Source organism: Asterias rubens, chromosome 17 (genome assembly GCF_902459465.1).
Source record: "Asterias rubens chromosome 17, eAstRub1.3, whole genome shotgun sequence".
Lineage (NCBI taxonomy): Eukaryota > Metazoa > Echinodermata > Asteroidea > Forcipulatida > Asteriidae > Asterias > Asterias rubens.
The window spans coordinates 5,373,279-5,445,367 of NC_047078.1; the positions used below are offsets into that span (position 1 = coordinate 5,373,279).

The 72,089-nt window shown below is 38.3% G+C and overlaps 6 protein-coding genes across 6 annotated transcripts; 3 read left to right on the forward strand and 3 right to left on the reverse strand.

The window, feature by feature from the left end:
• Positions 1 to 6,686: 6,686 nt before the first annotated feature.
• Positions 6,687 to 7,028, forward strand: LOC117301733. The gene has a single exon (XM_033785759.1). The coding sequence runs from the start codon at positions 6,687 to 6,689 to the stop codon at positions 7,026 to 7,028; it is 342 nt and encodes a 113-aa protein (XP_033641650.1).
• Positions 7,029 to 7,201: 173 nt separating this feature from the next.
• Positions 7,202 to 8,557, forward strand: LOC117301734. The gene has a single exon (XM_033785760.1). The coding sequence runs from the start codon at positions 7,202 to 7,204 to the stop codon at positions 8,555 to 8,557; it is 1,356 nt and encodes a 451-aa protein (XP_033641651.1).
• Positions 8,558 to 20,336: 11,779 nt separating this feature from the next.
• LOC117301612 lies at positions 20,337 to 29,243 on the forward strand. Its single transcript, XM_033785634.1, has 8 exons — positions 20,337 to 20,724; positions 21,916 to 22,014; positions 22,951 to 23,100; positions 23,934 to 23,961; positions 24,417 to 24,514; positions 25,109 to 25,219; positions 28,514 to 28,626; positions 28,954 to 29,243. Exons 3-8 carry the CDS (start codon positions 23,049 to 23,051, stop codon positions 29,218 to 29,220), a joined length of 669 nt encoding a protein of 222 aa, XP_033641525.1. The 5' UTR covers positions 20,337 to 20,724; positions 21,916 to 22,014; positions 22,951 to 23,048; the 3' UTR covers positions 29,221 to 29,243.
• Positions 29,244 to 39,426: 10,183 nt separating this feature from the next.
• LOC117301735 lies at positions 39,427 to 47,120 on the reverse strand. Its single transcript, XM_033785761.1, has 9 exons — positions 46,977 to 47,120; positions 45,511 to 45,571; positions 44,611 to 44,976; positions 43,862 to 44,197; positions 43,443 to 43,547; positions 42,990 to 43,115; positions 41,969 to 41,996; positions 41,484 to 41,581; positions 39,427 to 41,060 (listed from the first exon to the last, which is right to left on the reverse strand). Exons 1-9 carry the CDS (start codon positions 47,118 to 47,120, stop codon positions 40,867 to 40,869), a joined length of 1,458 nt encoding a protein of 485 aa, XP_033641652.1. The 3' UTR covers positions 39,427 to 40,866.
• A 9,350-nt stretch (positions 47,121 to 56,470) lies between these two features.
• LOC117301244 lies at positions 56,471 to 57,594 on the reverse strand. The gene is made up of 2 exons (XM_033785113.1): positions 57,528 to 57,594; positions 56,471 to 56,954 (listed from the first exon to the last, which is right to left on the reverse strand). Exons 1-2 carry the CDS (start codon positions 57,547 to 57,549, stop codon positions 56,509 to 56,511), a joined length of 468 nt encoding a protein of 155 aa, XP_033641004.1. The 5' UTR covers positions 57,550 to 57,594; the 3' UTR covers positions 56,471 to 56,508.
• Positions 57,574 to 65,734, reverse strand: LOC117301736. Its single transcript, XM_033785762.1, has 6 exons — positions 65,612 to 65,734; positions 62,088 to 62,487; positions 61,264 to 61,518; positions 60,151 to 60,303; positions 58,649 to 58,761; positions 57,574 to 57,627 (listed from the first exon to the last, which is right to left on the reverse strand). The coding sequence occupies exons 2-6, from the start codon at positions 62,467 to 62,469 to the stop codon at positions 57,574 to 57,576; spliced, it is 957 nt and encodes a 318-aa protein (XP_033641653.1). The 5' UTR covers positions 62,470 to 62,487; positions 65,612 to 65,734.
• Between the last annotated feature and the right edge of the window lie 6,355 nt (positions 65,735 to 72,089).

Consider the following 72,089-nt stretch of genomic DNA (forward strand, 5'->3'; position numbering starts at 1 on the left):
AGGATCTGCTTGGGTGTTATATAATAAAAAATAATGTCAGTCACTGAAATTTATTCGCAACAAAATATTTTTAAGCCAACTCTGTTATTTATACCAAATAAAGAAGTTGTGTTATTTTACACGTCATCGTTGCTCTTCAAATGTAAACGAGTGAAAAAAACACTATTTAAAGAGCTATATGAGCGACAACTCTTTTTCGAGTTGTCTTCCACTCTTTTAGATTGAAGTTTGCATTTTTTGGGGTGATTTTTCACTCTGTCCTGGAGTGAAATCCCTCTAAAAGAGTGAAATAACCACCACTCATTTTAAAGAGCCATATGATGGACAGCTCGAAATGTAAAGAGTTGTGTTTTTCACTCTTTTACATTTAGAGAGTGTATTTCTTGTAGACTTAAGCATTCTAGTCCGGGCATTTCATGCAAAAAAATGGGTCAACCTCGGACAAATTGCAACAGAAAGTCTGTAAACTGTTTCGTACCCAGAATTTCGTCCTCTATAACATATCAAAACTCTTAAGCAATCCCAGTGGGGGAAAGTGCCATGGCGGCCATTTTCCAAAATGGCCGCCATAAAACAGATATTTCCAATTATCTCTGCTTCTAAACGACTAGGGGCTTTAATTTTAAGTGCTAGACATACATTTTCTGGGGCCAGGAATCCAATCATACCTATTTTCATAAGATAAACTTGACCAAAAAGCATATTCCGAGGAAGTGTCAATCTTGTTAATACACCTCGTCATAAGCCTCGCCCTCTCATCAGCCCATCGCTGGTCTTCCCTCATCAAGACCTTTACGATGGTGAGATCTACGGACAGACCAGTCCAAAGGCGATCACTTCGGATTGCTGAAGAGTTTTGACATGTTATAGAGGACAAAATTCTGAGTAGGAAACAGTTGACAGACTTTCTGTTGCAATTTGTCCGAGGTCATATCAAATAATGCCTGGACTATTCGGAATCTTTTGAAGTCTGAGCTATATGTAGAATTACTACAAAATATTTTCCGAAAAACTTTTCTTGTACCAGTTAAACAAGTATCTGAATTCAAGAGTTCAGATTACATGACAGAAACTGCTTCTTTAGTCGATGGTTTATACTTTCTCTTTTTAAAACAACATTTTATTTGTCTGTTATAGAAGGTGCTGCAAATTTGGACAAGAAAACATCAAACGAAGAAAAGGGCCGGAACTAATAAAGCTTTTGACCCCGTCCCCCCAGAAGGGATGTTGTAGGAGAGTCTGTGTCCACGCCCCCTCCCCCGGAGATTTCAGCGAACTGTGTACAAACAACTTCATGATCACCCTCTTTTGAATCATCCTCCTTCAGCCTACGTTAATTTCCCGTAAAGGGACAGATTCTCCAGCGGACATCTCTGGGACAGCTGCTCTCCCTTGACTTTCGGATTACTCGTTCATAATGCTGTAGTGATTTTTTAATGTGTGTGTGGTGGAAGATAATAGTCTAATAGACCCATTATAATATGCATACAAAATCATACTGCGTGCACAACATAATTAACCCTTTGGATTTAGTAGTGAACCAATGTGTACAATTCCAGCATACTTTAATCTCTAGTGTGTGGGTCCACACCAAGAAAAAAATGATAATATAATAATAATATAAATAACATTTGTATAGCACTTTCCACATGCGTCTCAAAGCGCTTTAGCATTGTCTGAAAAGATGTGTTTTTAACTGAGTCTTGAATGAGCTGATTGAGGATGAGTCACGGATGTGAAGAGGGAGCTTGTTCCAGCAAGTTGGTGCAGCTACTGAGAATGCTCTCTGACCATAGCGGGTATTTTGTGCGTGGACCATTGGAAAGTTGTAGATGAATGTTGGATGTTGATGGAAGGCACATGGATGAAGAAGGCAACTTTTGTGAGATGAGACTATTGATGTATGCGGGTGCAAGGCCATGTATTGCTTTGTAAACAAGGAGAAGAATTTTGAACTGAATCCGTTTGAGAATAGGTAGCCAGTGTAGAGAACGAAGAACCGGTGTATAATATGTTCATAACTCTTTACTCTCATGACCATGCGTGCCGCAGTGTTTTGTACACGTTGAGATGGGGCGATGTGATTAGCTGGCAAGACATACAATAAACTACTGCAATAGTCAAGATGGGATGTGGTGAGAGCATGGACAAGGCGCTCTGTTGTTTTGACGTCAAGGTAGTTGCGGAGGTTCTCGGTCATACCGAAAGATGCTGCGCGACAAATGTAAGGACCAAATTCTAGGCCCAGCAGAGTTTTTGTAAAGTTTAAGAGTTGGAGGCTTATGCAAATCAGTTTGTGCCTGCTTGAGTGAACATTGACCTCTGGCAGTGCTATAGCATGGTAAGGTGTGGGTCACTAGCCTACAGGAGTTCATACAGTGAACATATGTGTTAAGTCTATAGTGGCCAGGCAGACAGTGTGGCAATTTGTGCTGTTACTTTTGCTAATCGGTTTATGCGGTTTGCGGTTTACAGTTTCACGGTTTCATAGAGATTACAGAAGTTTGGAAGTAGATGTTTTGTGTTGGAATTGAGAAGCTGGATCCAATAAACTGATATTAGCAAACAACAAAATGTGTGTTGATTCGAACTTTGAGCTGGACCACTATATCATTAGCAAAAGACAGTTGTAATATGGCATTGACAATGACGTCCAAACGTAAGAAGAAAGCTCCACAGAAAGGTGCTGCCTATAATAAAGAGTTTAAGTACAAGCGATTAGGAGAGGCTCGGAGAGCTGCTAAATTGAAGTCTGATTCCCTTCGAGACAAGTTGAGAACCAATCCGTCTCTTGATGAAACAAAGGACGCATATAAGGAATGGATGGATGTCTTTGAGGAGTTCATGAAATGTTATGATGATTACTGCCAGTGGCTGAGTGACGTTGAACGTCTACAATTTGAGGAGGATTGGTACACGGATAAGGAGGTCTGGCTTTCAAACGTAAACCAAAAGATTCAAGAGTGGTAGGTCAAGCAAGAAGCTGCAATGTCGTCAAAATCATTTAGATCATCAAAACGGTCAAAGGCATCCCAGTTACTCATCGAAGAAGAGCAGAAGAAAGTAGAGCTACTCACACACCAGAAGGCTTTGAAAGCGATGCAAGCTCTTGAGATTGAAAAGATGAAGTTGAAACAACTAGAAGAAGAAATTGAGATTAAGACTGAAGGTGCTGTGGCCGAGACGAAATGTAAGGTCTTGGAGAAGTTAGAAAAGTCAAGCAAAAATTGTAGTGAAGTTACAAGGGCCTCGGATGGGGGATCTGATATGAATGCCGGTGCAGCCGTAAAAGAAAACAAACCTGACATATTCAAAGATGCTACAGGGGATGGTAAAAGGCCAAGTTCAGAGAAAGCCTCGGAGACTGCAGCTCATTGGATGGACTCCTTCGAGAAATTCTTAGATCAATATGACGTTGCTGCTCTAAATAAACCGCCTCCAAAACCTGAGCCTAAAACCGCCGGTACTCCACTGTTACAGCAACCGGCAAGTCAGCCTCGACAAGAAGTCCCTGATGTCAGTGGTGTACAACAAATCGTTGATGGTGTTGCACAGCCTCGTCAGTCCACAGGTAGACAACGTCAAGATTCTGTCGATGAGGATGTACAGCCCACAAGCCACCAAGATGGGGTAGCAGTGATTAAAGATGACGTGGGTGGTCAATCCGTGAATGAGATGATTGACCAAAAATCGAGATGGAAAGATTCAGCGGTGAGGTGATTGAGTCTAAGCGCTTTATGAGGATGTTTAGCCCCAGAATTGCTAAGTTGTGTGACACTGACGATGAGCGGCTTTACTACCTCGAGCAGTTTACTACAGGCGAGGCACAACAAATAGTTACTGGATACAGCTATCTGGATGGCCCTACTGGCTACGCAGCAGCCGTCAAGGAGCTGACAGAACGATATGGAAATCCGGAGGTGATAGCTAATGCATTCATCAAGAAAGCTGCTTCATGGCCGCAAATCAAGGCAGATAACCCGACAGGCTCTTGATGGTTTTGCGATCTTTCTTCAGGAGTGTGAGAGTGCGGTCAAATGCGTTGGTAGTTTGCAGTACTTGGAGCATAGTGAGAACATCAAGGCCATGGTGATGAAGCTACCTTACAATTATCACAACAGATGGAGGTCTCATGTACAGCAGTGCAAGTACAAAGGAGAAATGGTAAAGTTTCATCATCTAGTAGAATTTGTCAGGTTCGAGTCCAAGAAGGTTAACGACCCTGTTTATGGTAGAAATGCTTTATCAACCACAAACCAGAAGAAAACCGCCAATCGTTGTGACACCAGGCCTAAAATCACCATGGCAACAAGTGAAACTACGGATCTCAATACTGCTAAGGATGTTGACAAGGTGTGTTGGTTTGGTGGTGGTTCACATTTGTTGATAGGATGCTCCAAATTGCGAGAACAACCCTGGAGTGAGCGCATCGAGTTTCTGAGAAAGCGGCGTCTTTGTTTTGGTTGTCTTAAGATGGGGCACATGAAGAGGACATGCAACAGGAAGGCTACGTGTGATGTTTGCAAGGGTCGACACCCTACTCTTCTTCACATAAATCAGAATGATACTTCAAGGCCTGCCCAGTTTTCAAGAAACGTGAGAGATTTAAGTGCCAAGCCTGGGAGTAACATCGGTTGTGAGTATACCAACGTAGCATGTGACAACGAAAATGAGAACCAATGTACGATGGCTATCGTCCCAGTTCGTGTGAGGCTTGCTCATGGGTTAAATGATGTTGTGACTTATGCATTCCTGGATCCTGGAAGTAGTGTGTCATTCTGCAGTGAATCTCTGATGAAGAAGTTATGTGGCGTGGGCAGACGAATGCCCATTAGACTGGACACCATGGGAGAGCCACACAACATGGATACTTACTTGGTTGAAGGCTTAGAAGCACGGTGTCTAAATGGTAGTCCTACGGTCAAAGTCAATATTCCGAGGGTCTACACCACCGATAAACTTCCTTTTAAGCGACATCACATACCTACTCACGATGACGTTTCTCACTGGAAACACTTGAAAGATGTCTATATGCCACAAATCAATGCTGGCATCGACCTATTGATTGGTAACAATGTCCCTGATGCATACTCACCATTGGAAGTTAGAACGGGACCGCCGGGTAGCCCTCATGCATCAAAGACAACACTTGGATGGATCGCTTGGAATGTTGTGAGGTCAGTTCGGAATTGTCAACCATTCTCTGTGAATTTTGTGGATGTTGCTGCTAAAAGGTACGAGGAGATCAAGAAGCTCAACATGTTAGTAAGAGAAAGCCTCAACTACGACTTTCCAGAACGTACGATCGACGACAAACAGGAATGGTCCCACGAAGACGAGTCATTCATGGAGAAGGTTGGCGGCTAATGCAAATTTGTCGAAGGTCACTACCAAATTAGTCTGCCATTCAAGAAAGATGTACGTCTGCCTGACAATTCTGCTATGGCATTGAAGCGTCTTGTAAGCCTGGAGAGGAAGTTGAAGGGGAATCAAAAGTTCCACCACGATTACAATCTCTTCATATCGAACGTCCTGGACAAAGGATATGCTGAAGAAGTGCCCGCAGCTGAGGTAGACACGCAAGATGGGCGAGTTTGGTACACACCCCACCATGGCGTATATCATCCTAGAAAACCCAACAAGGTTAGAGTTGTTTTTGATTGTACAGCCAGATATATTGGAGTTGCACTAAATGATCTTCTTCTTCCTGGTCCGAACTTGACAAATCATCTTATCGGTGTCTTGCTGAGATTTAGACAGGAAAGTGTGGCCACAGTGGGTGATATTGAGTCAATGTTCTACCAAGTTCACGTCCCCAAGCAGGAGAGGAACTTTTTGCGTTTTTATTGGTGGCCGAATGTAGATTTAAGTGAGGAGCCTACACCCTATCGAATGAAGGTTCATCTCTTTGGTGCTGTGTCATCTCCATCGTGCTCAAACTACGCCTTAAGGCTCACAGCACTGAGCGATACCGACAAAGGCAACACTGTAGCAGCAGAGACGATTTTGAGAAATTTCTATGTTGATGACTGCTTGAAGTCGGTCAAGTCCACAGAAGATGCAGTTGATCTGATCACCAAACTGACAGCACTTTGTAATAAAGGAGGGCTTAATCTAACCAAATGGATCAGCAATGACGACGCTGTGATGCAAGCCGTGCCTGCAATTGACTCTAATAAAATACCCAAGCTCGATGTGAATCACTCCTTTCAACAGATGCCTCGTGAAAGAGCATTGGGTGTTAGCTTGGATGTGAGATCGGATTCGTTGGGCTTTAAGATTTCAGTGACGACCAAGGATCCTACGAGAAGGAACATCTTGTCAATCGTAAGCTCAGTTTATGATCATTTGTGATTTGCTTGTCCTGTCATTCTACCAGTCAAAAAACATGCTGCAGAAGTTGTGTAAGGAGAATATCGAGTGGGATGCCGAAGTTACAGGAAATGACTTGCGTGTTTGGATTCAAAGGTTGATGGATCTTCCAAAGCTTGAGAAAATGGTGGTACCGAGATGCTATAAGCCGTTGAAGTCACCAACGTCAGAAACACAACTTCAGTGATGCTAGCGATTGTGGTTATGGGGTCGTGTCCTATCTACGTCAGGTAACTACCAAGGGACATATTCACTGCTCCTTTTTGGGCGCAAGGTCTAGAGTCGCTCCTCTAAAAAAGGTGACTGTGCCACGAATGGAGTTGACAGCAGCGACCGTGGCAGTTCGCCTAAACAAGATGCTGGAGGATGAGTTGGATGATCAGATACACGACACATTTTTCTGGACAGATAGTACTGCAGTTCTGAAATACATCTCCAATGATGCAACCCGTCTCCACACATTCGTAGCCAACAGAGTGCAAGTGATGAGGGAAGGTTCTAATGTTAGTCAGTGGAGATATATAGAGACAAAGGTCAACCCAGCGGATGATGCCTCGTGGGGACTACGGGTCAACAATTTCTTGAGTAATCAACGCTGGCTGAAGGGTCCCGAGTTCTTATGGAAAAATGAAGAACATTGCAGTCGTCGCTGGTGAATCATCCTCAATATACGACGGGTTACTGACCAAATATTCCACCTGGAACCAACTTAGACGAGTGATGGCTTGGGTGTTGTTTGCGGAGCGCAAACTCTTACAACTTAAAGACACAGCGAAATGACACCAAGCGTGAAGACAAAATTGTTCCTGTAGTTCACCTGACTCCTGACATGTTCGAGGCCGCTGAGGTTGCTTTGGTTAAGTATGTTCAAGGAAAGGCCTTTTCAGATGAGCTGAGTTGTCTACAAGGCACTAAGGGAGCAAATCAAAGTGTTGCTAAATATAGCCCCGTCTACAAGCTAAGTCCGATATTAGTAGATGGAATCATGAGAGTTGGAGGACGAATTGACAGAGCAGTCTTTCTTCAGTTCAGCGCTAGACATCAAATAATTCTACCAACGGATTCACCGGTGTCAATGTTGCTACTCTACGAGGCACATAGAGATGTAGGTCAACAAGGAAAAAATGCAAAGCTTGCACATGTAAGAAGAAAGTACTGGATACTTGGAGCAACTGGTGCCTCCAAGAAGATTGCATACAGATGTGTGACCTGTAGGAAGTATCAGAGCAGGCCAGTCGAGCAAATGATGGCAAACCTACCAACTGAGCGTCTTGAAGCTAACCAGCCTCCATTCACTAACACAGGCATGGATTACTTTGGGCCGCTGATGTTGAAACGTGGCAGAGCAGCAGTGAAACGGTATGGAGTAATATTTACATGTCTTTCTTCTCGTGCAGTTCACCTTGAAGTAGCTTCCTCGCTCGACACTGATTCTGCAGTAAACGCAATTCGAAGGTTTGTGGCCCGACGAGGAATGGTGAAGTTTATCAGGTCAGATAATGGCACAAATCTGGTGGGAGCAGGGAAGGAGTTACGTCAGGAGCTAGCTAAGCTTAAGCAATCCAGTATAAGAGATACCCTGTGTGATAAAGGCATCAAGTGGGAAATCAACCCTCCTACAGGACCTCACTTGTGTGAGAGATTAATTCGTTCGGTGAGAAAGATAATGTATGGACTGTTGTATGAGCTTAAGCACCCACTTGACGATGAAGGCCTACACACGTTGCTATGTGAAGTGGAAGACGTCCTGAATAGCCGTCCAATTACTGCTTGTTCAACACAATCGGATGACCTGCGAGCGCTGACGCCACACGACTTGTTGCTAGCTCATGGTACAGGTGCTCCTCCTGGTGAATTCTCCAAGGATGATTGTTATGCACGCAAGCGATGGCGGAGAGTTCAGTATCTTGTTGACCTATTTTGGAAAAGATGGGTGTCTGAATATCTACCTCTCCTTCAAGAGCGTCAGAAGTGGCTGAAAGCAAGACGGAATGTCAAAATTGGTGACATCGTCCTGCTAATTGACAACGCACCAAGAGGATCATGGGCCTTGGGAAGAGTCGTTAGTACGAAGGAGGACTCCAAGGGTCTGGTACGTATGGTTAAAGTGAAAACAGCCACTTCATTGATGAAACGACCAGTGCAGAAGCTTTGCTTAATTCTGGAAGCCGACTGTGATGGCTAGATTCTCAATGAACTGTCTGAAAGTTACGCAAGTCAGTGAACAATTTTGAACTCAATTTGGACATTATTGAACTATTTTGGACTTTGTTTTAAATTTGGTCTTATATTAATGTTTTATTTCATTGTGTAGAGCCACAATTGAGGGGCGGGGATGTAAGGACCAAATTCTAGGCCCAGCAGAGTTTTTGTAAAGTTAAAGAGTTGCAGGCTTATGCAAATCAGTTTGTGCCTGCTTGAGTGAACATTGACCTTGGCAGTGCTATAGCATGGTAAGGTGTGGGTCACTAGACTACAGGAGTTCATACAGTGAACATATGTGTTAAGTCTATAGTGGCCAGACAGACAGTGTGGCAATTTGTGCTGTTACTTTTGCTAATCGGTTTATGCAGTTTGCGGTTTACAGTTTCACGGTTTCATAGAGATTACAGAAGTTTGGAAGTAGATGTTTTGTGTTGGAATTGAGAAGCTGGATCCAATAAACAGATATTAGCAAACAACAAATTGTGTGTTGATTCGAACTTTGAGCTGGACCACTATAGCAAACATTGTGTATGTGTTTATCCAACAGAGTTAGCAACATCCTTTTTAACAAACAAACTGCTCGAAGGCATTGAGGACGGAAACATTTCTATTGCCATATTTCTGGACCTTTCTAAGGCCTTTGACACGGTTAACCATAACATTTTGATACATAAATTAGAGCACTGTGGAGTCCGTGGTATAGCTCTGGAGTGGTTTAAAAGTTATTTATCAAATAGGAAACAATCAGTCTCATATAACTCTGCTACTTCATTAGAGAAACCTATGAAATGTGGAGTGCCTCAAGGCTCTGTTTTAGGACCTTTGTTATTTATTATCTATGTCAACGACATATGCAACACCTCTGACATTATATCATTTTGTCTTTTTGCTGATGATACAAGTTTAGTTTACAGCCACAAAAATGTTAACGTAGCTGTCAATAATTTAAATATTGAGCTTGTAAAATTAAGTACTTGGCTTAAAGCTAATAAGTTATGTATTAATTTGTTGAAATGTAATTATATAATATTCTGTCCAGCACAGAAAAGATATAATCAGTCTATTCCTCTAGTTTTGGACGGTGTGGGGCTTAACAAATTGGAACACACTAAATTTCTTGGTTTAGAAATTGATGAACATTTATCCTGGAGAAATCATATTAGTGAAGTTACTAGTAAAATAGCTAAAAATATTGGTATAATTAATCGTCTAAGGAAATTCGTACCCGGTTATATTTTACCAACACTTTATAACTCTTTAGTTCTGCCGTATCTAAATTACTCAATTCTTACATGGGGTGGTTCCTTGTCACAATGCAATAAACTTCTCACATTGCAAAAGAGAGCTGTTCGCATAATCTCCAATGCTGGTTTTTGCGAACACACAGCTCCATTATTTTTCAATCTTAAAATATTACAAATCATCGACCTTTATCATCTTAAATTGTGTAAAGTTATGTATAAATTTATGACTAACGCATTACCATGCTGTTTTAGTTCATTTTTCACTTTAACTTCAAAAGTCCATTCATATAATACTCGTAAATGTAATTATATAATATTCTGTCCAGCACAGAAAATATAGAGTCAGTCTATTCCTCTAGTTTTGGACGGTGTGGAGCTTAACAAATTGGAACACACTAAATTTCTTGGTTTAGAAATTGATGAACATTTATCCTGGAGAAATCATAATAGTGAAGTTACTAGTAAAATAGCTAAAAATATTGGTATAATTAATCGTCTAAGGAAATTCGTACCCGGTTATATTTTACTAACACTTTATAACTCTTTAGTTCTGCCGTATCTAAATTACTCAATTCTTACATGGGGTGGTTCCTTGTCACAATGCAATAAACTTCTTACATTGCAAAAGAGAGCTGTTCGCATAATCTCCAATGCTGGTTTTTGCGAACACACAGCTCCATTATTTTTCAATCTTAAAATACTACAAATCATCGACCTTTATCATCTTAAATTGGGTAAAGTTATGTATAAATTTATGACTAACGCATTACCATGCTGTTTTAGTTCATTTTTCACTTTAACTTCAAAAGTCCATTCATATAATACTCGTAAATGTAATTATATAATATTCTGTCCAGCACAGAAAATATACAATCAGTCTATTCCTCTAGTTTTGGACGGTGTGGGGCTTAACGAATTGGAACACACTAAATTTCTTGGTTTAGAAATTGATGAACATTTATCCTGGAGAAATCATATTAGTGAAGTTACTAGTAAAATAGCTAAAAATATTGGTATAATTAATCGTCTAAGGAAATTCGTACCCGGTTATATTTTACTAACACTTTATAACTCTTTAGTTCTGCCGTATCTAAATTACTCAATTCTTACATGGGGTGGTTCCTTGTCACAATGCAATAAACTTCTTACATTGCAAAAGAGAGCTGTTCGCATAATCTCCAATGCTGGTTTTTGCGAACACACAGCTCCATTATTTTTCAATCTTAAAATACTACAAATCATCGACCTTAATCATCTTAAATTGGGTAAAGTTATGTATAAATTTATGACTAACGCATTACCAAGCTGTTTTTAGTTCATTTTTCACTTTAACTTCAAAAGTCCATTCATATAATACTCGAAGTACTGTAAAGACAAATTTGTTTGTTTCCCGCCAAAGAACATCATTATACCAAAAGAGTTTTGTTCAGCGTGGAGTTGGGTTCTTGAATGGTCTGAGTAACTCAATTAAAAAATCAATTACTCTACCTGTCTTTACAAGAAATTTGAAAAAGCAACTACTTGATGGATATTCATAGATTATGACTGTTTCTGCATTGCCTAGGTTATGTTATCTTTCAACACACCTTACATTAGCCGTTGTTGTGTTTGTCTGTCAAGTCTATTGTCTGTACAATAATTATGTGCTGGTGCCGTTATTTTTGTGTTCGTCTGTCATAGGTTAAGGAACAAAAGCCACGGCTTCACCTGAACCTAATTGTTGTCTTACCGCTTATTACATATAAAATTGTTATTAATCTATTATTTATATTGCGTATACATTGTAATAGCCTACTTTATCATAAACATGTTATTGTGTAACTGAATGTAATGTTAATCTATGTATTGTAAGATGAATGGACAACGATAAAATAAATGTTAAGAAAAAAAAAACTGTATAGGTGGCTGTCAAGAATGACCCTGAGGTCACGAGCTGACTCGAAGACGGTGACACCATCACCACCAATGTTCATTACCGGTAGATTGTCTGATTTCCGGAACTGTGAGGTGATGTGTATGAGCTCTGTCTTTGTAGAGTTGAACTTAATTGCAATAATGAGCCTAAAATATATGTAGAACGAAGTAGACAAAGGGACTATTAACAAAAATAATACAACTTTGAGTTAATGTGTCAAGTTAAAATAAATGACCATAATAGACAAACCAACTAAAAAAACAAAGTATAAATTACTTTTATTACACGCAATGGACACTATTGGTAATTGTCAAAGACCATTCTTCTTACTTGGTGTACTCAACATGAGAATGAAAAACAACCTTGTCATATGAAGTTGTGTGCTTTCAGACGCTTGCTTTCGAGACCTCAAAATCTAATTCTGATGTCTCGAAATAAAATTCTTGGAAAATTACTTCTTTCTAAAAAACTGTGTTACTTCAGAGGGAGCCGTATCTCACAGTGTGTTACACTATCAACAGCCTCCCATTACTCGTTATCAAGTAAGGTTTTATTATGTTAATAATAATAATAATAATAATAAAATGGAAGAAGCTCTAGGCAGACAAGAAACGAGGCAGCAGCAGTGTTCTGTACACGTTGAATTTTAGCAAGATCTTAAAAATGTTTTTATTTTGTAAATATAATACCCGAAGGGCAACTAGTTATCAATGGTAAAAGAATTGTTTGAGTTTATAATATACATTGTTACATTTTTATGCGCTAGGTCTGGGAGGGCGCATACAGTTGTTTTACTTTTGCCCTTCCCTGGACGACCTGTGCTTATTTTATTTTTCCAAAGAAAAAAAAAACAAACAAAAAAACGTATAAATAAAAGGGGCCTTGCATACAATGCGAAATACCTTTTTCTGCAGTGTAATCAATTTATATGCAGATCTGACTTTTAGGTGTTAGCACAGATAATGTTACAGTTAGAGAGGTTAGAAAGAGTAAGTAAACAGTACAAAGTACGTGGAATGTTTAATGAGAAGTTAGTCAAATATAGGCTACTCATACATACTTTGGAAATTTGGTTTTCTAATTATTTTAGATGATATTCCACGAAAGACGGTCAATAATAATATCATTATTAAATTGTTACTTGACAAATATTAGATCTTTACAATTTCTTTTTACTATTTCGTGCAATAGTTTGAATATTATCAATCGTTGAAAGATGGTATGTTTTATATAACACCCAAGCAGATCCTTGCCATTTGATTGGAGGATTGTCCGTCACGTGATAGCAAATAAAAGTACCATTGCACGCTGAGTCACTCGCCGTGCTTTTTCGTTCCATCCGAAAAGTACCATTGCACGCTGGCACGCTGCCAGCGTGCAATGGTACTTTTCGGATGGAACGAAAAAGCTGAGTAAAAACATCACTGCGTGCGCGTGTCTTTGGTAACGCAGCAGGTGTTACTGCAAGAAGGCATAGTAAAATTACTAGCATTCGGCTTCTACAGTTGAAATTGTTTGTTTTGACAGTTGTTTCTTTCAATCAAAATGACAAAGTTCTACTTGGATGTTATATAAAACAAATAATGAATGTTTTTCATTCGTGCAATGGTGCGAATATGTTCATTCGTTGAAAGCTAGAATGTTCCATTCAACTCGGCTCCGCCTCGTTGAATAGAACATTCCATCTTTCAACTCATGAACATATTCGCACCATTGCACTCATAAACATTCATTATGTGTATACCATTCAACTCGGCTCCGCCTCGTTGAGTAGACCATTCCATCCTTCAACTCATCAAAATATTCGCACCATTGCACTCTTAAACATTCATTATTTGTATAGTATAAGGGGCTGGATAAGTAATCTGTTGAAAACTGCCTCTGTACTTTAGTTGATTTTGTCTCAGTATACAACAAAATGTACACTAAACAAACATTGGAATTATCAAACGTCCGCACTACAGTTTTTTGTTTTTCAAGCTCATGAATCCGAGCCCCGGAGTTTCTGTCTCCCACGAGACTTGACCGGTGTCCCAGGAAATTCTGTCCGCCGAAGATTCGCCCCCCCCCCCCCCCATGGGAAAGTAGTGTGCTTTCGTAAGACGACAGTAGGCACACACGACGAAAGGTAGCATAACCATGGAGGAAGGAAGAGAAGGAGCTCAAACGAAGGGACTTCAAAAGTCGAACCCGTGGTACCGCAACCGTTTAACGACACCTCGTAATCACCCACATACCTTACACTGACAATGGGCGACCTGGCGGCTGTGAGTTTGCGCCTGCGCACTTGGTTGTTCACTCAACTATGGTGTCGTATGTCGTATGGATATAATACAGAAAAACAATTTTTTTGAGACCTGATAAAAATTGTGTACACTTGTGCTCACCAAATCGAAAAACACTAGTGACCGGAAAGTAAGAAAAAAAAATGTAAAAATATTATGCCATTATGTTTCCGTGAAACACCACAAAAACACCACAAACGGTAAATGAAAACGTGTATAATTATTCACAATTCTTGTCTCCAATGATTCAACTTTACACGCAGGCAAGAGCGCAGACTGGCGGTACCACACGTTCTGTACAAATAGATTTAATCCTACTCGTTAATTGGCCGTCCAGCTGGAGGTCTCCTATCTTTTTCCACTGGTCAGACAGGGGCATTGTCAGAGTATTCTTTTGTTAACATTTGTTATACATGAAGAGAAATAACATCACAAAGTTTCAGTTAATGGTTTTTCGAAATTTAATTTCACCTTTTTCAAAAAACCCGCTGTTGAGTTTTTAGAGGGATATCATGGTGTAAACTTGATTGTGTGTATGCACACTGAACATTGAACCTTCTATCCAATATTTTATGTAAACAATGTCCATGATCATATCTAATGTGTACAGGTTTGACAGAAAACCATAAGTCACAGATTTATATTTAATTAAAGACACTGGACACTATTGGTAACTGTCAAAGACCAGTCTTCTCACTTGGTGTTTCTCAACATATGCATAAAATAACAAACCTGTGAAAATTTGACCTCAATTGGTTGTCGAAGTTGCGAGATAATAATGAAAGAAAAAACACCCTTGTCACACGAAATAATGTACTTTCAGATGTTTGATTTTGAGACGTCAAATTCTAAACTTGAGGTCTTGAAATCAAATACATGGAAAATTACTTTTTCTCGAAAACTACGTCACTTCAGAGGGAGCCTTTTCTCACAGATTGTTTACTATCAACCTCTGCCCAGTACCCGTTACCAAGTAAGGTTTTATGCTAATAATTATTTTGAGTAAAATTACCAAAAGTGTCCATTGCGTATAATGATGTAAGAATTAAATAACTTTTCAGAATTATAGGTTGTTAGATGGGCTACATATCAATTGGGCATGTATGGGCTTTATTTGTATGTTTATTCCATAAAGTCAATCAAGGGGAACCGAAACAACATGGGATACCATAATTTAAAAGGAATAATAATAATGTTAAAAATGTACTTCATGTCAAGTTATTGTTAATGTGTGACCACATCACACAGCCCTCAGTGTTCCAGAGACGGGCCACATTTTCGCGGATGTCCTTCCTGCAGTTTCCCAGGTTCAGCCGGCTCGTACCGGTATAGTACGGCACCGCGAACAACCAACGCTGGACAGGCACCTCCGGGCACTTCAAGATCCGCCAGCTCCAAGTTGTTTCCATCGGCCCTGAGTTCTTCCAAGGAGCTTGAAGATCTAGAGTCACTGGAGTACTCTACATCCTCTACCAGAACGCTGTTTTCTTCCCATTCAGTACTACTACTATTCGACATATTATTTTCAATCCGTCTATTCATACATGTATTCGCATTGCCTATATTACATTACATGTACATTATAATATGTACATGTACACGGAAACTTTGTTTACACACATTGAGTCGTGTACGTGTGTCGAAGTTCCATATCATTTATTAGCCGCCGATGATGTCACGGGTCATGTATTGAGTGGTTCGTTTCACCCCGCGTTTTTCAGAAATTTGGCGTGGAGTGTACTGGAGAAAAAAAGTTTGATGTTTTAACGTGAGGTAGGATCAGACTCGTTATATTTGTTTATGTTTCCTATGGACCCCAGCTATTAGAAAACTGTAATATCTATTTGAGATCATCCTGTCTAGGCTGTTTAAACTGATCTCTATTATAGGGTGCGTTCGTTTAGCCTCCCTGGGTCGACCCAGGTCTGCCCCCGGTGCGTTCGAATAGCTTTGACGTCTCTCCAGAGGCTAACCTGGGTCAGCCCCCGTGGCAGTGCCCCGCTTGTGAAGTGGGTCACTTGGGGCTGACCCGAGGTGCATGACTCCACAACGTCGCGAAGAAATTATTTTCTCAAAGCCCACCATCTTGTTTAAGCCTGTGCGAGACACCTCTTTTAGAATTAAACCTGAAGTTACAACTCTGTGAGAATTATTTGTGTTCGAAGACGAGTTGTTGGGTTATCGTAGGTTAAAATTGCAATTTTGTTTCTTGTTAAGTAGTAATTTGATATTTGTGTGTTCTGTTCGTGCATCGAAATCGAATTGACAGTGAAAACAAAACACGTAAAAGAATTTCGTCTGCTAGGGTCCGCCCGATAGTCCGAAGGTCCGTTAATCCGAAGGTGCAATAGTCCGAATGTTCGATAGTCCGAGTGCGCAAATATGCCATAAGAGGGGGTTCATTAGTCCGAAATTGTAATAGGGTTCGTTAATCCAAACATTTGATGCGATAGTCCGAAGGTTCATTAGTCCGAAGGTTCATCGATCCAAAGGTTTACTGGTCCGAAGGTTCGGTAGTCCGAATTTAGAATAAGGTTAGTTGGTCCGAAGGTTCGATAGTTCGAAACAGAAACGAGGTTCAACAGTCCGAAGGTTCATTATTCCGAATCGACGATAAGGTTCGAAAGTCCGAATTGACAATAAGGTTTGATAGTCCGAATTTACAATACGGTTCGATAGTCTGAATTTACAATTCGGTTTGATAGTCCGAATTGACAATAAGGTTCGATAGTCCGAATTGACAATAAGGTTCGAAAGTCCGAATCGACAATAAGGTTTGATAGTCCGAATCGACAATAAGGTTCGATAGTCCGAATCGACAATAAGGTTCGATAGTCCGAATCGACACTAACGTTCGATGTAGTCCGAATTTACATGAAAAGTCCAAACTAAAGATTTATTTCGAGAAAAACAACATTCTATGGATCTTGATTTCAAATCAAAAGTTGCTGAATCTTTTTTATTATTGTTTTGATTTGCAGCTATAAGCCCGGTTCATTCTTCCTGCGAATGCGAATGCGAAGCGAATTTGACGTGACTTTGACGCAGCAATATTCGCAGGTGAGTCGAGCAGAGTTCAACTGCTGCGAATTATTCGTTGCGAATTTGTGACGCCAACATTCCTCGTAGCAGGCGCACCTTGGTGTTCTCCGAGAAACTGAGTATAGTGACTATCACAACTTTTTTCCTAGAAATTGTTGACATTGTTGACCCCAACATTAAGTACTAATAGGAAATACTATTGATAGGAAAAGCTATTTAGTTTTCTTGTATTTTCTTTTTGTACACTTATAAACTAGTATATCGACTGTGTAACTGTCACACGAATTCTTATTACCTGTAAAAAGTACTATGATATTGACACTAATATAAACTTAATTTACAATTGTATTGATACAATGCTGCGGCAGCTGTGACCGATTAGTGATTAAAAACGGAGAAGTCAAAGACACACTGGTGTCAGTTCAGCTACATAGTTATAGAAATATGTCCTCAAAACTACATTTGACCAGGTTCTTATATATAGAAGAATAACTTCAGAACATACCTCGGAAACAATTTTTGAGTATGTCTGGCCACTGGAGTACAAATGTGGCAATTTCTTGTCAAGGTTGGGGGACGAGGAACTAATAACTAAGAAGCGCTATCACTATTATGTGAACCACCATCGCTACCATCGAACCGTATTGTAAATTCGGACTATCGAACCTTATTGTCAATTCGGACTATCGAACCTTATTGTCAATTCGGACTATCGAACCTTATTATTGTCAATTCGGACTATCAAACCAAATTGTAAATTCGGACTATCGAACCTTATTGTCAATTCAGACTATCGAACCTTATCGTCGATTCGGACTATCGAACCTTATTGTCAATTCGGACTATCGAACCTTATTATTGTCAATTCGGACTATCAAACCTAATTGTAAATTCGGACTATCGAACCTTATTGTCAATTCAGACTATCGAACCTTATCGTCGATTCGGACTATCGAACCTTACTGTCAATTCGGACTATCGAACCTTAATGTCAATTCGGACTATCGAACCTTATCGTCGATTCGGAATAATGAACCTTCGGACTGTTGAACCTCGTTTTTGTTTTGAACCATCGAACCTTCGGACCATCTAACCTTATTCTAAATTCGGACTACCGAACCTTCGGACCAGTAAACCTTCGGATTTGTCCGCCGTGTCACGATCTTCGTGTTTTTGTCCTTAATCCACCTCTCAATAAAAGCAAAAATGGCCCAAGAACAGATCCATGAGGAAGACCATATTGAAGAGATGTATTTCAGAGTGTGCTCCATGTATACCAACATAAATTCCGCTATGGTACAAATTTAAAATTTAAAACGCACAAATTAAAAGTTGATACAAAAATAAGTGCATCGAAAACGGGAGAATCCTTCCTTTCACTGCCATTTTGAGGATTACTGCAAACCGGAAATCAAACGTTTAGATAAAATGCAAGTCGACATTACTTTTGCTTTCAATTTGTGGTTAACCTTGTGAACTTGTTTGTTCTTCTTTTGCTCCTGTGCTAGCAAAATAAGAAACTAAAAGCTTGAAAACACTACTGTTTTAGGAGCGGCTTTGTTGTGTATGTAAAACATAAAAAGACAGTTATAAAACCATTATGATCACAAAAGAATAACGACTGTCGGCCAATCACTAGAAAACGAGTGCGCGTGGGGGTTATTATTTGTTAGTAATTTACCAGTAAATTCCATGTGAAACATACATGTAAAAAAAAACGTTGACTAAAGTTGTTCGTGAACTGTGATGTAGATTACTAGTTGAATCAGATGTCTCATAACCATTCAGAGTGATATACTTTGTGCGTTGTTTAAAAGCAAAAACTTGCACAACACAATTTGTGCTATCGTTATTCGCCATCATATTCGTGTTGAGCATACATTCAAACAATGGACGGAGGAACTACCAAGAAGCAGACTGCCAAGAAGTTCATGTTCTTGTTAATTGTTGGATATATTTCTCAAGGTAAGTCAACTTAAGAACCAAACTTGCGGTGTCACAGTGCCACAAGTAAGATATTATATGATACGATTTATCACTTGAGGCGTATACACGAATTGTAAGTACAGAAGTATAAGTTTTCTTTTGAATTAGTTTAAAAGGTCAAACTAAAAAGTGCCTAAGACAAGCTGAAAACAACCACACTACATTATAGTATTCTATTAAATTTCATTTGATAAGAAACAACTTTGCAGTATTGTTATAGTTCCTGTCTCCGTATTCTGCACAGATGTCATCTCTTCTGAGACCATCACGATAGACATGCCACCAGTCGTCTCAGTTTTTGAAGGTGAAGACGTAGAATTAGAATGCAAGGCTCGGTATGCGAATGGTACATTGATTCCAGCTTGTGATGACCCATCATTCCAATGGTCTGTTGTGTTGGAAAACGCAGAAATTGGTTATATTGCAGGATGTGGTAGAGTGGTGTCGTTCAAGAACAAGACTGTGGAGTTTAATGAAGACTATGGCAATCTAACAATATTGGATATAGGCCTTGCAGATGATGCCGTGGTTGGGTGTACAGTGTTTGGAACAATCGGCAGTTACTCAAACATGACACATCTTAAAGTGAAAAAGGGTAAGTGTTTACCTCAAAAAGTCATTTTACTATCAAAGTGGCATCTTCGAGTTGAATGCAGTACCTTCCCTTCAATTCCTTGGTACAACTTTTAACCCAAATCAATAATATTGTAATTATTTTGTGACCTTTCAAAACTGTTGGTGATAAACAAAATTACATTTGCTATAATTTACCCTTTAAAATATTGACGGTTATACATAGTTTAAGGAATTGTAGTTAAAATGCATAATTTTACGCTACATGTTACTGTTTTTGAAGTCAAGTAGCGTCTCAGACTTTCAGTAGGCCCCTGTAATGAAAACGAAAATGATTTCCATTATTTTAAAATCCATTTGCTGTTTGTTCATAACGAAATGCTTAAATTGTAAACTTACTACATTAAACATTACATTTGCCATAATTTACCCTTTTAAATATTGATGGTTATAGGCCTACATAGTTCAAGGTAATGTCATTAAAAGGCATGTTCTCTTGATGTTTCGTCACCATGGTGCTCCATGCTTAAACTATTATACACGTCACATGTTACCCTTCTTGAAAGCAAGCAGCGTTTCAGTAATAATAAAAACGAGAAAAAAAATCATTATTTTAAAATCTGTCTACTGTTTGTTCATAAATAATGAAATGCTCACACTATAAACTTACCACATCAGTAACGGTTACATTGAAACTTTGTGTTACATTCTAACAAAGGTCAGAAAGGGAATTATCATATTCATTGTTTATAGTGTTTTCTTAAAGCCAACTTTGGTGTTCAGACTGATGTAAAACTTACGCCAGGAGAAGGGGAGAGTGCTACCTTACCGTGCTCTGTGATCGACAGCGGCACAACTGACAAGAGAAACTTTACCTTCGAGTGGTCACTGTTCAACAACACCACACTGCAGTCTCGCAATCTATCAAGCGAGGTCCTTCATTCCGACCAGGCGGGAAAGTACACGCTTCATCACGGCAAGACAAGCTGTAATCTTACGATTCTAAACTTGAACTTGACGGACGAAGGAAGATACCAATGTGACGTTCATGACTCCTTCTACAACCAGTCCAACTACAATTCGACAGAAATTGTCCTCGGGGGTAAGCTTGCAAAGTAATGATTTCATGTCATCTTAAACAAGAAAGCCGGGTCAGCTACTTGTCACGTGACAATAAGTTTGCAAGATGTGCAACAAGTTAAATATTTTGCCGAAAACAAATATTACTTATAATGTCTGTAATGAAGAGATAATATGATTCTGTTGTAATTCAAACTGAACCAGCATGTGCCATCTCAAAGAAAGTAATAATGTTGTATTAAGGAACTTGCCATTTTTCTTTGTCCAAAATCAAACTTGGGATATCGGATCGAACGTTTGTTTGAGATGGTACTTCAACAAAGTAAAGAGTTTAATTGGCATCTTCTTAGAAATGCTTCGTATTTTGTATTAATTAGCCCACATTTCATTTTCCCTTAAAGTCACCTGGAAGTGGTATTTTGTCAAAATAAAGCTTTTGTCACTAAAATATGTGTTTTGATGAGTGGAATATGAATAAACAACTAAATAAGGTTGACATAAATTAGTTTCCATGTTATTTACAAATTGGAAAAAAGCCCGACCCGAGAGGGCGCTGTTCGTGACGTCAATCGAGGCGCGATGAATCGCTTGCAGTGCCAACACAGCATAGTGACGCTTGGCGCAAGCTAAAAACATGCCCTCAAAGTTGAAACAATACCTGATTTTTTTCACGTTAGGCAAACGCTCATTTAGGTTCGTTACGTCTTTCAGGTACCTTCTTCAACTTCCCCACTAGCTGGACAAATTATTGGGATGGCGTCATGTTTTAGAAAAGAATTTTTCTCCTCATGTCAAAATGTGTAGTGTATTCCGGATTCTCGAAGCACGACGGCTCGAAGTGTTTGCCGCACAGCGCTGGAAAAGACGTCGGACCGGACAACATGGCAAACTGACACCAACAATTTAGTTGTTTTGCTGCATCCAGCAGCAATACACCTGGTTGACATTGCCGGAAAAAATGCAAGAAAAAACTTTTTCAAACGTACAAACTCACGTCAAGGACTTGAATGTACTTGCACGTACGTGTGTTCGATGTTCGATCGAGGCAAAGTCTTCCTCGATTGACGTCACAAAAGGGGTAGGCGGAGTCACCCCCACACAACTTTATTTAATTTGTTAAACATATAAATCGTCAAAAACAATTAGTAAAAAAAATATGTTATTGTTCAGGAACATATATACTCTAATGTTTGAAAAAAATATATATTTCCAGGTGCCTTTAAAGATGATTCATTATCAACGGCAGCAACGAACTACGTGAGTGATGTAGGATTGGCGGAATTGCAAACCTTAACCACGAAAACAGCAAAAGGTAAAATTGCCAAATTGTATTATTTTTTTCTTTCCAATCCTATCTTGGTTGTATAATACATTTTCAAAGGTTTGAGTGTGTAGCTCCAAGACCTAATTTAAGCCCCAACCAGGAAATGCACAGCAGTCTAATTTGAGTTGTGTTTGGGACTCCAACATTAACGTCCTAAAACTAGATTAAGGGTTGGGCTGGGCTTAGTACTGGGCTACACTAAAGATAAAGTTCGATTTATGCTACAATAAATCACACTATAAACAGTCATCGCGTGGTTGAATGTAACTGAGCAACAATGTGAACCTTGTATTAAAGCTATGAAAAAACTGATCCATCTAATTAACTGTCAGGAGAGTGTTTCAAGAAAGCTCTTGCAATCCAATCATTGTACTGACCGGTTTCATTACTTTAAAAAAAAACTCCCCAGCCCGAATGGTCTGCGCAGCCAGCAAGCCAGCTCAATAACGGAACAGGCAGGGAAAAAACATCTGACTTAGGTATTTTATGGGAAGATTGCTGTACAAAATGAATTTTCAATTAATTCAAGACGATGCTTGTCAATGATGGTTGAATTCTAAAAATTCATCGAGAACAACAGATTGAATATGGATCGGTCGAGTTGGTCCATGATTGAGTAGCGTTAGAAACCGTATGTTATAAACTAAGTAAGATTATAAGAAAGATGTTTTTAAAGTAGAATAATATGATCCACTTGAACATGCCTCGACATTGCATGGTTTTCCTTTTATTTCGCACACTAACAAGGTCGGCCATTTTTATTTATTTTTTATTTTATTTTTTATTATTGGTTTATTAAAACACATTCAAACATCGCAGCTACAAGCTGAATTAAGTTTAAAATACAGAGATTCATAGAAAAAAAAATGAATTATTAAAAATAAAATAAAAAAATAAAAACATATTTGTTTTTGTCATGTCAAGGGTTAGCGACTACTGCATCTGTTCCTGTTGCACCTGTTCCTACTACTATAAATGGCCTTGTTTTGATCGTAGCCGCATCATCAGCTGGACTGTTGGCAATGGTGATCGTAATCAGCCTGATAGTGGTTGCATTAAGGCTACACAAAAAACGTAAGATTTTTACTTTCAAGTTGGAAATTTGGGGAATCGCGTATACTTTCTGACGAAACCTTTGTTTAGATAGTTTAGAGCTACCACAAACGGAACACTATAAGCCATTTTGAGGTATGGTGGCCACAGTGCTGTAGTAGGTTTGGGTAAATCTGGTCATATTTAAACCAAATCGAACAGTGCAATGCCACAGTGTCCACCATTGTTCAAAAAGGCTATTGTTGCATAAACTACTTTAGCATTGTCGCTAATAGCCAATCTAACCGTCATCATTCTTGTTGTTTATTTCACACTTCCAATGCAAAATTATGTGTTTACCGTGGTGAACAAAATCATGAAGCAGATTGCAATTGCTACACTTCGCGTATTAATTTTGTTTTAATTTTAGTAATTAAAGATCACAAACAATAGAGTGTAGTAAATGGCTTTGTTATATATTAGGGTTATTAGAAAAACAAACGTGTGGGACACTTCTTGGTCGGTCCCGAGGAGTGTAAAAAATCGAGTAAAGTTAAGAAATGTGGAAACAAAGTTCCAACTCTCACGTCATCAAGACACTTAAGAAAGAGTTATTATTCATGTTAATAACGTCCTCAACCTCTACTGCAATTTTTGTTTTGCCCTTTTCCTACTAGCAGTCTCAATGACATATAATACTGCTCATGATGAGTGACTTGTTATTTATAAAAGTATAGAGATATTGTCACATCTACTGCTTTTATTTGAAATTATGCTATTTCAGGGGCCGATATTTTGTGCATGATATGTTTATTCAATACTTCGATAGTGTTAGAAAGATACAAGTCTAATTGCATGACTTTATTTTTGTTTAGGTTATTCAGCGATCCCCGCAAGTCAAACGTAAGTAACGATGCTCAGGAAAACATGCATATTTGATGGCTCATTTCAAGTTTTCCCTCTTGTGTTGGGGTGTTCTTACAAAGTCAATAACTAAATATTCCTGTATTGTGTGTTCCCAACCAACATTATTGCCAAGTTATATTATTTGAAGTATACAATTTATTATATAGTAGCTCCTTTTGATGATTCGTTTGTTTCGTTATCGAAAAGAAATGAAAGAAAAGTTAACTAAAACAAACATAGGATGAAAGCAAAATCAATGGTCCTCATTTGGGTCTTGGGTTCAAATCACAAATGAAAAACCAATTGATTTGTCTCCCATCCCATGTTTGGTTATTTCACTTCGATTGTGATTGTAGGCATGCACCATACATAATAATGTGTTTGGGAACTAAAACAATAATTAAGTGAAACTAAATAAACTGGTAAAAGGTGGTGTGTTTTTTCTCACGCAGAAATGTTGCGAGCACAGCTTCTGTTACTTTCAGAGCAGGCCACTCACAAGGAAACGCGCACACAATCTCACTGATTCAACCGAACGGAGGAGAGCAAGGTAAACATTTTGGTTTCAAATGAAACGAGGTCTATTTCTACCTTCATGATTAAAGGCACTTGGGTCGATTTCTAAAGGCACTGGGGTCGATTTCACAAAGAGTTAGGAGTCATAACTTAGAACTTGTCCTAAGAGATATCATAACTCGAGATAAGACTATAGTCTTAACTCTTTGTGAAATCCAACCCTGGACACCTTTGGTAATGGTCAAAGACAAGTCTTCTTACTCTTTGTATTCCAACATAATATGCATATAATAACAAACCTGTGAAAATTTGAACTCAATTGGTCGTCTTTGGTAATTGTCAAAGACCAGTCTTCTCACTTGGTGTATCCCAACATAATTATGCATAAAAAAATAAAAAAATGTGAGCAATTGAACTCAGTTGGTCGTCGAAGTTGCGAGAGAATAATGAAAGAAAACAAAACACCCTCGAGGTATCTTGATCAATTCAAATGTTTTAGTGAGAAATTACTTCTCTGAAAAAAACTACGTTACTTCAGAGGGAGCCATTTCTCACATTTAGTTTATTCTGTCAAAATTTGTATAATTATTATAACTGGCTTCAATAATGGCTCTCTTGTTTTTGGCAGATGCGAGATCGTTCCATGCAGACACCGCAGCTAGTGTAGACCTTAATCTATCTGCGTCACCGCCTGCGTCACTAATCGACAACCACAAGGTTATACAACATTACGATAGTGGTAAGTATGTACATTGGATGCAACACTATAAGTTTTATGCAGTTATATTTCTTGGTCTTAAAGACAGTGGACACTATTAGTAATTGTCAAAGACCAGTCTTCCCACTTGGTGTATCTCAACATAATATGAAAATATTAAATTGGTCGTCGAAGTTGCGAGATAATAATGGCAGAAAAAAACATTTTCATACGAAGTTGTGTGCTTTCAGATGCTTGATTTCGGGACCTCAACAATCTCTAATTCTGAGGTCTAGAAACAAAATTCAAATATTATTATTAGTGAAAAATTACTTGTTTCTCGAAAACTGCGTTTCTTCAGAGGGAGCCGTTTCTCATAATGTTTTATACTATCAACAGCTCTCTGTTGTTACCAAGTAAGTTTGTTTAATAACCATTATTTTGAGTAATTAACAATAGTGTCCATTGCCTTTAACTCTACAATTCCAAACTGGAAAAAAAAAACGAAAATGTGTTACTAATATTAAGGTCTAGTCGGTTGTCATTTCTCTCTCGAGGAAGTTGTAATTTAGCCTTTGGTTTCGCAACTAGTTCTAGCAAAAAGAATTGCGTGCAAGGATAAAGGTACAAACAACAGTCTTGTTGCTTACATTTAAATCAGATCTATGTTTCGTTGTTTTGTCTTTCACTTTTAAAACAAAAAGAAGGCCAGTGGCAGTTTCGGTAGCTTTTTTTTGAACTCTCAATTTAAAAATACATTAATACATAAAAGAGTAATCTGAGAAGATGTATGCGAAAGTTCAAAATCCTTACACAGGAAACAGAATTTGTGACGTCTTTCATAAGTTTGCATTCTTAATATATTTTGCAGAATAAATAGTTCATGGCATGGGTTTCGAACCAGAAGAGTAGTTCTTCATTGTCTTATTGAGTATAGCACTGCTAGGGTCAAAACTTCATCCAATTCACCGTATGCATTTATTAAGTAGGCCTATAGTCATGTAACACTTTCTTTCTTTCTTTTTGGTGGGGGGGGGGGGGAGGTACGTAAACTGAAACAAACACGGCGCACTGCATATAAACGTGCGCTAAAAAGACATGATTACTGTTGCAATTTTTTGCTCAAAAAGACTTAATTCTAGAGATCACAATGTCACAATATTCAACTTTTTAAAAAGAGCTCCATTAATTAGCGTATTTTGTTGAGAATACAGCCAATTATGGTCCATCTGTACGAGTCTTCCCATGCCTTTACGTTGTAGCTGTGTTTTTCTCCACCACTATAGGTCACGTGATCACATTATCCAAAAAAAATCCAAATCCCACGGGACAGACAGCGAACATTCATTGAAATCACCCATTTTGCAAGCCTCGGCGGGAAACTTTACATGCAACTTGCATAGCACCACCAAGAGTACCATTGGAAAGCAAATGTATAGAGGTGTCTAAATATAGCCACCCAAAACACGTGTAAACACTGAAAGGGGTTCAAAGGTCACCAAAGGCAAACCCTGTTTTATCAGTCGATGACATCTCTCATTCATAAATCCGCGTTGCGAGATTTAGTATGGCCATGGTATGGCTCACAGTACGAGGAGTCTGTTTATCCATGCAGCGTGAGAGTCCGATCACCCGACCCGGTCTTGTTGCCATAGCTAGCTGGTATACGACACGCACCATGTACCATACGACGACAGTGAGCCATACTAAATCTCGCAACGCGGATTTATTATGAATGAGAGATGTCATCGACTGATAAAACAGGGTTTGCCTTTGGTGACCTTTGAACCCCTTTCAGTGTTTACACGTGTTTTGGGTGGCTATATTTAGACACGACATATCGCGGGTACAACCACCAACTATGACACACGTTTGGAACAGTGGAATGTTTATCGAAAGTTGGATAAACAGTGTCTAATTTTCATCATTGTTTCGTGGTTTTTCAAAGTTGAATTATTTCAAACCCAAATAATTCTATTGGACCCTTTCGGTAAACAGTATTGTCCAAGGCCCACACTTCGTGTATCACAACTTCTATACAAAATAACACACCTGTGAAAATTTAGGCTCACGTCGGTCATCGGAGTCGGGAGAAAATGACGGGGAAAACCCACCCTTGTATCCGCACGTTTCGCCGTGTCATGACATGTGTTTAAAATAAATCCGTAACTCTCGATATCGAGAAAAGAGTAAAGCATTTCGTGGAATAATAATTCAAGAGAAGTCTTTCACCACTACCTTCTGTAAACCCTGTAAGTTATTTGTAAATCTGTGAACTTTGTTTTTTCTGTACCGAAAGGGTCCAATGGCTTTAAGGAATAATCTTTCAGTTAAACTTCATGTTGGGCAACTAATATCGCTAAAATCATGAGAAACATGCACGGGATAATTGCGAATGTTCCATGGTCTTCAAGCTTAGTATACCCGTGGGGGTGCTAACGCTGAGTGACAGGCTGCAGTGACAGCTGTATTTACTCTATGTTTTGACTTGACGGAACAAAACTCGCATTTCAAGTTGGAAATATCAACGCAAAGCTCTAAAATTTCAGGTAAAGATTGTCAAATTTATTGCTGAAATTGGCTACACATTATAATCTAACTTCTCGTTGAGTTGTTTGGAGATTTTTGTAATTTTGTTTGTCTGACTAAGGGGGGTTAACAATAGATGTTTTCATATCGTAAACAAAATTTATTTTAATGAGTGTGTGAGACGTTGCCTTTTTAAAAAAATTCTGACGTTCATGTTTTCCAAAACTAAAATTAAGCGTGAAGGTCGTCGAAAATTCCACATTATTTCAGACAGTAAGGTCGTATGATCTTGATTTTTATTTTATTGCAAATGTTAAGATTTGCTTGTTGGCATTATTATGATAAACGCAAAAATGAAATTTACTCGACATTCCTCAGAATGACCCGCTCTAACGAAATGAGGAATGTCTAGTAAAGTCTCATTTCGTGTAATTTGACACCGAACATAATCATAACAAACAATTATTGAAAATTATTGAATTTTTACAATTTTTATTTCTACACTTTTAGGTTGCCTAAATCTTGATTAAACTTACTATGGTCTTACCTTTTCGTCAAAAGATTAATAAAAATGTAAAAACAGACGATTTCTGAGCCATGTTTCTTGCCGTAACTGTAAACATTGGTAGCGCAATCGGTCTATTGCAACCGGTGTGTCCAGCATGTAACTGTTTTCCTGTAATAATTGACACTGCAGTCGGGTAACAATGATTTCAACAGTAGATGTTATAAAACCGTTTAAATTTGGTTATCTGTCTCTTCATCATCTGACTTATTTTTTGATTATTTAATTACTTCATGACACAGGGAATGGGGTTATGTACACTTCAGTGAACCGCGAAAAGCGTCCTCAAGCGTCAGCAGCTCCCTACACCGGTGTGACGCGGGGTGCAACAGCCATCAAGTACCAACCCAAAAAGGTATCGCGTTAAAAAAATAGTTTTAATGTTCAGCAGGAGGAAAACTTAACCAACAAAATTGAAAGTCATAAATCCTGCGTTCAATTTGCTTCTTTGTATTCATTTTATACACATTATTTGCTCAGTTTAATATGTTGATTAACATTTTATTTTTTTCTGTCTTTCTTTTACTTTCGTTTGCTAATTTTGTTATACAGTACATAGTAAACCATTGGTGCATACATAATTTCCGATCCCTAAATTGACTCGCTTGTGAAAAAAACAAACAAACAAACAATTGCACTGTGGTTCACTAACAATGGTAATTGTGTTTTCCCGGTTTGTTAGGTTGCCCGTCCAGGCGAACTGGTCTATGCTGATTTGCAGCACACACGACATCACCCTCCGAACGCACCACCAATAAGAACCGAACCTCCTACGCAGTACGCTGCAATAAGCCACAACATGACTCGAGCCCTTCACAGGGATATTTCAACCCCAGCTGGCCACTACTTTGACAGCGACGAGGAAGTGGAACAATTTATGGTGGGGTTAGAGGACGAAGCGCCACCCCCACCGCCTCGCGGCATTTTTGTTCCACCTGTCTTTTATTAACGGGGGACTTTTGTGCGCTTGGTGGGACTCCATGGACTTACCAAGGCCCAATTTCATGGATCTACTTTAATACCGTACTGGGGGTCACCATGCAGAAAAGACAGACTTCGCAAGCACTTCACTACTATAAAGATCTTCAAACTTCAATTAGGAAAACAAAACTCAAGTATGTAGGGCATGTGAATAGAGTGGGCAGTGGCCGATACCCCAAAATTCTCTTAGAAGGCCACATTGCAGGTAACAGACCCAGAGGAAGAGCAGGGAAACGTTGGCTGGAAGATATCAAGCACTTCTATGAAGAGGCTGACATACCATCTGTGGCAGCAGCAGGACACCTAGCAAGGATCAGAAACCTATGGAGACTCTTAGTTGGAAAGCCAGCTCCGTGACCTACCTCCGACGGGAGGACGGCTATGATGATGATGATGAGGACTTATCGTAAGCACCGGAATCGGCGCTTACGGAAGCAGGGAATTTTAGCTTCGTTTAGCTTCCCTGGGTCGACCCCGATGTTGCGTATTTTATTTTTATCCAGGACGAATGTGGGCACACAATTACCCCACGTTCGTCCTCGAATCAGAAAAAAAAAACAATCACGTCACCACGTGAGCCTTCCCGTGGTGACGTCAGTGCACCTCGGGACAGCCCCAAGAGCCCCACTTGTGGATAGGGTCTAGCGTTTTTTGTTTTTTTTTCTCACTTTCATGGAACTCCCTTGGAGGTTGGCCTTTAGTTTCGTATCGTATTTTATTTCAAAACTTGTGAAGGGTTAACTGGAAGCGAAATAGGTGTTTGGTGTTGACACAACAACAAAGTCACAAATTTTAAACTATTTGGGATTGCAAATTAATGATAAAAGGGTCATTTAAATGATCCATCGAAATTACTTTATTATTATAGGAAACACTAGTTACAGGCTTTTCTTTCAGTGCTTTATAAGAAATTATTTCATCTTTTGACTAACAAATTTGTAAAGCTCAATCTTTCTTAATCCCAAATTGGCGTTTATATTTCAGCTGAAAGTATAAATTTGTACTGCTGTTAAATATGTGTATATTTGACCATTGTTAAAGACGCTGGACACTATTGGTAATTGTCAAAGACTAGTCCTCACAGTTGGTGTATTTCATCATATGCATAAACCAACAAACCTGTGAAAATTTGAGCTCAATCGGTCGTCGAAGTTGCGAGATATTAATGAAAGAAAAAACACCCGTCGCACGAAGTTGTGTGCTTTCAGATGCTTGATTTCCAGACCTCAAATTCTAATTTTATGAGGTCTCGAAATCAAATTCGTGGACAGCAAACAACTAAGGGCAGAAAAGGTATCTAGCTAATGATCTTACATTGTTTTTAAGACTTTGGTGATTCGTTTTTACCCTAAAAACACACATTTTCTGTCGTCATCTCTTCACTCGCCCATTGCTTTACACGTGTTTTCGCTTGCTGTTTTCACAGATTTTGCCCACGGTTTGGGGTAAAGTCTGGTGCCGTCACAATTACGGTATCTGGACGTTGATTTCCATAGGTGCTGTCCGTCTATAGGTTATTATTTTATGTCTGTGGTACATACATGTAAATACAGGTTTTACACGGCACGCGTAGAGAGCCAAGCTACAACGATCGTTGCCACTCCACCATGTTTTATCCAGTGGAATGTTTTGAATTACTAGTCCCAACCCAAATAATTCTGAATGCTTAAGGAATAATCTGTCAGTTAAACTTGGTGTTGGGTGAGAAGTATCAATAAAATCATGAGAATTCTCATGATTTTAGTGATACTTCTCACCCAACACCAAGCACGGAAAAATTGCGAATAAAATCAGTTCCCTGGTCTTGAGTCAATGTACGACCGGACGCGACGAGGGTGATGTAGCTGTATAGCCCCGGGGAATACGTGATGCGTTGCACCCTGCCCTGACGGAACGAACTCGCATTTCAAGTTGGAAATAACAACGCAAATCGCTCTAATATTTCAGGTAAAAAATTTCAAATTTATTGTTGAAATTGTCTACAATTATAATTTCACTTATCATTGGGTTGTTTGTACATTTTGATCCTACTGTTGGTCCGACTTCGCCGGGGTTAAAAATCTTTCGTTTTCATTTCGTAAACAATATTATTTTAATGAGTGTGTGAGACGTCGCGTTTTTTTAAATTAATTTTTCTGTCCTTTATGTTTTCCAAGACGGGTCGTAAAATTAAGCGTCAAGGTCGTCGGAAATTCCACATTATTTCAGACAGGAAGGTCGTATGATCTTGATTTTTATTTCATTTAAAATGTTAAGATTTGCTTGTTTGGATTAGGATGATAACGCAAAAATTAAATTTACTTGATATTCCTCATTACGACAGAGCGGGTCTTATTATTCGAAAACTACGTCACTTCAGAGGGAGATGTTTCTCACAATGTGTTATACTGTCAACCTCTCCCCATTACTTGTAATCAAGAAAGGAACAATAATTATTTTGAGTAATTACAAATAGTGTCCACTTTTAATGCGGCAAGTCAAGGCTGGAAAAAACTCTGGCTGCTCTGAGATTATTTGTGTCTTTGTATATAGCTAGCTTGACACTTTACCGCGTTTATTGTAATGATATTAATTAAATTAGTATGGTATTATATACTAACGATGACCAGAGCAAGCTAGTCGAAACGTTGAGACCAATCCAAGAACTGACTCCGCGGTAGTACAGTTAATTACGATCCTATAAGCTAAAGTAGTAGTCATAGCCTATTTCTATACCATCCGCCCGGGTAATAGTTAATCAGCAGGACAGTTCTTTTTAGAACTGAGAAGTCTCCCGAACCCCCGAACAATCTACTCCGCGGTAGTAGAATTAAGCAAGACAGTTCTCGAAGAACAAACTCTACCTGGCAAGTAGATACATACATGGTGTTACCGCAAACCAAATATATATTGATACCTCACCATGCAATGCCTCAAATCCTATAAATTAGTATTGTGTTAAAATTATTAATGGTACATGTACACTATTTAAAGATAGGGAATAGCTGAATCACTCCAAATATGAAGCAAATAGCGGAGAAAAGAAGTATAAACCCACAGAGGACAGATGAATTGTGAATTTTGTTGAATTTGACTAATTACATTGTGTTTTAATTAACTTTAAAAAAATTGGGAGCAGTATTTGTATTATTAAAGTTATTTCTTTGAAACTGTGTAACATGCTTTGGTGGGACTTCATGAAAATATAAGATCGTTATACACTAACTATAGCAGGTTAATTGCTGAGACAGCTACAGTTTTTGATCGATTTAACCTTCAACCAGTGTTTGATGTCTAAGAGTCAAACTGAAATGAAAAAATGTCATGACTGTTTGAACTTGCTGGTGTTGTTCATAACCTTTGCCTAAACGGAAGTATCGTATAAATGTCTTTGTTATTGGATGCGCACTTTTCTTTTTGAATGCATGTGTAATTTATTGACTTGTTTGTTTTAATAGTGCATGTTTATAGGCTATGTAGAGCTTTTCAACTAAAAAAAACAATAATCGAAAAAAAAAAACTTTCATAAGAATTCACCTGTACAAACACATGTAGTGGCAACATATTTTAGACGAGACAATGAGTATGGTAATTTTAATATAAAATTTACTTGTAACTTATAGTTACACATTAGTTATTTACCTTATGTGTTATTTGCTTTATTTCTAATTGGTTGTCCCTTTTTGTTCTTTATTGTTCTATACTTTTTTTTACTCTATTTTTTTTTTTTTTTGGTCAAATAAATAGTCAAAATAATAATACATTTCGTCCGGAAAAATTATTCATAAACCAAAATGAAGATCCACTCAGTAGAAGTACCACAATTTACTGTTACGTCTAATACCCTGATCGCGTTCGCACTCCACTTTTCGGGACTAGGTTATCTGGTTTTGTTTTTTAAGGAAACCAAAAGTAGATCTAGCAAGCTTATTTAAAGCCATTGGACCCTTTCGGTAAACAGTATTGTCCAAGGCCCACACTTCGTGTATCACAACTTTTATATCAAATAACAAACCTGTGAAAATTTGGGCTTAATCGGTCATCGGAGTCGGGAGAAAATAACGGGAAAACCCACCCTTGTATCCGCGCATTTCGCCGTGTCATGACATGTGTTTAAAATAAATCCGTAATTCTCGTTAACGAGAATTGATATTGTTTTACTGTTTTCTCAAAAAGTAAAGCATTTAATGGAATAATATTTCAAGAGAAGTATTTCACCGCTACCTTCTGTAAACCCTGTAAGTTATTTGTAAATCTGTGATTTTTTTTTTTTTTTTTTTAAATCTTTAAATCTTATTTTTTCCCCGTTTTACCAACCGTGAGAACCTTTGTTTCTTAACTCCTAAGTTTGAAATAGGGAAGGAAACAAACATACTTTCCATGAGCTTTAAATCGATATTGCGTTAGTGTAAACTTACAATAGTTGAAATAATATGGTGAGTGTCCCAGGGAAATCTGTCTGCCGGAGATTCGGTCACCCAATGGGAAAATAGGGACTTTTCGTTTTCGACGACGGATGGTTCTGCGACGGTTGTTCACCTAAACGTTGTCGTTTTCAGCACAACGAAGAATCATCCAAAGTACTGTCGTAGAAATTGAGGGACGACCGTCCTCAAAGCCGACGCATGCGCAGATGACGCCAAATGTCATCTTACCCGTCGCAGAACCATCCGTCGTCGAAAACGAAAAGTCCCTATTAACATGAGCTGAGGAGGATTCAAAAGAGGGCGCTATCAGAAGAAGTTTGTTCACAGTTTGCCATAATTATAATGGAGGGGGGGGGGGGGCAGAATCTCCTGCCACACTGACCAACATTTAATTATTTATTTACTTGTTTATATATAACTTCCTATAGTTACACAGGGTGATCCAAATCAGTATATTATAAAAAACTGGTTTCAATTTGGGTTCTGCATTTTTAGTATGAATGTGACACGTGGAAGAAAACGCATCCGGGATGTTATAATTATTCATCTCTTATACGCCGTTCACACAGCACTAGGACCTTACGAAGATCAATCCAATCACCCCGATCTCAAAAAATTATCAAGTCCTGTATGATCGCCGTCAAAATAAATCCAGCAATCCAGCGCTAATTACGTGCTAATTAATGTCATTCTTAATTACCTTTGTCCGACCGTTTTGTGTTCTTAAGTTATATTATTACTATCAGGAGGTCGATCGTAACACTTTATCCTCAAAACGGTGCTTGTGCTCAAATTGTTAATTAAACTCAATTTGTTGACCTTTTAACGAGGTCACATGACCCCAGTCAGACCAGGGGAACTTAAGAATTGCCATTTCAGCACCACCCCACAACAGACAATGACTTCGGTACCAACAAACCTTTTGTGGTTGAATTGTTATCGTAATGTCACCAGGCTCTCAGTCTAATTGTTCAGTAGGCCTATACACACACACACACACAAGCAACATCATGGCCGCTGGCTGTCAAAAATACTCTTCGAGATTGGGGAATGGAGTGCTTCTCTGAAACGTTATATAGGTAAGATGCTAACAACAACCAATATTTAAAGGTTACTCCATAAAATATACTGACTCATGTGTAGTGACACACAGTTTAGTTTTCAGCAAATAAAGTCAGTAAAGTAGGACGAAGCCCACGGTGCATAGTTTGATGAAAGTGATTTGTGAGTGTGCACAATGCTCCCGTGTTGGAAATGGCTGAACAGTCCGTACAGTCGTTAACGATCGATACAAGGCAATGGTTAGGTTGAATACGTTGTGTTCCAGACTTTTTGATCGGGATCAGTTTTCTCGACAACATTATATAGACCCAATATAATTCGGAAATGGTAATTTTTAAAATGCGAAGAAAAAAAAAAAATCCGATGAACACTGTGGATTGCTGACTCTTTTACCAGGTTACTTCTGACATGATATGTTGATTTACCTCATCAGATTGAAAAATACTATGCTGCCCAGTTTCCAGCAGATACAACTAAGCAGAAGTTGAAGCAGAAGTGGAGAGGAATGGCTAGCTGAAAACATTTTATACTGCACACATCAGATGAATCCAGTGTGGAAAGAGTACCGCAAATTAGATGCCCTTGAATTGAAGTTATTGTTGCATCATATCTTACGTTTGGAAAAAAGAAAATCATCTTCCTCTTTTTGGAAAAATCCGAACGATCAACTGGAATTTTTTTTGTTTGGCCTAACCAACAATTGTATAAAGGAGTAACCAACAAATAATCAATCATTGCTACTTTTGTTGGGTAGCAACCTTCGCCCAACACGGTTGCCCAACGTTGGTTCGAATATCAACTGACTACATTATTGGATAACATTTTTACCAACACAATGGTAAACAAACTTGCCAAACCATTGGTCAAAAGTTATTACCCAACAGTTGGGTAAAATGATTTGACCAACTTGTTTAGTCAAACTGTTTGCCCAACTATTGGATAAATGTTATTGCCCAACCACTGTTGGTTAAGTTATGCCCAATAATATGTAGTCAGTTAATATTTGAACCAACGTTGGGCAAAAAAGTTGGGGAATTTTTGACCAACGGTATTTGCAGTGTATAAAATGATCGTGGTGTTCGTTTCATTTCAAAGAAGAGGAACAAATCGATTTAAAAACATGTTGTCTTCTTTTTGTGTCTGTTCCAACTATGATTTCCAAAAAGATGCAATTGTTTTGTGTTCACTTTTTAAGATGCTGTTGTTTGTTACAAAAAAAAAGTTACGTTAAGAATTGTTTTCTGCGTGTGTCCATTGAACCTATGGAAACCATTTTTTTTTTTATACCGTTTGCATATTGCTTAGATGCAGAAACGGCTTACGAAGAAGTCAGGGAGATTGGCGACCATGCAATATCGACAGCCGATAATCGCAACGTCATAGCCCATACATATGCTGAGACGAGGCTGTCTTTGGCTGAAAGGAAAGATGAAGCCAAAAGCCCGCTCCCACCGCCTCGTGGGATTTTTAACCAACCACTAGTCTGGCCCCCTGATCAAGGATTCCTTGACGTCTCTTGTTAAAAATCTTAGGTCAGGTATCACCCAGGGTCAAAAATAGAGCATGACGCAACTTGTCAGGGTCGGGGGTCATCTCCAGGGAAACCATGTCTGCACTAGTTGCGACAAAGTAATCCTCCTCCCGACGTCCGCCAGGCCGGAGGGTCACGATATTATTTTGATCGGCAATTAATGACAATCTGGTTCAACACGTATAATTTCGACAGCTAGTCACCAGATTTGCCCCATTTTTACCACTTTCAAAAACCATGAAACTTAATCCTCAATCAATGTCTAATGAACACTCATAACAAAACACCTTTGAAAAAAATATTTTTGAAGAAAAAGGACAAAAAGCGATTTCCCAGGTTTATATATTTTGAACTTATCGCATCGCTTTGCAAACGCTTTATTTAGGCACAACGCCTGCATGGCAATAACTGGCATAAAAACTCCAGGATCTACGGCCGATAGGACTGACATTACGATTCCATACCAAACATCAATGATACTGTCCGCAAGTTTTTAATATATCCTTTAGTCCTAAGTTATGACTACCCTTAACTCGAGTTAAAAAATTCCTCCCATATTCTCCTAACAAAACCCTATCCCGGTAACATAACAACTTCCCGGATCTTCCCAAACAAATTCTCCCCTGAAACAGTATTTTGTAGAGTCAACATTGGTACATATCGCCCAAGTCAAGTCATAAACGTGCTCATGGATGTGTGTATCCGTATGGACTGCTTTATTTGCAATTCACATGACGTCCACATAAATAAAATGAAATAGAAACTATTCATATTCAGTAATAATATTCCTTATCCTTGTCAATTATTATTGCATTATCCAAAATCAACAATGAAAGCTGTACTGCAGTAAGTTCATCTGCCATCCTTTGCTGTGTGAGCTGACGTTTTTGTTTGATCCAACTTACGATCCAGTTGGTTTTATACACACGCAAACAATTTGCTTTAAAAAGGCACTGGACACTATTGGTAACAACTCAAAATAATTGTAAGCATAAAAACTTACTTGGTAACAAGCAGTGGCGAGCTGTTGGAGTATAAAACATTGTGAGAAACGGCTCCCTTTGTACTGGAGTAACGTAGTTTTTGAGATAGAAGTAACTTCTCACTAAAATGTTATTTGAATTGAATTCGAGACCTCGGCTGAGGTCTCGAAAACAAGGCACCTGAAAGCACACAACTTGTGCAACAAAGGTGTTTTTTCTTGACAAGTAATGGGGAGAGGTTGATGGTGTAAAACATTGTAAGAAACGGCTCCCTCTGAAGTGCCATGGTTTTTGAGAAAGAAGTAACTTTCCACGAATTTGATTTCGGGACCTCAGATTTAGAATTTTGAGGTTTCGAAATCAACCATCTAAACAAACACAACTTCGTGTGACAAGGGTGTTTTTTCTTTCACTTTTATCTCGCAGATTCGATGACCGATAGAGCTCAAATAGTGTCTACTGTCTTTAAAGACTATTGGTAATTGTCAAAGACCAGTCTTCTCACTTGGTGTATCTCAACACATGCATAAAATAACAAACCTGTGAAAATTTGAGCTCAATAGGTCGTCGAAGTTGCGAGATAACTATGAAAGAAAACACCCTTGTCACACGAAGTTGTGCGCTTTCAGATGCTTGATTTTGAGAGCTCAAATTCTAAATCTCGAAAATTCGTGAAAAATTGCTTCTTTCTCGAACACTACATAACTTCAGAAGGAGCCGTTTCTCACAATGTTTTATACCATCAACCTCTCCCCATTACTCGTCACCAAGAAAGGTAACTTACATAGGAAACATTGTAAAATCTACACACAAAAATGAAAACAATACTTTGGATTGAGATTTTCTGGACGAATTAGGTAGATTTAAACAAATGAGAGCGTTATGCACTAACTATATATCGACTGTTGAAACAGCTATACAGTGTACTTGCTTTTGATCGAATTAACTTTCAACCGAAATATTTATCCAAGAGTCAAACTAATGTCATGACTGTTTGAACTTTCTGGTGCTGTTCATTCTTGGTGTAAACGCAAGTATCGAATGTCTTTGTTATTGGAGGCTACCTTTTCGTTTTGAAGGCAGGTATAATTGATTGACTTGTTTGAAGAGATAAAATAGTACATGTATGTGTAGAATTATCAACTATAAAAAAGATAAAGGACAAATCAACTTTCATTATGATTATGTTAAAGGAACACGTTGCCTTGGATCGGACGAGTTGGTCTATAAAAAGCGTTTGTAACCGTTTTTTATAAAATGCATATGGTTGGAAAGATGTTTTAAAAGTAGAATACAATGATCCACACAAGTTTGCCTCGAGATTGCGTGGTTTTCCGTTTCCTGTGCGAACTTACACGGTCGGCCAAATGGCCGACCGTGTTAGTCGACGAGGTAAAAGGAGAACCGTGTAATTTCGAGGCATGTTTGTGTGGATCATTGTATTCTACTTTTACAACATCTTTCTACCCATATGCATTTTAAACCAAACGGTTACAGACGCTTTACAAAGACCAACTCGACCGATCCAAGGCAATGTGTTCCTTTAACGAGAATGAACAAGAGAAAGTGTAGATTTGTACGTACAACATCAGTTTGCTCAGCAAACAATAAATTGTGTAACTAAAGTGATTTTTTTCTAAACAGAAAAATGTTATTGTAAATTGAAAGATTATTTTATACCGTGTGGTATCCTTTTTCTCCAACTGTTGCGATGACGCAGTTTGAAAATGGCGTTCAGCACTGAGAACAAAGATAGACAATTAATCATTGTTTCTAGTTTTAATCCGCGAATAAAGAAAATTGTTTAAAAAAAATATACATAGTGTTTGTGAACCAAGCAAGACAATTCTTAGGCGTATAATATTGTAGTGAAAATGCCCCCTTTTTACTACCATATTAGTGGTCAACTGTATTGTCCAGTGCTCAGCTACCTCCCCTGTGGTACACTTGATTTCAAGTGAGACTGCGGTTATTTCTCTGCATCAACCACGCAGATTTGCTATCACACGCTCAGGGGCCAAATTCATAGAGCTGCTTAAGCAAAAAATTTGCTTAAGCACAAAAATAGCTTGCTTATTTTACACATGTTACTGGCCAAAATTTCATGCCATATACATTGCTTATGACTAGTATTTAGCTGTTGTTTACTTAGCATAACAATTGATTGGAGTCTTGGCCGGTAATCTGATTTTACTAAGCAATGAATTTTTTGCTTAAGCAAAATGTTGTGCTTAAGCAGCTCTATGAAATTGGGCCCTGACTGTGATCGTAGGCCAATAATAATGACGGAGGTTAATCCGCAAGAGGGCGCTATTTCAGGCAGTAATGTGTTGGCTATCAGGTAGACTATTATAAAATCCATGTGGAGGATGTGGACTAGTCCTGGTCAGTGACTGTTGAGATTGACAGCTTGTTTCTTTTCAATGTGTGCTCCTTTATCAACACAATAATGCATCCCCGGTATACTTTGTTGGTAAAACCCACTGAAACAGTTCCTTTTGTTCAGATACCAATATGACAATTGTAACGAGTATTTAGTACATTCTTTCTCATTAATCCGCAAGAGGGCGCTATTTCAGGCAGTAATGTGTTGTCTATCAGGTAGACTATTATAAAATCCATGTGTGGACTAGTCCAGGTGTAAAACTGTTGAGATTGACAGCTTGTTTCTTTTCAATTTGTGTTCCTTTATCAACACATTAATGCATCCCATGTATATACTTTGTTGGTATTAAATCCACTGAACCAGTTCCTTTTGTTCAGATACCCGATTGACATTTGTATTGACTATTTAGTACATTCTTGTTCATGAATGACATTCCTTTAGTATTTAATTTCACAACCCTGGTCAGAGAACACAAGACTGGGTTGAGTTGGCTTTTTGGGTGTAGCCAGGCAACATCTTGTGTGTGGAGGGCTGAGGCTTGGCATACTCGGTTGATGATTGTATCGGTGCACTGTATGCTAGTTCCGATTTCATGTAAGTTTTCTTGATTATTTAGAGGGTATTTCTAAAGTTTCAGCATGGCCATTGCATTTAATATTAGTTCTGTACCAGCCACAGCTTCTCTACATTTAGTTTGTCCCACAATATTCTGTTTTTATACTTGCATTTTTAGTAGAACTTTCAATGCATAATTTTCTGTTGTATCGCCACCTCGTAGTTTAAGTAATTTTGTTGTAAGCTTTTCAGATCAGTAATTAAATTGCTATTTTGTGGCTGGAAATGAAAGCCACCCAAAAACTGTGGTTGGTTCTGTAAGAATGCACCATTTTCATTCATGGGTTCGCAGATCTTCTTCTAAAACAAATTAAAGTAATACATCATCTTACCAAACGAACAGATCCCAAATATTAGTTTCCTGACGCTTTCGGTTTTGGCGTTTGAATGAACTTGGTGCGTTCTTACAGAACCAACCCTTGTCACACGAAGCTGTGTGCGTTTAGATGGTTGATTTCGAGACCTCAAAATTCTAAATCTGAGGTCTCGAAATCTTAAAATCTGCTTAGGCTCGTCTGAAGCCCTGAGCGCATACTCAAGCATGCACAATATTATCAAAGCAGGGCCAAGCTAACACGAGCCGAATCCAAAGCCGAAGCCGTGGTTTCGAAAAGGGCCTCTGACGTAGTGCTCATTGCCACATCCAATGAGGTGGTTGGTTAAAAATCCCACGAGGCGGTGGGGGATGGCTTGGGGCTTCATCTTCCCTTTCAGCCAAAGACAGTCTAGTCTCAGCATATGTATGGGCTATGACGTTGCGATTATCGGCTGTCGAGGATGCATGGTCGCCAATCTCCCTGACTTCTTCGTAAGCCGTTTCTGCATCTAAGCAAACGGTATACAAAATAAAGGTTTCCATAGTTTCAACGGATACACGCAGAAAACAATTTTGAACTAAACTTTATGTTTTTTGGGGTAACAAACAGTAACATTCTTAAAAAGTGAACACAAAACAACTGCATCTTTTTAGTTAAAACAGACACACAAAGAAGACGTGTTTTAAATCGATTTTTTCTTCTTCCTTAAACGGATATCATGACCTTTTAAATGGTTTTTACATTGTCTTAACCTTTCTATATCGTGTTTACTCCATGCAAATATTTTTAAAATCCTACCAACTCCTTTTAAATTGATCGCGTAGTTTGTTATTTGTGGCTGTTTTGCAAAAAATGAAGGCCAGTACATTCAGAAAATAAATTATAACTTGAGCAGTATTATTGATTTCATTATGTATAAATTTTTGTTTACCTTGGACTTCAAATCTGCTTAACAGATTGGGTCCAATTCGAATGCTTCCTGGTGAAGGAGCTTGTCTGAAGGTCACAGTAGCTCTGTTCGCATCATTGCTGTTTAAACAAGATTAAGAAGTAACTATAAATACTAAATAGTAAACTTGCGGATGTAATCTCCTTTGAGGGAGTGGTGGCTCTGATAAGAGCCGGTGTGGTTTAATTAGGTGGTTGTGTTGTTTAATATACAGTTTGCTCAGTATATTTAATGGAGAATGATTTCTGATTTTTGAAATTTGTTTTACTGAAGTTTCTCTTTTGCCCCATGTGCAATTTCCTCCTTGATTTTGAACTTCCTCGATTTGCTTTATCTTCACCAAACAAACAACAAACAAGCAACTTCATAATAATAATCATATTATAATAATAAAACTTCAAAAATTAAATATAAATTAATGCAATAAACAAATCAATGGATGTTGTACTAATTTTAGAGTTACTTACGTTTGGTTGATCTGGACAGCAGAATGACCTGGGGGAAAGCAGAAACATTTGATAAAAGTGTTTTAATGTTGTGATAATAACCATGTTTCCATCTCTCTGAACCAGAGATGTAACAAGGAAAGCTATGCCCACCAGACATGCTTAAAGACACTATACACTATTGGTAATTACTCAAAACAATTATCAGCATAAAACCTCACTTGGTAACGAGTAATGGGGAGAGGTTGATAGTATAAAACATTGTGAGAAAAGGCTCCCTCTGAAGTGACGTAATTTTCGAGAAAGGAGTAGTTTCTTATGTTGAGATAAGCCTACACCTAGTGAGAAGACTGGTCTTTGACAATTACCAATAGTGTACACACTGCTTTAAAGACACTATACACAATTGGTAATTGCCAAAGACCAGTCTTCTCTTGCACTTGGTGTATAAAAACATACGCACAAAATAACAAACCTGCGAATTTGTCGTCGAAATGCGAGAGAGTAATGGAAGAAAAAAACACTCTTGTCACACGAGTTGTGTGTTTTCAGATGCCTTGAACTCAAGACCTTAGCTGAGTTACCGAATTCAGTTCAAATACTTTAGAGAGAAATTACTTCTTACTCGAAAACGACGTTACATCAGATGAAGCCATTTTTTTTTCAATGCGTTATACTATCAACAGCTCTCCTTTGCTCGTTACCAAAATAAGTTTTTATGCTATTTATCATTTTTAGTAATTATTAATAGTGTCCAGTGCCTTTAAGAATCCTCACAGTATACCTATGAATTCCTATTAACTTCAATTTATTGACTGAAACAAAACTGAAACAAAACAAAACCAAAATCATGTCTACCCTGAATTTAGATGAATGCATTTAACAGCATAAAGAAACCATAGTTAGAGTGAGTAAGTACTACATACATTACTTCAAATGCGCGTTATAGACTTTTAAGGATTTTCTGAAACTTGTTTGAAAAACTATACTTTCCTAATTCTGAGATCCCTAAATCAACTATAAATATGATAGGTAGCCTTACGGTCTTTACGAAGCCTCGATGCGACAACCAGCAGGCTTATTGCAATCAGGAACCCGGATGACAACACCGCTGTGATCAAAACAATGTCTTTCCGAGCAATGGTATCCAACGGAGTAGCTCCAGACCCTTGAAACACGAGTTCAAAACAAACGTTGCTTTCATTGTTTTCTCTGATAATCAAAAATATACTGTGTTGACGGCTCACTATAAGCCCAAGACTTTAAGATGAACGTATAACGAATCTTTTTCTGGTTCATTCGCTAAACTTCAAAAGGGCGAATATACATAAGGAACAGAACGATAAACTTAAAGGATTTGGGTACTCTTTAAACACAGAACATACAGTCCACAGATTTACATCAAACTTACCAATTAAGTTTTTATGCTAACAATTATTTTGAGTAATTACCAATAGTGTCAACTGCCTTAAAAACAAAGTTAAATTTGATTCACCTTGTCCCGTTTTCAGTGTCAAACTGCTTGTAACCGTTACCGTTGATTCCACACTTTCATTCAAGTCTGTTGTTGCTGGCAATGTTGTGATCGATGCCGGCTGATCTGTAAATTTCCAAACATAGATTTCATAAAAATAAAATTAGGCAGTGTTTGAACTAACATGACAACCCTAATTCGAAAAGTAAACATGCATTTTAACGACACTGCCTTAATAACACTGCATTGATAAGCCGATATAAGTAACTTAGTGACTTTGAAAACTTTCAATAAATGGTCGCATTCATTACTGAACAGGGAACATGACCAAGATGGTGACAGCGTGATAATGGTCTATTGGAGTGTCATGAGACAATAACCGACCCGGAATTCCAGATTGATAAGCCGACATAAGTAACTTAGTGACTTTGAAAACTTACATGGAATGACGATTGTTGTAGAATTGTAGTTGGACTGGTTGTAGAAGGCGTCATGAACGTCACATTGGTATCTTCCTTCGTCCTTCAAGTTCAAGTTTAGAATCGTAATATTACAGCTTGTCTTGCCGTGATGAAGCGCGTACTTTCCCGTCTGGCCGACGGAATAATGGACCTCACCCGATGTATCGCAAGACTGCAGGACGGTGTTGTTGAGTGACCAAACAAAGGTGAAACTTCTTTGATCAGTTGTGCCGCTGTCGACCACAGAGCACGACAATGAAACGTCCCCCCCTTCTCCAGGAGTAAGAATGTTTTCTGCCTCAACACCAAAATTAGCTTTAAGATAAAAAGGTTTATAGTTAAAAACGACGTTCCCAATGATAGACCAAACTCTTTGGCAATAATTTCCATTGATCATAATGATCGGTTTGAAATAAGAAAATCACGTGAAATACTTCTACAACCCAACCTTCAAATTGACAAATTGGTAGCAGTTTTAGAAAACACAAAATAAATGGGTAGACTTACACTTCTGAAGTGTAATCAAAACTATAAAGACAATTCGAACGTTTTTTGTTGGGAAAATTTTTGCCGTATTTTATATGCTAATTTAGTCGGTGAACTTGTTTACCAGACAAAGGTCCGTTTTATTGGTTTGCCCCATTCAACAATAAAAATGTGACCCCGCCGTACATTTTATTTGAAGGTTCCGTTGTCGTAAATTTCAATAATTTAGAGGTAACACTTACCCTTTTTTACTTCGACTCTTGTTTCATTATTATTTCTGAAGTTATGTCCATAAACTTCACACTTAACCACGGCATCATCTCCAAGGCCTATATTCAATATTATTAGATTGCCATTGTCTGGATTAACTTCCACAGTCTTGTTCTTGAACGATGCCACTCCACCACATCTAGCTGTTACTCCATCTGACATGTTTTCCACCCTATTTACTAACGTCCATTTCAGTATAATGCCATGTAGCCCATCACAGGATGGAATCAATGTACCATTGGCATACCGAGCCTTGCATTCTAATTCTACGTCTTCACCTTCAAAAACTGAGACGACTGGTGGCATGTCTATCATGATGTTCCCAGAAGATATGACGCCTAATAATACAAAGACAAATAATTGAAACCAAGAACTGAACAAAGATTCAATTTATGTTTTCTACCAGGTGAAAATTGATTAGAATACATTTGTTTTATAATGGGTTTTTCGACACTCCATTAATTGATTTTTAGGTAGCTATCTAAAATTAAAATGTTTAACAATATTCATTTCTCCATGCGCGATATCTCAGTTTATCTTGAAACCACTACTCTTCTAGTCTTATCCTAGGCCCTTTACGCAATCAACGGCCCGTTCAGAATTCATGAGCTGCATACATACACGGTACATAACAGTACTCGAAGCATGTTTTTCCGAGATTTTTGTACCCCTAGCAAACGAAGCCCGATGCGGCCTCTTTGTACGAGGTTGAAACCTCGAAAAAACATTCTTCGACCCCACGGTATCAAGTACTGTTGTGTACCGTGCAGTATACGCAGTTCGTGAATTCAGAGCGGGCCGGTGCTTGCGTAAAGAGCCTTAGACAAGGCTACTAGTACTACGCTTGACGAGTTTTACTTCTGTCGACTTACCTTGAAAAATGTTTCCAATAATTAACAAGATTGCGAACCTCTGGGTAAGGCTTCCTTCCATCTTTTGAACAATATATTAGTACGTGTGAAGATGTTGGCGAATAATAGTTTATTAGATAAAGACGCTGCACTTTGAATCAAGCAAAGCTCTATCGCTGGAACTGTGACGGGGTCGGAATGATTATAACCAGTAGTGCAACTTCCTATACCGTATATTTTTCTCAAATCAGATGTTGGTGATTTCTGGTCGATTGCAAACAATGAATTGGCGTGTGTTGTTTATAGCAAGCACTGATACAGTTTTTACGTTTTGCAACCAAGTACACTTTCTTTTTAACTTTTAAACAATTACTCCTGCCCATAAATCAACAGTTTTTTCAGGCGCGATGGAGAAAGAAAGTTTCGCTTTCTTTCCTGTTAAACACTGGATATACAGAAAAAGGGTAACACCTCCTTGTTATTGTAAAAACGTTTGATATCCGGTTTGATATTACAATGTTCTGTTATTGTGAACAACTGTACTTGACATGACACTTATGAGCCGATGGTAAATCTATTTAATACAAGGATGTAAATACTTAATTTTGTTCGTGTCATTCAACATTTTACATATTGTTTGCTAAAGGGATGATCACAATTATTGACCTCAAAATATTTTAACGATAAAAAAACAGCTATTTGTAATAAAAGTATTATGCTTACGTATAGTCAGGTGGCTTAGCGAAATTACAGTTACACGGCGGACAAAAGCACAATTTTTGGCACAGAGCTCCCTATATATTAAGGGTCTTTTAATTAATATTAGCCGAGGAGCCCTCCGGAATTGTTGTTATTATTTATGTAAATCAAAAAATTTCAAAATGGCCGCCAAATATGACAAAATATCATTTTTCTTGAGTCCTGGGAGTCATAAAAACCTCAGGGTGGTTGCTAAAAGTGACTTACAGGTAGTTGGACAATAAAGGAGTACTAAAACATTTTCTTTTTAAATATCGCAGATACTCAACTTTCAATCACCACCCCTCCCCCCCCCCCCCCCCCCAGTTCAACCCGATCAAATCTCACTCTCTTAGCGGGGGCGGATCCAAACATTCTGAAGACAGGGGGTTTCTGGCCTATCAACCCCCATTTACAGGATATAAAATAATTGTTTTTCATAATAATAGTAATAACAACAACTGTGTGTAAAGCGCCAAATTACCAACTATGTAGTTGTAACAATGTTTTATTTTATTTATATTTATTGTTTTCTTCTGGTTTTGTGGTGGAGCGGGAGGTCGATCATCCCCCGATCATGGACATTAGTGGTTGCGCACATCATTCATACTTGAGAAAGTTTTCTTTCTCTGCATGTATCCGAGCCCACAAGGTGCACAATTTGGCTACCATATCATCTATGGACATGCGACCTGAGAAATAATCCAAGGAGGATTGCCCATTCATCTGATGGCATTTGAGATGCTGACAATCTCTGGCTGGGAGATCTCCTCTGTTGGGAGGCCCTGATCATTCTGCTGGAAGTTCTCCAGGATATCTCTAACATTAATTTCGATAAGGCATTCTTCTTGAAGTTGCTTCAGCAACCAGTATCTGGTCCTGAGAGCATCCATCACTAATAATAAACAAAATTTTTTCTGTGAGCCCAAACGTTCCACCTGAATCTTTCACAATCTTGTTATTCTACTCATGAGCTTGATCATAGGGATCACAAAGAATTAATTGTGAGTTGTCTTGGAAAGGACCAAATGAAAAACTTATCATTGATAAGGCAAGGAGTTCATCTCTGATGCGGACAGCAGGCATCCTCCGTGAGTAGTTTACATGGTTCAAGACAAAGAACAGCAGTGTGAGTTCCTGCAAGACAATCAACATACAGAAAGAGGGGAGTATTCTCTCTGTGAGCCCCGATGAAGATGAGAATGAGGTTTTTGTCTCATGATCAGGTCCAAGTACATGAAAGTAGGATTTCTCCTCTGCATATTAATGTTTCTTCAAGCTGTGGCAGACTCTTTATCTTTGGTGCCCTCACTGAGCATGAAACCCTCACTCATGGAGATGTGCAGAGACAAGAGAGTGATCTTGAGGGCTTGCCTATCGAGTTAGTGTGTGGGATGCCTTCAGATACAAGTCAACCACACCAGATAATGCTACCTCGTAGAAAAGTGTTGTCCGTCCGGCCAGAAACTTCAAGCAGAGACATCCCCAATATTATTCCAGAGTGCCTTTTCTGTTAGCAGACCACCTACATGTAGCACATGCTTACTGTCGCAGTGAGAATCTGGTAATTTCTACTGTACAGACTTTACCAGGGTGAACTCAAGTTGGTCAAAGCAATGACTGGATTTGTCATGGACTAAGACATTTTACAGCTTGTCTCTCAACATCCATTGCATGCTTGTTCATAGCAGGAGTGGGGACTTCTCAAAGAAAAGGAGAGTTTTTTTTTTTTTTTTTTTTTTTTTAATGCTCTACCCATCTAAGCACCTCTCGACTGGAAACATAACACGTATACAATCTGGCACCGCCTTTAAAGTTATGGCTGGTACATTATAGGCGTAGCAGCTGTCGGGAAAGAATGTGTTTTTTCTTTCCAGAAAGGTGGTAAAACTGTGTACACCGTAAGTTTTTATTAGACTTAACAATCCCCTAGACTTCGAAAAATGAGAACTCATTGAAAGTGTCTTTTTCACTGGTCTAAAGTCTCCGTGGTATGAGATGTGTGTACCGTTTGTTTGCTTAAAAATTGTGTTTTATCTAGATATTCAGGTGATTCATGATTGTTTTATATTCACATTTAACCTGCAACCATGAGGTCTTCCCCCAAACAATTTTTTTTTTTAATAAAAATAAAAATATAACAAATACAATTAAAAAGGTGATATTATTTTGTTATGTAGGCGGCCATTTTGAAATTTTGTGATTTACATTAAAACAATTACAAATTCCGGAGAGCTCCTCGGCTAATATTAATTAATAGACCCTTAGGAAGCCCTGTGCCAAAAATGGTGCTTTTGTCCGCCGTGTAACGGTAACCTTGATATTTTACGCTAAGCCACCTGACTAGTAGAGTCACATGTAGAATGCTTAGCATTCTTTTTCAACTTTTTTTTAAATGAGCATTAACAATAATACACAAACAGCTGATTCCATTTTATGTTATGAAACAAAATTATAATCTCGTATTTATAATGGTTTTAACTGGTAGCAACAGTCGAGGTTTAAAACAAAAACCATAAGAAACCAAAATAAAGTTGTATATAAAACGCCCTCGTGGCTGCACCCCTCGGTGCGTGTCCTCCATATCCAATCGCTTGGTATAATCGTTTACTGCCAGAGATCAGTTAAGAGGTGTTTTCAGTTAAAAAAATGCAGTGTGGTTTAATTGGTTGCATCTTTAGCAGAATGTTCATGGTTTTAAGATCGTGTAACTTTATCCGTCCTCAATTAGAATAAAAGGGCTGCTCAAGCTAAAGTGTTTCAATTTGATCATTGACTTCCCGAGGTCAATGAGGCCAGGTAACAATAAGATCGGTCACCCGTGGGCACGGGGTTGTTTGCATATACTTTAACTGTCCGAAATGGAGGACATGTTAAACATTTCCAAGCTGGACATCTCTATCTCGTATAGACCTTTCTTTATCAACGTCTTAGCCCGAGATTTTGCCAACCCAGCTTGGAAAGATATGGAAAGTCATAAATTCAAATCAAAAACAGACCGCTACTGTTTGTAATTATGTTATACAAACATTGTGTCGACTGTGTTGAAAAAACAACTAATTTTGGGAGGTGTTTTAAGTTATTGAATATTTGCAGAAATCGTGAATTTGGTTTTAACATATTATGTTAATACGATTGAGTGTTTTACAATCATTCGGACGCCGGCCATGCCAACCAAGTCGGTTTGTTTATCAACAAAAGGAGTTTTGAGACTCTCGTACGATATCCCATAACCATACAGAGGGAGTGGTGTTTTTTTTTTTTTTCATTTTTTTTTTTTTTTTTACTTTTAGACTGGTCCCCTGTTTTCAGAACCAGTGATTTCATTTGAATAGATACAATTATGTAACTGGAATACCACGCAGTGACGTAAGCTTTACATATCTTTGCTTTAATTGGTCTGAGGTGATTTGGGTGGATTGTTGAAAGTTTGTAAGAAAACTCATCAAGGGTCAGATATGACTGATTTGGGGTATATATGTTTTATAAATCCAATCCAAGTATGGCTTTGGCGGTGTGCTGCTCAATATATAAATTATTTGTTGAATGAAGGCCAACTGTATGGGCGGCCAAAAGGGCCAAAAGCTAAATAAAATAAAAACTAACTATATTTTTTAAAACTAACATAAAAAACGAAAATTAAAGAACAATTACAATTAATTAAAGATAAACAATAATACCAATAATAAACAAACGAAATTTATGTGTAAATCGTAAATACAGAGCACAAAAAGTTTAAAATGAACAAAATAATAATAAAATAAAAAACAGCATATTGTTAATTTAGATTATAAAGGGAAAAGATGACCAATTAGTCAAAACTTGAAATAATATGAAAAATATTAATCCACTAGAAAAAAATATTACACTAAATATAAAAAAAGGTTATAATAAAAACATGTTTGTCCCTTTAAAAATAAATACACGAAATGTTTTTAAATTAACAGTAAAAGAAAACTATAAAAAAAAAATGCATTAGAAAAAAAAAGACACTAAATTAAAAAAAATCACTAATAATAAAAGAAATGTTTGTCCCTTAAAATTAATTACACGAAATGTTTTTAAATTAACAAGAAAAAAAACTATCCAAAAAAATCATCCTTAAGAAAAAAAATTCACTCAATAAAAAATAAAGTTAATTATAAAAATTGTTTGCCCTGAAAAATAATTATACGAAATGTTTTTAAATAACAAATTAAAAAATTATCCTTAAAAAAAATTACACCTCATATATTTTTTTAATTCTTACCTAAAATCCACCAAGGTAAACTAAAATTGCACAAGCTACGTTAAAAAAACCGAAACAAACATTGAGGGCGTCAAACTAAAGACAAATTGTGTAAAGGACAAATTTTGTAAAGGACAAATTTTGTAAAGGACAAATTTTGTAAAGGACAAAATATTTCAGAATCAACGAACAAAAGTTTTGACGAACTGACCATAATGATCATAGAGGGCGCGGATGATGGCGAGTCGCGAATTTTTCTCTTTTATTTTAGTGGGTTTTTTTATAGGCCAAGATTTTCCCATTCGCTGCAAAAAGCGAATTTTTCATCATACATCTGGTCTCAGATGCTGGCCATGCATTTGCAAGACGACTTAAAACTAAAAAGTTAAAAACCATTGGTGTACGTGTATAAGACCATATTGAGCATTGCCATAAGCAGCTGAAAGCTGGCCTACTGCGACTGGTGGCTTACGATCAGGGATAACATGAAAATAAAATAAAGTCAGTGATACAATTTGCTCTGAAAACCAAATGAAGAGAAATTGTTGACTTATGACTGGTGCCCGACTAAATTTGTTGATAGTGAAGAAATTTTGTTATCAGTATTTTGCTAACAAATGAAGGTGGGCCCTGTTAGTATTCACAGTAAAAGATTTTTTAATCTTGGGGGAAGGGAATCTTGAGGGATTCAAAAGTGTCCATAGACCTTTTTTAGATCGTTTTTTGAAACGTAAGTGATGCTGCAAACCTTGAATCGTGAGCCTATCGACTCGGATTGAAAGCGTACCTGTTGATATTGTAGCGTAACTTGGAACCTAAATGTGTCTTGGAATGTAAAGCGTAGCTGCGTGCTTGGAACGTAACCATATCTTTTGGAACGTAAGCATATCTTGGAACGTAAGCGTAGCTGTCTTGGAAAGTAAACATAGCTGCATATGGAATGTAAGCGTAGCTTGACTCGGGCTATGTACACCGTTTTTATATTATAGCGTAACTTGAAGGAAAGTAAGCGTATCTTGAAACCTAAGCGTATCTGAGTAGCTGCGTAGCTTGGAACAACCATTGTTATAAGGTTGGAGACTTTTTGTTAAGTTGAAACACATGAGCAACTGTAGATCTGGGCCCACTTTCATGGCTCTGCTTACCGCCGAATTCTGCACTTACGATCTCGATTCCCCGCTTACTTGCACGTCGAATTTCTGCGCTAGCCTTGGTAGCATAGAATGCCTAGTAACGTGGAGTACGCATGGTTAGAAGCAAAAATTCGCCGCTAACCTGTGAAATAGGCTTGCCGTAAGCACAGAATTCCCTGCTTCCGCAAGCGCCGATTCTGTGCTTACAGAAAGCAGAGCCATGAAATTGGGTCCTGGTTGTGTGACATACAATGGGCTTACTTAAGCATAATATTAAAAGCATGAGTGTAGACTTGTACAAGTCCTTCGTAAGTATTATCACAACACCATAGGAACGTAGTCGTAACCATATCTTTTTGAACAACTCATGGGAAATTGCGGATTTTGATTGCTTAGTCGAGTCGCGCCTTCTGCTTTTCAACCCACTTGGTTTATAGTGCGACTAAAGCTACGTACTATGAAAGTGTCGCGATGAAATTCCCCTTGGTTAACTCATGGTTATAACCACTTCTGTCGCTCATGATTACAAGACTACAAAACACAAGACATCAGTGACACAATCTTTCAATCCTTTCAGCACGAGTTTTACTTAATTGCACCTTCATAGACCCTAAATGCTCAACGTGAAGTGCACATGGGCACAAACCAAAAGCCCCGCTAACCTGTGAAAATGCTTGACAAAAGCAAATAATTTCGTATTTTCCAAAGCGTTGATTCTTTGAGCTGCTAACGCGTAGAGTACGAATGCGCACGTGCCGAAATTCCCCACTATCTTGTTAACATGCTTGAATGACATAAGCGCAGAAGAGACCCTTCCCATGAAATAATGTAAACTGCACGTAGCGCGTGCGCACTAACGTTTTGATTGGCAAAATGAGGGGAACATCGCGCTGTTTTGTACACGGTTAATGGGTGCGTGACGGAGACGCGATTGCGCGTCTGCTTATAGTGCACAACTCTATGGCGTTTGCCAACCAACAGGGTCTGTACGCATGCGTGAATGTAATTAGCATATTTCATGGGAAGGGTCCACCATAGATATAGAATTAAAATAACTAGATCGGCCGCGCGTACATACGCGCCATTGCCTGTGTAGAAAAAGTTTTTGTTCGCTATGGACGCGGTAAAAATTTCACGTTCGAAAGGCGACGCGCAAAAATGAACACGGGAGATAGGCCTTGACGCGCTAAATGTCACGTGCTGACGGCCAAAAGTCACGTGCTGACGGCAACGCACAGAAAATGTACACGGGAGATAGGCAATGGCGGCCCCCATGCCAGAACCCGCGTATGTACGCGCGGCCGATCTAGTTATTCTATTCTATATGGGGTCCATTCCCTGCTTCCACAAGCGTCGATACGCACAGTAAACAGAGCCATGAAATTGGGGGCTCCAGTGCAGGCTGGGCTGTGTGTACTTTAAAAAAAAAACATTCCTGGGGAATTCCCGAATTTACAAGAGCTTTTCTCACACACATGATCAGCCTTGAAAGCACAGGTTTTTATCAATGATCGTACGATCTTTGGTTTTTATTGCACCACCATACATGGACTGTACATGAATATGTACACCTACCCATGTAAAATAAAAGTTTTTATTTTATTTTAATTATGGCTCCATGAAATCACATGTTTCAACCCATAGAGCTATTCTAATAACATGATAAAAGCTTTAATAATAGGGGAACACTGGCCCGGCGAGTACGATGAATGATGCTGTCTTGCAGCCAATGGGAAAATCTTGGACAAAGTCATTGGGAAAAGAAATTCGCGACTTGCCACAATGTGCGCCCTCTATCATCATTAATGGTCAGTTCATAAAAATTTTTGTTCGTTGATTCTGAAATTTGTCCTTTACAAAATTTGTCCTTTACAAAAAATTTGTCCTTTACACAATTTGTCTTTAGTTTGACGCCCTCAATATTTGTTTCGTTTTTTTTACGTTGGTGGTTTTTAGGTAAGAATTAAAAAAATATATAAAGAGTAGTTTTTTTTAAGGATAATTAATTTTGTATTTTTTATTTAAAAACATTTCGTGTAATTATTTTTCAGGGCAAACAATTTTTATAATTAACTTTTTTTTATATTTAGTGAATTTTTTTTCTTATTGATTATTTTTTTTGATAGTTTTCTTTTACTGTTAATTTAAAAACATTTCGTGTATTTATTTTTAAAGGGACAAACATGTTTTTATTATAACCTTTTTTTATATTTAGTGTAATATTTTTTTCTAGTGGATTAATAGTTTTTCATTTTATTTCAAGTTTTGACTAATTGCTCATCTTTTCCCTTTAATCTAAATTAACAATATAATGCTGTTTTTTATTTTATTTTTATTTTATTCATTTTAAACTTTTGGTGCTCTGTATTTACGATCAACACATAAATTTCGTTTGTTTATTATTGGTATTATTGGTATTATTGTTGATCTTTAATTAACTGTAATTGTTCTTTAATTTTCGTTTTTTATGTTAGTTTTAAAAAATATAGTTAGTTTTTATTTTATTTAGCTTTTGGCCCTTTTGGCCGCCCATAGGCCTATGCCCATCTAGCTGTTTTTGGACTGCATCGTCAAAATTTCATCATCACTCCATCGGTCACTTCTACCCATCGTTACAAATTGAGCAACAAACTGAACTAAAATATTTACTGTTAGGTGGTCGACAGCAATGTCGATCGAAGAACTCCAATCTGACTCTGGACAACAAAAGTCCACCAACGGCCAAGTACATGTAAATAAGAAATACCATACACACATGGCGTGTGTACGAGTAGGAAGTTTGTTCACGCTAACTATTTTTATTCTATTCCTATTCCATTCACGTGGTAATTTTTTTTAATTCATATATTTATTTGTAAATTACTGATGTAATTCACTTTTATTTTCGTACCTAAACGTAAACACTTTCAGAAGGAGAAAACAAAAAAGGGCGAATTATTTGGCGCGCTATTTTTGACGTCTGTGACCTTTCGAGATCAATGACGTCTCAACACAGTGGAAGCAAATGGTGGGGTAAGTTAAACCATGGAGGAAGGAATGGAAGGAGCTCCAACGACCCGCAAAACCGCAGAACAAAAGAATACCCTGACAATGCCCGTCTGGCCAGTGGAAAAAGATAGGAGACCTCCAGCTGTACGGCTGGATTAGATTTCTCTGTAAAGAACGTGCGGTACCGCCGCTCTGCACCGTTGCATTCGTGTAAAGTTGAATCATTGGAGACAAGAATTGTGAATATACACGTTTTCATTTACCGTTTGTGGTGTTTCACTGAAACATCATGACATATTTTTTTTTTTTTTTTTTTTTTACTTTCCGGTCACTAGCGGTGGTTCAAAATTTGGGTATTATGGGTATTTGGGTGTTATGTCCATACGACATACGACACCATGGTTGAGTGAAGAACCAAGTGCGCACGCGCAAACTCACATACGCCTGGGGTGCGTTCCACTCGCGCAAACGTTGCCAACAGTTGCGCACGTTCGCCAACAATTTCAAGTGGAACGAGTTGTTCGCCGTCACTGTTGGCGAACGTTGGCAACTTTAGGCGAACATACTTCTGAGGTGTTGGCGAGTGGTTTTTAAAATGGCGGACAAGCATACGGTATTATTTCTTTGTCACAAACATAATTACGTTGTATTTTCGGTGGATGTTAATGCAGATTTGGAATAACAAAGTTAATTAGTTGATGTAATGTCAAAAAGAGGGCTATTATAGCAAAAACAAAGTAAAACAAAAACTACGTATGGTGCGCGCCATCTTCATTTCAGGGCGCCGCCATATTGACATCGCGTATACGCACCAATCGTTCAAAAGATAAAAAAACGTTTGCGCGAACAGTTGCGAGTCGTTTGCGCGAGTGGAACGCACCCCAGAGGTCGCTCATTGTCTGGACATGTATAAGGTATGTCGGTGATTACGAGGTGTTGTTAAACGACCACGGTACCGCAGGTTCGACTTTTGAAGTCCCTTCGTTCGAGCTCCTTCTATTCCTTCCTCCATGGTTAAACCCGCTTTCGTTCTCACTAGCTGCTTTTCCCGGGAAAAACGTGTTTCCCCGGGGTTAACTCTTTTAACCCTATACCCCTTAACTGGGTAAATTATTTCCCGGGAAAATGTCATTTCCCGGGAAATGTTTTGTAGTGTGAACAGATCGACTAACATTTCCCGGGAACTTCCCGGGAAATACCTGTAGTGTGAAAAGGGCTTATGTGTGAACGGGGTATAACCCTGTTATGCTGACTGTCCCACGCACCCTTAACAAGGCTGGTGATAGAACATTTACAGTCACTGCAGCAAAGGAGTGGAACAGTCTACCACGCTCAATTCAAAATGCAAAATGACTCAGGAAAATTTAAAAAACAATCAATTTATTGAATTACATTACAGGTGGCTTCCATTTCATAGATACAAAAACAGATCCAAGTACAAAATAACGTATTATTGTATAAAATGTTATTTCAGAAGTAAAATTTTTTAAATAATACAAATGTGTCTATATAATAAATGTTCCAATGGGCAATTCCACGGTAACTCGTGCTACAGTTTATGGTGTCCTTTTTTATTCTCCAGGCTCCAGTTAATAAACAATATTTGATTTGAATCTTAATGTTTTGTATTTTATAACCCAACATCCAAGGCGAGATCCTCATAGTTATTTGACGAGAAAAAAAATAATTGTTGTATGCATGGGACAGCTCTGAATATCGGTAACTCGTGCTACGAGCAGAGAACATGCTAAAAAATTACCCATTTTTATTTTGATCGTGTCCTAAAACAAAAACCAATCAAGTCATAATAATAATAAGAAATGCTTATATAGCGCAATTCAGTACTGCAAGTACTCTCAATGCGCTTTACAAAACAAATAAACAAATTAATTTATACAAGAGAAAGCAACAATTTAACGAAACAATACAATATTACAAAAAAGATTTAGTTAATAAGTGAGTTTTGAGATGGGATTTGAAGAGATCCGGGTTTATCTGGGAACGGAGAGTAGCAGGAAGAGAGTTCCAAAGTGTGGGTGCGCTGAAAGCAAAGGTTCTTTTACCGTACGTTTTTGTTTTGTATGGGGGAACTTGTAGGAGAAGCTGTGAAGAGGATCTAAGTGACCTTGTTGGGGTGTATGGCGTTATCAGTTCAGAAATGTAATGAGGGGAGAGACCATGGACAGCATTGAACGTGAGGAGCAGGACTTTGTACTGTATGCGAGCATTGACAGGAAGCCAGTGGAGTTCTTGTAGAATGGGGGTGATGTGGTTCTGCTTCTTTGATCTAGCGATGAGCCGTGCTGCTGAATTCTGAATTCTTTGGAGTTTAGAGAGGTCTTTATCAGGAATGCCGTACAGGAGACTGTTGCAGTTATCTAGAAGAGATGAGACAAAGGCGTGAATCAAGGTTTCAGTAGTCTAATTGATTATATGATGAGTAACTACTATGCCCAAGTTGATTATGATATACCTTAAAAAGATGTGCTCTTCTTAATTTCACAATGACATGCAAAAAAAATGGTAACTCGTGCTACAGTTTGTCCGACCATTAACGAAGTACTATTATTTCACAAAATGTAAAAGTTTCTAAAATAGAATTCCTCGGCAACTTGTAAAATGATCAAATAAATCTTTTTTAAGTAAAAATCAACAATTTATAACACAATAACTGTGTATTTGTGAATATCGGTAACTCGTGCTACGAGCAGAGGACATGCTAAAAAAATTACCCATTTGTATTTTGATCATGTCCTAAAACAGAAACCAATCAAGTCTAATTGATTATATGATGAGTAACTACTATGCCTAAGTTTATTATTGTCTACCTTAGAAAGATGTGCTCTTCTTAATTTCATATTGACATGCAAAAACAGGGTAACTCGTGCTACGGTAACTCGTGCTACAGTTTGTCCGGCCATTAACAACTTACTATTAATTCACAAACTAACCATCTTTAACTGCCTTGGTCATCCTGTGTACTGACTCGCGAATGTATCATTTTCCGACTGTGTAGCAACGCTTACATATGAAAATGCCGATTGCCATTAACTGAAAACAAAGATTGACATTATTATTTTAGATTTAATCCATGAATAAATAAAACAAAATAAAAACAACTATACTTTAGGTTTTTATAAGGGCCATGTCACACGAGGCATTTTACAGGCAACCGATTCCAGGCAATCTCCAAGAAGAAAAGCCATTCATATTTCATTGTCACTTGTTTTTCGTTTGGATAAAAAGAAAAATGTTTGAAAAAGGACTGATGTGCTACCAAAGTGGTCATATGGCATGCACTACAGTTGGTTGCCTCCAAGTTGCTGTAAAAGTTGCCCGTGTGGACAAGGTCTTAAAGGCAGTGGACACTATTGGTAATTACTCAAAATAATTATTGGCATAAAACCTTACTTGGTAACGAGTAATGGGGAGCTGTTGGTAGTACGAAACACTGTGAGAAATGACCCCATCGGAAGTAACGTAGTTTTCGAGAAAGAAGTTATTTTACATGAATTTGATTTCGAGACCTTAGAATTAGATTTTGAGTGTCAGGAAATCAAGCATCTCAAAGCACCTAACTTCGTGTGACAAGGGTGTTTTTTCTTTCATTATTATATCACAACATCGATGACTGATTGAGTTCAAATTTTCACAGGTTTGTTATTTTGTGCATATGTTACGATACAAGTGAGAAGACTGGTCTTTGACAATTACCAATAGTGTCCAGTGTCTTTAAAGCTTTAACATAATTATACAATTTAAATGGAATTTTGTCCTTGAAAATAAACAGGTATATTGTGTAGTCTGCTGGCAACAAATTTGAAAACATGTATACAAAAAAAAAAGGGTAAAACCCACCCATCCCCTCCCTCAAAAAACCCAAATAGAATACGACTAATAAAAATATTTAAAAAAAAAGGAAAAAAAAGGGAGAAACCAAATTCGCCAAAAATAAGAGGCAAGTTGGCTACCAGGCCGAGACTCTTGATAAAAACGAACATTGGGACGAAAACAAAACCTGATCCGACAGTAAAGTAAGTCAGATCAGCTTAAAACTTGTTGTCAAACTTACCACGAATAATATAACCACGATGAGTACAACCAGCCATGTGGTTGAGGCATTATGAGTTGAAGGCGTTGATGGTGGTTCAACCGAACCGGGTACGGTAGTAACTTTTGGATGAGCTGAAACAAACAACAATATTATTCTTGAGATAACTGGAATCAATGCATAAAGAAGGATTTAAAATAGAGGGGCAATTTTAATAATATTAAGTAATTGATTTATATTGTGGTCATGTATCCATAATAAACACAAGCGCATTAGGACGATGGTTCAATGCTAAAACCTTACAACCACAAAATAAGTGCAAAGAAAGCGGTTAAAGGCGAGGAAATGCCACAGGATTTCCCGTACAGTAAAAAGCTCTAACATTAAAGACACTGGACACTATTGGTAATTGTCGAAGACCAGTCTTCTCACTTAGTGTATCTCAACATATGCATAAAATAACAAACCTGTTATATTTGAGCTCAATTGGTCGCTGAAGTTGTAAGATAACTATGAAAGAAAAAACACCCTTGTCACAATAAGTTGTAAGCTTTCAGATGCTTGATTTCAAGACCTCAAAATCTAATTCTGAGGTCTCGAAATCAAATTCGTCGAAAACTACTTCTTTCTCAAAAACTTACGTCACTTCACAGAGGCAGCCGTTTCTCACAATGTTTTATACTATCAACCTCTCCCTATTACCCGTTACCAAGTAAGGTTTTATGCTAATAATTATTTTGAGTAATTACCAATAGTGTCCACTGCCTTTAAGACACTAGATACAAACATGTACTGTGGGGAGCAACAATTATGACACAAAATAAGTTCAGTCAAAATATTTTGCTATGCAAAAGTGCTCGATGAAATCGTTCTCTGTTCACAATAAAATAGCTTCAGAACAGATTTATAAACATCCATGTTAACAGGGTCCTAATAATATAAATCGAGGACGTTTATTCCAGAAATGCGGTACAATATGCTCACAGACTCAATTTAAAAGAGCAGCCTTATCTTCCACCTACAGGGTAGATAAGAAAAATACCTCCACCAGAACTGTGAAGGCAGTGACAAGAAATCATGATGTTTACAGCCATGTAGCTAAGGCCAGTTGCGTTTACACGAGAAAAACACACTGCTAAATTCCTTATCTGCAGACAAAGTATCAAGTTTTGACACTAAGTTGAGTTACCAGCGGAAGTTTTCGCTGCTAATGCTTTTGGAGTTAGCAGCAAAGTTAGCTACTCATGTGAACTTACCCGAAGACGTTTATTTTCCAGCCCCAGGAATACCACTGAATCTTCATTCAATCCTCAACACGACACCCTAGGCCTTTAAGTTCTTGGTGGGTTTCAACCAATGTTTGTTTGAGAGTTGGATGTCACCATCTTGGCATTTAAATCAATCTGTGGATGCTTACTGAGTTGCCTTTGTTGGGATTACTGAACCCTTTTTCACTGGCATATTAGCCCACAAAGCTTGAACACACTACATCTTATTGTCTTACGATGCTTCAAAATACCTACCAGTCACAATATCATTATTAGTTTTGATGATCGTCACCTTGACGTCTTCAAGCCTACTGTTCTTTGCGACACACTTAAATGTAGAGTTATTTCTTTCCAATGATGTCTTTACTGTCACCTTGGAGTTAACTGTGTTGCTCACAAAGAAGCAATCTAAGAGTGGATACAAGTATTATTTAAAAAAATAAAATTTCAATTTTAACAATACTTTGAAACCTGCTTGGTTACAAAAGGATTTGGGTACTTTTTGTGGCACAAAACATCATGTCCACAGATTTAGATTAAACTTACACCGTTTGAAGATAGTGATAGTAGCAAGCGTACCTTAAAATATAAGTTGCTGAGGTGCTGTAGTTTTTGAGAAATGAGTACAATAATGTCATGAAAATACGTTTTTACATGCTTAAAATAATTTTCGTCTCATGATCTGTGAGGCGAAAATTATTTTCATAACATTGTTTTACTCATTTCCTAAAAACTACAGCACCTCAGCAAGTAATATTTTCAGGGAAGCTTTCTACTATCATTATCTGCAAACTGTGTAAGTTAAGTGTAAACCTGTGGACATTGTGTTTTTTGTCCTACAAAAAGTACATAGACCCTTTAAAACACCATAAGGCTGTTAAAAATGTTTTGGATACTGAAAAGAAACTTACGGGAGTCATGAGACACTGGCGTGGCAGGAAATTCTGTCCCCCCCCTCCCCACCCCCCCCCCCCCCCCCCCGGTGATTCTGTCCCCCAATATGGCGCACTGTGTACTAACTTCTTCTGATAGCGCCCTCTTTTGAATCATCCTCCTCCAGCCCATGTTATTTTCACGTATGGAGACCGATTCTCCGGCGGAAAGAATTCCCTGGGACGCCAGCAATAAGTGTACCTTAGTTTTTTTCATAGCAGAATCTGGGGTTTTCAAACGACACCAGAGCACGAAGGATGCGTTTCTCCTACTTAAACTTTTTTATTGTTACTATTATGCGTCAAACCAGCCTGAATAAAAAAAAAAACCATTTCATTTCAACTTCTCATTTCTTAAAAAAAAGAATTACAAAACAGACTGTTTTCTGTACTTAGGTCTGGTCAACAGCTGAAAATGTATCATGGAAAGACTCACCTGTTGCAGATGAATTGCAGAAAGCATTTTCAAACTTGGTTTGAGCCTGCATTTCAAACCATCTGTTCATAATTGGAAACCAGGCGAACCAACTGATGTTCACAGCCGGCTTAGCATGTTCTACACTGCATGTCAGTTTGAGTTCAGCTGATGTGTTGGATGGCACTTCAACTGTGTTGGATGACTCTGTACCTTCCCATGATAGAAGATTGTCTCTAGACAGAGAAACCTTAGGCCATTTTAAATTGATGGAAACTGCAAGAACAATGTTGTTGAAATTAATGTAATCAGGTAATTTTGTTTTAAGTTTTAGTTTGAAGAATAAACCCAGCAAGCCTCAGGCGATTGCAGGCTGTCAATACTTTACGCAAAAAGATGCACTTTAAATTTTGATTATGGCATGTATGGTGTAGGCCTACCACATGGTTCAGTTTGTATCTGGTGTTGCCGTGGGAGACAAACGCCCACTTCCTCATTGAAACAAACCAGTTTTTAAACAACAACAGAAACTATTGGTACATTCCTGACTTTCCATAAACAGTTTATTAATTCTGTGTGTTAAAATTAGCTTTGTCACCACTCATGTCAATTGTAGGAAGTTGCACCTGACAAGGGAAACTGACTGGGTTAATTTTAAAATATTTTTGGGGGTTGAACAAAGAAATGACTAGAGTGGGATTTGAACCAACGACCTCCGGATTAACGTGCCGGCGCTCTACCAACTGAAAGTTAGTTATCCTGAGGTTGTTGGTTCGAATCCCACTCTCGCATCTGCACAATCATACAACGTACAAGCAATTAAGTGAAAGGATGCATTTACTCACCTTTTTCAGAAACTTCAACTGATCCTTCTTCGCGAGGTTTATCCCACAGAACAAGCCTGTAGCTATATGTGCCTTCTGCTGACACAGTTACATTGGTGATCACCAACGAAGTATTTTTGAGTTCATACCGCTCGGGATGACCACTATGATGAGTAGTACCTCCCTGGAAGTAAAATAATATACTTTCTCGGGGCTCCGAGCTTCCCTTCGGTGTAAAATACCAGTAAATCGCTTCAGTGTCACTTGCTGAATAGCCTCTATCCACCATAGCAGGACAAGGTACAATCCCTCGACTGCCTCTCTCAAATTCAAAGTGCGTCGGAGAGATGCCACTGGTGCATGCAGCACAGAGAGTGACGACGACTACTACTATCCCAATCATGATTGACGATAAAATATCCTGTAAAAAAAAAAAAAATAAATAAAGAGCTGCAAAACATTTTTAAATGCTTATTTTCAGAGTTCTCTACTTGGTTTTGTCTGGGCGCTGCGCCTGTTCAAAAAATGTGGCGCCCGGGCAAAACATTTCGAAAAATACTTCACGTTACACACAAAAAAACACTGTTTCAATGAGCTAGTAGCTTTTTGTATAAATAAGTGTGCAGCTACTGGTGGTACCCAGAAGTCGGCATTTCGCATGCATTTTTCTCTGTGTTGCAAGCAGCGCATCCTGACAAAATTTGTAGTCGATGAACGGAACCTTGTATCCAAGACTCAATGATTGAGTCGACACCGCGCTATCACGAGAGATATCATTAATTATTGTACACTGTCCATGACGGCCCCGAATTTGACAATTCATGGTAGGAGACCGATCAGAGATGCAAATCTGAAAATCGTATTCCAAGTAGTTCGCTATCGAGCGATTGGCACATTGAGTAGATTTTGAGCTCAGGATCAGTGGTTTTGTTTGTGCTGATCGTGCAGTAATCGTTTGTGCAATCGACTTAAAGACACTGGACGCTATTGGTAATTGTCAAAGACCAGTCTTCTCACTTGGTGTATCTCAACATAGGCATAAAATAACAAACCTGTGAAAATTTGAGCTCGATTGGTCGTCGGAGTTGCGAGATAACTACGAAAGAAAAAGAAAAAAACCTTGTCACACGAAGTTGTGTGCTTTCAGATGCTTGATTTCGAGACCTCAAATTCTAAACTTGAGGTCTCGAAATCAAATCCGTGGAAAATTACTTCTTTCTCGAAAACTACTCCACTTTAGAGGGAGCTGTTTCTCACAATGTTTTACACTACCAACCTCTCCACATTACTCTTTACCAAGTAATGTTTTATGCTAATAATTTTTTTTAGTAATTACCAATAGTGTCCACTGCCTTTAACTATAGTGCAGGAGTAGTGTTTTTTAGTGTGTGCTATATGCCGACAGTGCAGGAAAAGTCTGCAAAATTTTGCAATCGTGCTGGAATGGTTTGCGCAATTTGAAGATAGTGCAGGATTGTTTAGTGTACGGTTGGAGAAATGGCACGTAAACCACACGTACCTATGTACTGTATTAAAAGGGGCTGTTCATAATATCAACATTTTCACAAGCGTAGGCGTATAAACCAAACAGAAGGTTGGGTGGTTAACTAAGGGTTGGGTATTAGGTTTAGGGGCATTCTTTGTGGCAGGACGGCTTTGAAGAAGTGCTGGTCACCTGTTCCTCCTTGCCACTTGTGGGAGCTCCATGTACAGTACAAAATATAATGCCAACCAGTTATTGAGACTTAACAGCTTGTACAGTTCAGGTATTTTATTCAGCTTGTACATGTACTTCTCATGTGGGTCACAACTCTTCTAACTGTCTACATCTACATGTATGTACTTGTCAAAGCCTTTTCAGCATTCAGGACAAAACACAAGGTGAGAAGACAATTGAAGAAGCTTCAGTGTTAGAAGTGGAAGGAAAACCCAAGAGAATTGTTCCAGGGAAACCCATGAAGTCAAGGAGGAACTGAAAGTGAAAAACCCAATCCACAGTGCCCCCTGTCCCGGTAGGATTCGGACCAGGGTCCCCGAGGTGGAAGGCAGGGCAAGACACCATTCCGCGAACCTGACTTCCAACCTGTCCAAGTTATCTAGTCATGCTATGTAGGTAGTACTAGTAGGTAGTGACTGAACACAATGCGGACGCAACGGTAAATTTCCTGAGGGCCCAAATTTTCTCGAGAGTTCGGAATTCTTATCAACTCCCATAACTAGTAATTTTGCCATTAACAGCATACAAAGCTTTACTAACTATCAAACCATTTAGTTATTGCGTAAGTACATACGTTACTTTATTTTTTACCACTTGACTCTTCCGAGGTGATTTTTACTTGGTGCCGAGTTTGTCAGTCAATTAAAGGCCGGTGCCGAGTTTGTATGGTGCCAACATTCTTGGTGCCGAGTGGGTGCTGAGTTTGCAGGTGCCGAAGTGTCCGGTATTCATACTACTAGTCTAGTGGTGTTCAGACAACTCGTTCGTCGGACAACTCGACCGTTCGGACAACTCGACAGTTGAGACAGCTCGATCGTTCGGACAACTCGACGGACGTTTTTTTCAACTGTCAGACTCGACTTAGGATCAAGACAAGTCACTGGATGGCCGTGACGGGGGCCTCAGCGCGGGGCGCGCACAGGGCCGGGAAGAGCGGCCGTGAAGGGGGGGGGGGGGGGGTAGGGTAGGGTTAGGGTTACAGTTGGGGTTAGGATTTACAGGAAATTCGTGTAAACATGTCAGTAACGGAGGTCGACCGTTCAACCATCGACTTGTCTTGGTTGGCCATCCATCGAGTTGTCTCAAAGTCAAAGTTGTCTGAACCGTCGAGTTGTCCGAATGGTCGAGCTGTCTCAACCGTTGAGTTGTCCGAACCGTTGAGTTGTCCGATGGACGAGTTGTCCGGCATCCAGTCTAGTCACTACACTACCACTAGTACGTCGTAGTACTGTAGTAGTGTCTGTGTGTGATACTGGTGATAGTCAGATAGTAGTACTAATTGTGGTAGTCGGACTCGTAGTTCAGTAGGTTCAACGACAATAGGTTTACTTCTAAGTTCACTGAATTCACTAGGTTCACTCTAGGTTCACTATGGGTTCACGTAAAAACTGCAATACAAACACTAAGTTACTAAACTAAAAGTGACCAAATTATCACTAAATAGATACTGCATAACACATGCGCTTTTAACTCCCTTTTTTGTTACCTCTCAAAAACGTGAGAACTTCATAAATAAGTCTTTAAAAAACACTTCTTTTTTATAATCCAAAACACCAAAATATTACTCCAATATGGAACTATAAATAAGTGAAGATGGATCTACCTTTTTCCAATGAGATGTCTGTGGGTTGGTGGAAAATCAACAACTCCTCTCATATTTTATAGCGAAATTCGGGAGAATCTTTGACTTTCTTCGGTGGTATGTCTACTAGAACTATTTCGGTTTCGTCCGGCTATCGTCGTATCCCCCGTAACCTCACATAGGTTTAAATCTCAACTTATTAAAAAAGTTAAATGTATTTTCTAAGAAACACATCCAAATACTCACGTCGCCACCAATTTATCCGCCGTTAATTAACTCCAAAACCACTGAATTTTGGAATCACAATCTCTCTTTTTTTTCACCCTCAGCTCAGTCTAAACCGCCATGTCCATACCATGGGTCATAGCATGGAGCAAGTTTATTGCGCAATCTACATGTAGTTAATGTTTATTGCTCCATAGAAACTTTTTTTTATGAAGCATTCATTGCTTTTCATTGCTTACGATCTGAGGCTAGAGCGGATATTTGGTGACTATTTATACTCATGTTATCAGAGAAATGGTGACCTCTAGCGACCTCCATACATGTTGTGTGTGCAGAATTCTATAAATTAACAGAGCAAGGACACTGGGCCCATACACATGTACATGATTGATGGTTAACCTGGAGAAAGAAATAGCCCCCCATGGCGTTTCACAGATAAAATGTACCAGGCAATTAAGTTCCAATGTTGCTTTATTTCATTGACACAGTCAGTAAATATAGATTTGCCGCATTACATATACGTACCCCCGAAGTGATATTAATTTAGGTAAGTATAGGGCATGGGTCTACAAACTGTGGTCACACCTCATTTCAAAGGGGTTGGGGGGGGTCTTGTCTGAGTCAGGGTATATCTGTCTGCAACTGTTCCAAAATAATATATATTCTTTTACAGGATAATGTTAGAACAACCTTAAAAACTAACTAGCAAAAGGTGGAAGGGTCACTGAGGAAATGATTTACAAGAAAAATGAAAACAACAGTAACCATGACACACAACTGCGTTTTAATGAGAAATTAAATTTTAAAAAGATTCAAATTTTCAACCTGGGACATTTTTTACTCTTTCGCTGGGGGATCTGGTAAGTTTTTGTCTTTTTTCTTCAAATTATGGATAACTTTCCGTATGGCGCCACCACTTTTTCACTCATTTTTACAAAAAGGGATATATCAATCAGGTTAATAAGTTCCTATATTATTTTATATCGAATGAAAAAGTGGTGGCGCCATACGGAAACTTTTCCCAAATTATTTCCTCAATGGCGTTTTGAGTGATATTGTAGGATTCATGAGACATTGAGGATCAAGTTCTTGTTTCTAGAATTTGTGTCATGATTTTCAAAAGTGGTAAATGTGGAGCAAATCTGCTGACTAGCTGTCGAAATTGTACGTTTTTAACCATTTCGCCCTGCACACATTGCGTTAGCTTCGTAACCCTGCCGTCGACAGGAGGGTTACGTTATCGCAACTAGGATTTAAGTTTCCGTATGGCGCCACCACTTTTTCATCCGATATGAAATAATATAGTATCTAATTTACCTCAATGAGATATCCTTTTTTGTAAAAAATTAGTGAAAAAGTGGTGGCGCCATACGGAATGTTGTCCCTCAACTATTCTGTGTAATGCTTCTTCTTCTACACATGTTTTGGATAATTCTTATTCTTAAATAGACCTTATGCATTGACGTCATCCAGCCGCCATCTTTGAGGTCAAACGGTGACGAAACAAACGAAACGCATATAGATTGGCCAATGAACAACCTCCTTTTGACCTCAATGCGGGGGCGCCGTACTGAAATTACGTCATGTGCATAAGGACTATTCTTTATTCTGACCACTAAACAATTACAAATACAAGCAGACAGTATGTAAAATAAATAGTATACAAAAGGTAATACAAAGCAAGAAGAACAACCCTATAAAATAATGTAAATGAGAACGCCAGGATCAACAAAAGTATAATAAACACTGTAGCTCAAAGCCCGTTGATCCAGTCACATACAATACATTTACATAGGGAGGCAAACATAATACTATAATTTTTAAATGAATGTATTAAAAGGATCCACAGAAACCCTAATGACGCTCTGCAGGTAGGAAAGTCCATACAGGAATAATATGGAAAATCAAACTGCTATGCCACGCCGGACACTGCCACGACGAGGCTTGGTTCCCCATCCACAGTTCTCTCTTTTCTTTTTTTTTAAGAAAACTAGTACTAGTGGTTGGGTTCGACTCTATGGTGCGGCACTCCTCTTTTAGTCTTAATCTTATGACTAAAAATGTTTCGTAAATAAATATGCCTACCTTTTCTCGCTCAAATGGAAGCACGCTTTGCACAGATGAAACAGTGAACATTATAACTGTTTTTCGATTTAAACAGCAGTCATTTTCAACGAGAAAACTTTCAGAGATTTGGCCAGTGTTGTTGCAAGATTGTCTTCAATGTCGACGAGACGTGTTATTGCATGCACTCCCCATTTGTACACAAGCATCGAGAAGAGTGCGTACTGCATGCTGTACATGAATGGTGAGGTAATGGCTACCCAGGTAAATGTGCATATCAACGTGCGTGTGTGTAGCTAGTCTTGGTGCAAGACGTTTCTCGTTTCCTTATCACGCACACCGCGGCCAATTCACCGACAGCGCGCGCAACGACTCACCTGACTTATAGTCCACTCACCGCCGCGGCTCCGGCGGTGAGTGGACTTATAAGTCAGGTGAGTCGTTGCGCGCGCTGTCAGTGAATTGGCCGCGGTGTGTGTGAAAAGGAAACGAGAAACGTCTTGCACCAAGACTAGTGTGTAGCATGTTGTGATAATAATTATGCGGCATGCCAAAGGTCATCCAGGGGTGCCCTACCGCCGCGCCAACCCCGACCCCACGACCATAGACCTTATCGCAGATAGCGACTTTGAACAACTGCGCATGTGCGCGCAAAGGACTGTGGGAAAAATTTGGCACCTCGCTCAAAAAAGTAAACAACGTTCAACGTTCGTACACGATCGATCGGTTTGCAAAATGGATGTGGCAGGAGTGAACGAGAAAGAGCTGATTGATAGAATAAATAGTTCTGGCATAGACGAAGTAAGGTAATCTTTAGCTAGAGTGAATGTGCCAAGACACAGTAGTTAAAGACAAACTCCAAAGGCGACATTTTTTCGTGATAAAATTACTGTTTTTAGGTTTGCCCGTCTACGTCTGTAGGGCGTCGGAAGACTGACATTGACAAGGTCAATGGCGAAAAGTTGCAACACGGATCAGTGACCCTCCCGCAACCATCAGTCACCCTCGAAGGATCGGAAATAACAACCAAAACTTCCCACCAGTGACTCCGATTTGTGCTGATAAATACTTCGACAAAAGCATGGACGACCTCCATGACAAAAGTAAAAGACATTTTGTTCTGTTACAAAACAGAGAAACATTGCCAAGGTCATGATGATCGAGGACTGTCATGACTGTTTTACAAAAAATAAAAACATTTCTTATTCCTGGTCTAGATAGAGTCTAGATATAGCTCTATGGATAAAGCCCATCAATGGTTACATTGTCTTGATTCGATTGTATCTGTAATTGTATGCCACTAATCAGCAATGACGTGGACGTAAATAGAATAGCTTGGTAGTTGTACATTTTTAAAACTTTATGTGGCAGATGATACTTTTTCCTTATTTCTCACACCATCAACTTTTTAGGTCTACCACTGATATGGTTCAAAATTACAGTGACCAAAAGTGACTAAGTAATTGTGGTTTATACTTATATTTATTAATATAAATCTATTTCTACCTCCATGGTTATACCGTAGATCATGACATGACAAGTACAAGGTTCTGGTGTAGGTCCTAGCATACTTCTAGTTTCTAGAACTTAGAAGTAGTCCTAGCATAAACATTTTTTATTCAAGGGTTCAGTTTATACAAGTTTGATGTACACGTATTGTACGAACATGATTCTGTGCATAAAATAATTACATACTTTGTGCTTTGTTTTGTGCATGTATTACAAAAATGATACTTTTAGTGCACTGTACCATAAAGCATCAAGTTGTAAGCTTTATTGTTAGACCCTACTGGTACTGTAATAATGGTATGTTTGTTATGTCTATAATTTTATCATATGATATGAGACTATGAGTTTTTGTAGGTTTGTAATTTGAAAAGCAAGGACTAGGTCACATGAGCGAAACCCTTCTTAAGGTAGGAATTTGAAAAAAGAATATACCTTCTTTTAAATTTTTGTTTTCAAATAAGTTTGATTTATTCAATAAAAAAAATAGATTCTGCATTGGGCATACTCAAAAAATAAATCCTTTTAGTTTTACTTGGAAATTGTCACCATTTAACTTTATTATTTTGGGGGCAACTATCCCAATTAATACATTTTTGGTTATGATAGACTAATAAAAAGCCATATTGAGAAGACTATTTATACAGTAACTCACTTTTATATTCTTTATAAATAATCTATATTTGTACATCTGTTAAACCTGATTCTAAACTTATATACTGATAGGTCTCATTTTGTAGTTTCAGTGGGTGAAAAGTCATTTCAAACCTTGCCATCAAAGAAGAAGTATTGTGAGCACTTAAATGTGATTCTCTGCAAACTCTGCATCTTCAAAATTTGGATTTAAATTAACAAGTAAGTAGACTGGCACTGTGGTCAGGTGGTTCAGGGCCCACTAATAATGGGTTTAGTACTGCCAGAGGCAATTTGTTATGTATTAAGCTGTCTCATGACTTCACAAAGCCATGATTAAAACAATTGATATTTATTAAGCTGCAGCCACCTTTGGCAAACACGTCATGCATGTCAGAGTCCTTGTTCACAAAAAGACTCTAGAAGAGGGGTCAGACTATCTGCTACACCCACAGGTTGGAATGGAATCTAAAGGTGACTGTGCCATGATAAAACTGCAGCTATGTATAAAACCTATGACAAACTCTAGTTTGTGAATGCTACATCATGCATGTTGTGAATTTAACTCCTGGGGTTGGTGTGAAAACAATTGTTCACAATCTAACAAGCATCTGTAATTATTTGACCCATTTTATGGTGAGAGTTTAAAGGTTTCATTGATAACTGTGGGTACACATAATTTAACTCTTGCTGAAAATAAATCCAAACCTGTCACACTTTTTGTTCCATATATTTGTTTACAAACAATTTTTTATTTACAATTTCCATCCTTTAATTTTTTTTCTTCAAATATTTAAATTGGTAATATTAACTTTATAACACACTTGGTATTTTCATGGCCCCTTAAAAACACTTACATTGCAGTTTACTTTACTCAATTATTATCTACCCTTGTTTGCCTCAGGTATTGTTCATGTTGACTGTACTGAGGCGGTTAACTACAACCCTCTAGATCTTTGCAATTGCAACCCTTGGTATTATTTAAATCTTTGCATTATGAAGTATTATTGTATGATTTAAGTAACCAGAATAAATGAAGCTTTAAACTCTTCAAGACAGTGGAAATGGACGTTTGGACAATGTTATTGTTTGTATTGTATTGTATTATTCTACTTTCTCTGAGAATTGTAGCCTACAACCGCAGGACGCCACGCACAGGCATATTAAGAAGCACTTGCGATACCTTTAGGTGTTTTCAAAGCCCAACAGCCGACAGAACGCTTGCGTCACAGTTCACTCTGCAATTAACATTTATCTTTTCATCGCCAATTTACGTGTCATCAGTCAAAAATGGCCTTAAGAGCATGAAGACACACATACACACACACACACAGCCTTTAGTCAATTCAGAAGATGGTCAATGAGCTCTCCTGCAGCAAAAGAAGTAGGATGTGGTTGGTCGAGTCCACAAAACAACAGTACAGATCACATCTTTGGAGTGAACACAGAACTGCGAGAATAACTGCTTCCAATATGAGTGCTGTCACGAAGCATGTTGATGCACAAGTAATTATCTGAAAGATAAAGCAGACAAAAACTAAGGGAATAAATGAGTGGTTACAAGTTCTTAAAAAGGCATTTAAAACAGGCAGGGTCATGGTCGTTCAGCCCTTGTTCCTCTTTTACCTATCTTACTTGATGACCTGACATGTGTTGCATTTTAATGACTGAGACAATTTGCGGATGCACTGTGTGGTGTGTGCGTAGTTAGTCTTGGTGCAAGACGTTTCTTGTTTTGCTTTCATACCCAGCGCGGCCAACTCACAAACATCGCCCGTATCGGTGAAACATCTAGCACCAAGACCAGCACATATTATGCATAAACATATCCGAAAACAACCGGTTATAAACAGCTCCAGCTGGTCTTTATCACTCGTTAACTTTAAACACCCTGACCCCACGTGAAGCGCTTTCCACCACAACAGGAATGCAGATAGCGAAACTGATTGAGGCATTTATGAATGATCTTTTGCCTTGTAAATCATAACCAAACACTCTGCCCTGAAAGTCAGTCATGACTAATATGACTATGAGCTAATTAATGAGCAGTATCATTATCAGAATATTGATATTATATTCTGAATATAATATCAATATCTGTTATCTCTAAAAAATGTCGAGGAATATATAATTGAATAGAATAGGCCTATGTTTCTTTTTTAGTTTCTACCACCAATCACACATAAATCTAGCCTATACAATGCTCAAATTGTAGCCTACAGCTTGTTGGGTTTGACATGCTTGATGATTTAATCATGACCCGGTCATGATTAAATCATCAACAAGCTTTATTGAT

Coding starts and splice junctions, on each gene's coding strand:
- LOC117301733 (XM_033785759.1), top strand. CDS start 6,687: ATGGAGTTGACAGCAGCGACCGTGGCAGTTCGCCTAAACAAGATGCTG.
- LOC117301734 (XM_033785760.1), top strand. CDS start 7,202: ATGTTCGAGGCCGCTGAGGTTGCTTTGGTTAAGTATGTTCAAGGAAAG.
- LOC117301612 (XM_033785634.1), top strand. CDS start 23,049: ATGGTGATCGTAATCAGCCTGATAGTGGTTGCATTAAGGCTACACAAA. Junction 23,101..23,933: donor ATTAAGGCTACACAAAAAAC/GTAAGATTTTTA, acceptor ATTTTTGTTTAG/GTTATTCAGCGATCCCCGCA. Junction 23,962..24,416: donor GCGATCCCCGCAAGTCAAAC/GTAAGTAACGAT, acceptor TTTCTCACGCAG/AAATGTTGCGAGCACAGCTT.
- LOC117301735 (XM_033785761.1), bottom strand. CDS start 47,120: ATGGATGCTCTCAGGACCAGATACTGGTTGCTGAAGCAACTTCAAGAA. Junction 44,198..44,610: donor AAGAGTCGAAGTAAAAAAGG/GTAAGTGTTACC, acceptor TTTATCTTAAAG/CTAATTTTGGTGTTGAGGCA. Junction 41,997..42,989: donor ATCGAGGCTTCGTAAAGACC/GTAAGGCTACCT, acceptor GCTTTCCCCCAG/GTCATTCTGCTGTCCAGATC.
- LOC117301244 (XM_033785113.1), bottom strand. CDS start 57,549: ATGACCAAGGCAGTTAAAGATG. Junction 56,955..57,527: donor GACCAAGGCAGTTAAAGATG/GTTAGTTTGTGA, acceptor CATCTCTTCTAG/ATAACTGCAACAGTCTCCTG.
- LOC117301736 (XM_033785762.1), bottom strand. CDS start 62,469: ATGATTGGGATAGTAGTAGTCGTCGTCACTCTCTGTGCTGCATGCACC. Junction 61,519..62,087: donor AGTTGAAGTTTCTGAAAAAG/GTGAGTAAATGC, acceptor TTGTTCTTGCAG/TTTCCATCAATTTAAAATGG. Junction 57,628..58,648: donor TCGTGGTTATATTATTCGTG/GTAAGTTTGACA, acceptor CTTTGTTTTCAG/TTAATGGCAATCGGCATTTT.